Source organism: Phoenix dactylifera, chromosome 12, assembly GCF_009389715.1.
Source record: "Phoenix dactylifera cultivar Barhee BC4 chromosome 12, palm_55x_up_171113_PBpolish2nd_filt_p, whole genome shotgun sequence".
Lineage (NCBI taxonomy): Eukaryota > Viridiplantae > Streptophyta > Magnoliopsida > Arecales > Arecaceae > Phoenix > Phoenix dactylifera.
In genome coordinates, this window is record NC_052403.1 from 13,912,922 (window position 1) to 13,984,855 (window position 71,934).

A 71,934-nucleotide genomic window follows, 5' to 3' on the forward strand; every position below is an offset into this window, starting at 1 on the left:
AGCATTTGCTTGCTCGGCCTTTATGATGGGCAGATTAGGGCAGCACTCCACTAGATGCTCCGGACTGTTACACAAGACACACAAACTATATGACTCGTGTTCCATTTTCATGATGGGATTTGACTCTTTGTATGAACTCAAACTAGTGGAAACAGTAAAAGCATCAAACTTTTTACTTAAATTGTTCATCCCATTCACTAGGTTGGACATAACATTTTTGAGTTCTGGGTCTGTTTTCATTTCATAATTACCTGGTTTTCTAGACCCGAACTCATCTCTATTTACTTCCTCACCATAGCTACTCCAATTTTGGGCATTCTCGGCTAAGTCAACAAGAAATTCATAGGCTTGATCCAGGGTTTGGTTCATGAACCTACCCTTGTGCATGGACTCAATCATGGTTCTATGTGCCGGAGTTAGTCCTTTATAAAAGAAATGTACTAGATCAGCCTTGTCAAGCCCATGGTGCGGGCACTTGACTAACAGATCATGGAATCTTTCCCAAAGTTGGGAAAATTCCTCCTCAGATTTTCCTCTAAAAGTTCTGATGCGCATCCTTAATTTTTTCAGTTTTTACCATGGGATAGAACTTAGCCATGAACTTTCTAGACAACTGTTCCCATGATGTGATGGAATTTGAAGCAAGGGAATACAGCCATGCAGCAGCACGATCTTCTAAAGTCATGGGAAACAATTCTTAATTTAATACCCTCTTCATCTAAGTTTTGATTTCTAAATGTTTGACAGATTGTCAAAAACTTGTTTAGATGAATATAGGGTTGTTCACTCTCGAACCCATGAAACTTGGGTAACATGTTTATTGTTGCAGCCCGAATTTCAAATTGGGCTGCATTATTTATTGGCAATACTATACATGTAGGTGGACTAGGCGGATGCAGGAGCGAATAATTTATTCAGGGTTCTAATATGTTCACCCATTGTAGAGATCGACAGTTGGGTTTACAGTTCGCAGGTTATGATGAAAAGTTCTGTCAATCTCAGGATCAAATGGGGTTAACTTATCCCTTAATGACCTTCTACCATGCATACATTTTCCACAACTTAATTAGACTCAATTTTTTTTTTTTTTTTTAACGAAATCCTAAAAGATAAGAAGAAGGGCTAGACCAAGATGACCACAATCAACACCACACAATAATTTGACCCTATTAATTTTAGAGCTTAAGTGAGGTTTAGTAGCTTTCTTATATCTAGTTGCATAGAGACTTCTCAGGTTAAAAAAGTTTCTGAAATTCTCTCTAGATTAGACAGCTCCTAATCTCCCTTTCAGATTAAGCTTGAGCTTACCAGTTAAGTGATCAGTAACCAGTGACCAGGAAAGTCCCGGGGTGTGCAGTGGTGCCAGAAGGGATACACCGATACCACAATACCCGTAACAGTTTCTCACTGTTGTAAAACTTTCCTAGACATCACCAATTACTAAATCCTCACTGGAGTGGCTTTCAGCCGCTTCTTTCCAAGAGCCTAATTGAGCTCGAAAACCCTAAGGCCAACGTCTAATTGGATTTTAATTTAATTTGGCTTAGAATAAGTATGCAAGGTGGTGATTTTTGGGCTAAGGACAGGTAATGACTTCCCGACCTTATCTTTTTAATGGGTTTTGCCCTTAATTACTTTATGCAAATGCTTAATACTAAATGCAGCAAATAATCATATTTTTTTAAAGTTTATGCAATGTCATTAGGTTGTACTGATTAAATGAGCAAGCAATTTTTTTTTTCATTTTTTTATATAATTTTTTATTTTTATTTATTATTTTTTTATTATTATTTTTTATATAAGCAATAACTTGAAATATAAACTAAACACAATTCTTATGCGTCAGTCAATCTCCGAATGCCCGTTGAATAAGCTCTGGAGATTACTCCGTGAGGAGTCCCAATAGAGGTATGATCACCTCGGGGGGATTGCGCCTTATCAATTACTAGCAAAAATAATATAGATTTTTTTTATTTTTTTATTTTTTTTTGAATTTTTTAATATATTTTTTAAATTTAAAATTTAAATTTCAAATTTCGAATTTCAGAATTCAAATTTTGAATTTAAATTTTTTGAATTTTTGAATTTTGAAATATTTTTTTATATTTTATTTTTTTTAATTTTATTATTATTATTTTTTTTTTTTTTTGAATTTTTTTTTCAAATTCAAATTTCAGAATTTAATAACTACGAAATTATTACTGAAAATAATCAAAATAATAAAATAAAAACTTACTACCGGAGTGCGTTCACTCCGGGCATCCAAAATCCGATTTGATCTTCGTGATCGTTCTTGCTTCTCGATTTGCCTCCCCGGCAACGGCGCCAAAAATTCTGTTCGTCCTTTCCTGTCTACCTAAAAATATGCTAGACAGATCGTTGTTAGAACCGACGAACAAAAGTTAAATTTAATTCTACTCTTACCTTCCTTACTCGAGAGAATAGTGGTTGTAAGAGGTCGATCCACAGGGAGGCGATTGGGAGTTGCTTAAAAATTAGAACGTTCACTCGGATTTGAAATCGATTTTTGAATGATAGAAGAAAAACATTATTTTGGGGGATGTTGAATAATTCTCTAGTTGAAACTAACTAAAAGACAGGTGCTTAGATTCGAAAAGCATTTATTTAATTAATCAAAGAAGAATTTTGGCCATAAATTAAAATAGACAACACTAGGAAGATTGAAGCTTAGAATATAAATTTTATATATATAAAAAAAAAGTTAAATATATTGCATCAAAGAAAAATTAAAAGATTGCATAATTTGAAGAACGTAGATTGAAAACAACAGAAATTACAACTTTAGCATGAATAAAACTAAAAATCCCAAAACACTTGCTCTCAAAATAAAACTCTTAATAAAACAAAAAAAGAAAACTAAAAAAAAAAAAAAACAAACAGAACATGCTCTGTTTTCAAAAGAGAAAACAGAGCATTTCTCTTCTTCTTCCCCAAACCGAACTCTCCTCCCGAGCCGACTCCTTCTTCTCCCCCTGGCTCTGTTTCTTGGCCCTCCACCGAGCACACCCTCCCCTTGGCCTTCCCCTTCTCCTTTTATAGCCGCGGGGTCACTTGGAATTTGGGGAGGAATCACCGGTCATCCGAGATGCTGGGAAGGAGGAGGAGATGGCGGGCGGATTGCTCCGGACGACTTCCCTCTTTGGCCACGGACGCGGAGATCGCCGGACGCCTGATGCGGAAGGTGGGGACGGCTGGGATTCGGATCGCAGAAGGGAGGTGCGGACTTCCTTCTTCGGGCGCTGCTGGGATCACGGCTTGCATCACGGGGCTCCGGGAGGTGGATCAAGAGCGACTGGGATTGGATGCGGAAGGTGGAGACGCGCTGAAATGGAAGAAAATTTGGGCATTTTTCACCGCGTGAAAGAACACGGTTGCTGGGACGTGCCGGCTATGAGATGTATCTGATACGCGGGCGTTGCTGCTGCTGATGGTGTGGAGGATTGGGACGCATGCGGAAGGCACGGATGGAAGGTTCACTGCGTGATACACTGGGGATCTAATCGCGAGATCCTTGGGAAAGAGCTGCTGGTTGATCCGGTTGGGACGCGGCATGGGCTGGCACGCTGAAGAAGAAGATCACAGAAGAGCTGGGGATTTTGATCGCGTAAGGAAGGAGACGCATGCGGAAGGTGGGACGCGGGCTGGTGACACGTCTGATACGCGGAAGGCTTGCTGGAGCGTGGCTGAAACGGGCGAGAGAGCCGCTGGAAGGAAGAAGAATAGTGAATCATCAAAACAAATTTCCGTAGCACTGTTCACATGAACAGTGTTTTTACGTAACACTGTTCATATGAACAGTGTTTTCACGGAACACTGTTCATATGAACAGTGATTTCAGGAATGAATAGTAATTTCGGGAATAAATAGTAATTTCAGCTATTGTTTATGGGATTGGAGGTTAAAAAGTTCTTTTTCTTTGTGATGAAGTGAGAGTGGGAATCTTTATTCCGGAAGAGTGCACGTGCTAATCCGGAAAGGAGGGAATGCGAGGATCACTGGAGGATCGCACGCGGGCTCGGATGTTTGGGAGCAATTGTGCTCGATCAGATCATGGCAGGATTGGGCCCGCATTGTTTGAAGTGTGGGGAACGAGCTGATTAGGCTTACTTGCATAAATAAAACATTAATTAGTTAATTTTATTATTAATAATTAGCTAAAAATACTAATTAAATAGTCTGATGATTGCACTTTTGTGCTCTCATCAACGTCGGTCTGAGCTCGGTCCCCGCTGACCGTGAGCCCGCCACCATTTCTTTTTTAGCTCTTTTCTCCTCTTTCGTCTTGTTCTTTCCTTCAGTTTCTCAACCTCCGACCACCTCGTCCTTTTTGCAGAGATCGACGACGTCATGCGGTCGGACAAGGCAACGGCTGTTGGTAGGACGTCCCTACTGGAAGCAGTCCGGAGGAAGAAACGAGCTCCTCCGAGCGGGGCCCCACCGGCGAAGAAGTCCCGCCGGCAGGCGACTCCGACGCCGACAGACGGGTCCGGACCCACCGATCAGGGGGACGCCGCGGGCGCGGACCGGCAGTTGATGCTGTATCAGCCCTCCGATGCCGAGAATACCGTTTCTCCAGAGGCATCACCCGGGCGCGCCCAAGATGGACGGGTCGGACGTGATCGGTCCCCAGCCCAGCCTTCGACTCGGTCGGCTCCGGATGATACGAGGAGGGATGCGCCGAGGCCCCGGCCGAGCGGGACCCTGTCAATTCCAAGGGCGGTCCCCGCCCCGAGCATGGTCAGCATGACTCTTCCCCAAGCGATGGGTAAGGGTAAGGCTGCAGAACCACCGTCCGACTCCGGGGGAGAAGTCGGGGTCGGCCTTCACTTTCGCCGGCGCCCGAAACCTCATCGAGACGGTGCTGCTGGAGAAGGACCGCAGGCAGGTCCGGGAGATGAGGGTCCCTGACATTGGGGCTGCCAGCTGCGTCTGTCTCATGTCGGTGAGTGTTCTTTTGGTCGCTTTCATCATTTATAGGCTCTGTTGATCCCCGCCTGACGCCCTCGTTTTTCCTATCTCTTAGCTCGCCCAGTACATGATCCGCCTGGAGGAGTGCTACGAGGAACAGGCGAGGCTTCTGGCGAGGGCCGAGAGCCGACTGAAGGCAGTAGAGGAGGGAGGTCAGGCTGCGGCGGGGAGGACGACCAGGGACCTCGAGATGAGGCTCCAGGTGGCCGAAGAGCGGGCACTCGGCTTCGTCACCCTCGAGAAGCAACTGTTGGAGGCTCAGGAGCAACTCAAGGTTGCCTCGGGTCTCGAGGGCGAGATCAAGAAGGCGGAGGAGCGGGCCGAGAAGCAGTCCCGGAAGGCTGCCGACTACCGGGAGAGGTGGGAGAAGGCCCAGCGGTCAGCCGACAACGCCCGCAACCGAACCCGGTCTCTTGAAGCCAAGCTGGGCGAATTGGAGTCGGCCTTGGAGAAGTCCCGCGCGAGCGACCAGGAGCTTCAGTCGCGCCTGGAGGAGGCTGAGGCTGCTCGCATTGCTGCCGAGGCGAAGCCACAAGGAGGCTCAGGCTGATCTGCTGAGGATCTCCTCCGAGGCGGACGACCGGATTGTGGCGAAGGTCTTGGAGGCGAAAGCTTAGATTATGGAGCGGGCAGAGGCGGCGCTGGCCGAAAAGAGTGCGGAAATCGGGCGTCAGGCGGTACAGGCTTATCGTCAGTCCGCCGAGTTCACCCGTGATATGTCGGAGGCGGGTACAGGCCTATCGTCAGTCTGACGAGTTCGTCCGTGACATGTCGGACGCGGGGTCCGACTCCTTTATCTTAGGCTTCGAGGAAGGCCTGACAAGGGTGTCGGCTAAGTACCCCGAAATTGACCTGAGTGGGATCTCTCTTCTAGACTCCTCTCCGGCGCCATTGACTGCTGATTCTCCAACCGCCTCCCTACCCCCTGCGGACGTGCCCGGCGTTCCCGACCCGGGGGTTCCTCCAAGCTGACCTTCTGTATTTTTTGTTCTTTTCTTTGGTGTGTTGGCGTTTTGCCAAGTTGTACGGGTCTCGGCCCTGAAACAATGAAAGTTAATGCAAATAGAGTTTCTTCATTTCACTTTCGTCCTTCTTCTTTTTTAACTCTTGGTAGCGTCTCGCTGACTCCCGACTACTTGAAATTCTTCTGGCGCTAGGCCAGGTATCTGAGGGTTAGGCCTCAGGGAATTCTTCCGGCTCTAAGCCAGGCAATCCGAGGGTTAGGCCTCAGGAACTTCTTCCGGCGCTAAGCCGGGCATCCGAGGGTTAGGCCTCAGGAAATTCTTCCGGGCACTAAGCCAGGCATCCGAGGGTTAGGCCTCGGGAAATTCTTCCGGCGCTAAGCAGGCATCCGAGGGTTGGGCCTCAAGGAAATTCTTCCGGCACTAGGCCAGGCATCCGAGGGTTAGGCCTCAGGAAATTCTTCCGGCACTAGGCCAGGCATCCGAGGGTGAGGCCTCAGGAAATTCCTTCCGGCACTAAGCCAGGCATCCGAGGGTTAGGCCTCAGGAAATTCTTCCGGCACTAGGCCAGGCATCCGAGGGTTAGGCCTCAGGAAATTCTTCCGGCACTAAGCAGGCATCCGAGGGTTAGGCCTCAGGAAATTCTTTCCGGCACTAAGCCAGGCATCCGAGGGTTAGGCCTCAGAAAATTCTTCCGGCGCTAGGCCAGGCATCCGAGGGTTAGACCTCAGGAACTTCTTCCGGCGCTAAGCCAGGCATCCGAGGGTTAGGCCTCAGGAAATTCTTCCGGCACTAGGCCAGGCATCCGAGGGTGAGGCCTCAGGAAATTCTTTCCAGCACTAAGCCAGGCATCCGAGGGTTAGGCCTCAGAAAAATTCTTCCCGGCACTAGGCCAGGCATCCGAGGGTTAGGCCTCAGGAAATTCTTCCGGCACTAAGCCAGGCATCCGAGGGTTAGGCCTCAGGAAATTCTTTCGGCACTAAGCCAGGCATCTGAGGGTTAGGCCTCAGGAAATTCTTCCGGCACTAAGCCAGGCATCCGAGGGTTAGGCCTCAGGAAATTCTTTCGGCACTAAGCCAGGCATCTGAGGGTTAGGCCTCAGGAAATTCTTCCGGCGCTAGGCCAGGCATCCGAGGGTTAGGCCTCAGGAAATTCCGCTCGTTGGTCGGCCAAGGCTGGCGCAAGCCGAGGCGACCGGTCGGGGCTTCAGGCTAGTTTGCTCCCGGGATGATCATCGGGTTAGCCTGGCATCCGAGGGCCAAGCCTCGGGAGATTCCGCTCGTTAGTCGGCCAAGGCTGGCGCAAGCCGAGGCGACCGGTCGGAGCTTCAGGCTAGTCTGCTCCCGGGATGATCATCGGGTTAGCCTGGCATCCGAGGGCCGAGCCTCGGGAGATTCCGCTCGTTGGTCGGCCAAGGCTGGCGCAAGCCGAGGCGACCGGTCGGGGCTTCAGACTAGTCTGCTCCCGGGATGATCATCGGGTTAGCCTGGCATCCAAGGGTTGTCAGGCCTCAGGAAATCCCGCTCGTTGGTCGGCCAAGGCTGGCGCAAGCCGAGGAGACCGGTCGGGGCTTCAGGCTAGTCTGCTCCCGGGATGATCATCGGGTTAGCCTGGCATCCGAGGGCCGAGCCTCGGAAAATTCCGCTCGTTGGTCGGCCAAGGCTGGCGCAAGCCGAGGCGACCGGTCGGGGCTTCAGGCTAGTCTGCTCCCGGGATGATCATCGGGTTAGCCTGGCATCCGAGGGCCGAGCCTCGGAAAATTCCGCTCGTTGTCGGCCAAGGCTGGCGCAAGCCGAGGCGACCGGTCGGGGCTTCAGGCTAGTCTGCTCCCGGGATGATCATCGGGTTAGCCTGGCATCCGAGGGCCGAGCCTCGGAAAATTCCGCTCGTTGGTCGGCCAAGGCTGGCGCAAGCCGAGGCGACCGGGTCGGGGCTTCAGGCTAGTCTGCTCCCGGGATGATCATCGGGTTAGCCTGACATCCGAGGGCCGAGCCTCGGGAAATTCCGCTCGTTGGTCGGCCAAGGCTGGCGCAAGCCGAGGCGACCGGGTCGGGGCTTCAGGCTAGTCTGCTTCCGGGATGATCATCCGGGTTAGCCTGGCATCTGAGGGTTGTCAGGCCCCAGGAAATTCCGCTCGTTGGTCGGCCAAGGTGGCGCAAGCCCGAGGCGACCGGTCGGGGCTTCAGGCTAGTCTGCTCCCGGGATGATCATCGGGTTAGCCTGGCATCCGAGGGCCGAGCCTCGGGAGATTCCGCTCGTTGGTCGGCCAAGGCTGGCGCAAGCCGAGGCGACCGGTCGGGGCTTCAGGCTAGTCTGCGCCCGGGATGGTCATCGGGTTAGCCTGGCATCCGAGGGGCCGAGCCTCGGGAAATTCCGCTCGTTGGTCGGCCAAGGCTGGCGCAAGCCAAGGCGACCGGTCGGGGCTTCAGGCTAGTCTGCTCCCGGGATGATCATCGGGTTAGCCTGGCATTCGAGGGCCGAGCCTCGGAAAATTCCGCTCGCTGGTCGTGCGCCTGTCGCTTGCCGCCCGACGGGATTTCTCCGTGGCCAGCTGCGATCGTGTTTCTCCTCCTCTCCAAGCGTCGCCTGGGGAACACCAGATGGGCATTAAATGCTAATTGAGGGGTTACCTGGAAAATCGGATCACCAGTTGCTGCTTGCGAGGAGTGTCAGTTAAGCGGCCGCGATACGCGCGTTCTTCGAGGCGGATGCGGCCTGGGCGCGAGCGGAGATATGTGGACCTAGGGGTACAGGCCACCCGGAGTGTCCTGCACAAAGAATGCGATTAAGGAGAATAACGCTTAGGAAATCGCGGGAAGATACGCCTCGAGAGCCGGATCGGCTCCGGATTCAATGCGCCCGCATTTATTGGAGCCACCCGCATCGGAACGACCGGGGGGCCGCAGTTTGGCTATAAATATAGGTGCAGGTGCGATGGAGCCTGCCAAGCCGGAGCTGTTCAGGTTGCCATGGATCGTGGGCCTCCTCTCCGGCGCATGGTTGAGAGACCCCTACCGAAGGAACGGGAGGCGCGCCCTTCGCGACTTCCGCCAACTAGCCGTTTCATCTGGGATCAACAAGGAGGTTCTCCCCGGCGGAACTCCGCTCTAGGCGTTTCATCCGGGATCACGTCTCCCCTCCTTGAAGTTCGGCCTCCCGATTGAGCTCCGCACCAGACGCTTGATCCGGGACCGCGCCTCCATATGCTCTTCTCCCTTGTATCCCTTCTCTCCCCTAACACTGGGGAGGACCGGAATATCCCTTGGAGGTGGCGTTCCCCTGGAGGCAGCGGGAGCTTCTTCTGCGGCGGCTCCTCGTCTTTTTCGTGAGGCGTGGATGGCGCCTCTGGGTAGGAGCAGTGTGGACTTCTCCTTCGTCCACTTCTTCTTCATCCGCGCCGGCTCTTCGTCTTTTTCGTGAGACGTCGATGGCGCCTCCGGTTGGAAGCACCCACTTCCGGTGGGATTGCAGCCGCTTCGGATGGAGGTTTCGGGATCCCAGATCTTCAGCTCCTCGGAGTCTCCACCTCTTCTTTACTTTCTTTATACCCTAATTCCCCTCTGGGAATTCCTTGTAATCACACGAGCACGCCATTGTAACCAGAAATTATTGAAATGAAAAGTGTTGTACATTTTTGAACTGTCTTTCTGGCATTGTTGTTCTACTGGTAATACATCCGCAGGTTAGCGGAATTCCAGCTCCTTGGAATTTCTCGACCATCTAGGGCCTCCAACTGGTAGGAGCCAGGTCGGTTTACCCAGCGAACCCTATACGGGCCTTCCCAATTTGGCGCTAGCTTCCCACCTTCCGCAGGTTGAGATGCTTTAGCTCGCCTTAGCACCAGATCTCCGATTCTGAAAAGCTTCGGTCGGACCTTGGAGTTGTAATATCGGGCCACCCTCCGCTGATACATCGCCATCCGAACCTGCGCCATTTCCCTCGCTTCTTCCAAGAGATCCAGGTTCCCTCGGAGTTGCTCCGAATTGGCCTCGGGTCGGTGCGCGGCCACCCGAGGTGAGGGGAGTCCGAGCTCCACGGGGACAACGGCTTCCGTGCCATAGGTTAGGCTGAAAGGCGTTTCCCCGGTAGGGGTCCGATGCGTGGTCCGATACGCCCAAAGGACATTCTCGAGTTCTTCGACCCAAGCTTGCCCCGTCCGACCGATTCGCGCTTTGATTCCTTGGAGGATTGTCCGATTTGTGACCTCGGCCTCGCCGTTGGTTTGGGGATGCGACACAGATGTGAACCGATGCTCGATCCCGAACTCCTCGCAGAAATCACGGAAATGCTTGTTGTCGAACTGTCGACCATTATCCGAGATGAGGACTCGAGGTACCCCAAATCGGACAATGATGTTCTTCTTCACGAACTTCCGGACTTGCGCCCTCCGTGATAGTGGCCAGCGGCTCTGCCTCTTTGCGACGGCTGCCCCTGACGCTTCAGTCGAGCCCCCTGCGTTCCTCTCGGGCCGGGGGCAGCCCCCAGTGATAGTGTGGATCACGCCCGCCGACGGGTCGATTCTGCTCCCGAGGCTCCTGAGGGGCCGGGTTGGCCGGACGCGGGTCTGCGGGGGGACGTCGGTCGTTCACATATCGACCGAGACGCCTTCGGCGGATGAGAGCCTCGATCTCGTCCCGAAGCTGGAAGCAGTCTTCGGTGTCGTGGCCGTGGTCCCGGTGGTACTCACAGTACGCCCGAGAGGGCCTCCTCCCAGGAATCTTCTTCATCTGTCTCGGGACCGGGAGGTCCTCCCGCCCCTTGATTTCCATGAGGATCTGGGCCCGGGGAGTCAGGAGAGGAGTGTACCGGTTGAAACGTCGGGGCGGAGAACGAGGGCGTAGGGCGCCGTGGTTCCTCGCCGGCGACAGGCTTCTGCGCCGACGTTGAGGCGTCGGGCTCCTCCTCTGGCGTGCCTCTTTTCGCCTTTTCTTTCCGAGCTTTGGAGGGATCTCGGCGGGCCTCTTTGCTCCGGTGGGCGGCCGCCTCCTCGGCGTCCGCATACTGGTTCGCCCGGGACAACAGCTCCGGGAAGCTCCGCGGCAGGCGTTTGTCCAGGGAGAAGGTGAGTCTGCCCTTTCGGAAGCCACGCTTCAGGGCTGAAAGAGCCACCTCCTGGCTCAGGTTCCGGACTTCCAGCGTAGCCTTGTTGAAGCGGGTAAGATAATCCCGCAAGCTTTCTCCCTCGTTTTGCCGGGACATCAAAGAGGGAGTCGGAGACCAGTCGCCGCCCGGCTACTGACGGCGAAATGGGTGATGAAGAGGCGAGTAAACTGGTTGAAGGACTGGATTGAGTTAGCCTCCAAGCCGGCGAACCACGCCCTTGCCGGGCCACGGAGGATCGCCGGGAAGGCCTTGCAGAGGAGAGGATCTGATGCTCCGTGGAGGAGCATAAGGGTCCTGAAACTCTCGACGTGATCCCGCGGGGTCCGCCGCCCCGTCATAGGGCTCGATCGCCGGCATTTTAAACCCCGGCGGATTCGGGGTCCGCAGGATCCTCGAGGCAAGCGCCGGCTGGGAGGAGATCTCCAAGTCGGCGAAGGGATCTTTGGAGTGGCCCTTCAGGACCTGGAGTTGTCGGTGGAGATCGTCCACGCCGCCGGTCCAGGGAGCGCGACCGATGGGTGGGAGACAAGGAGCACCGAGAGGGGGACCGACTGGAGCGCGGGTTCCTTGAGGACTGGGGGATCTGGGAACGTGCCCGGGCCCGCCTCTCGTACCCCGCGCAGCTCCGATGGGAAGGTTAAGGCAGAATGGACCGTGTTCGAGAATCTTCCTCGCGCCGGCGCTCCTCCCCATGGGAGAGGAAGGAGCGCGGGTTGAAGAGGACAGGTGAGCGCTCAGGGAGCAGCGGCTCCTGGGCCCGCTGCGGCGCCCGAGACATCATACCCTGCAGGTTCTGCACTGCCTCCGCGAGGGTGCGAACCTGCTGGGCTGACTGGTCGAACTGAGCGGTTTCGACCATCTGAATGGGAGGTGGAGCGGTGGAGTGTTGCTGAGAATGTGTTGGAGACGCAGTGGCCTCCCGGCCGGAGGCGCGAGAGGCCCCGCGACCGGAGGCATTGGAAGCTCCACGACCACCTCGCCGTGCCATTACGATCGCTCTGAGATTCGTGCCCTCCTTCTAGCGCCAACTGTTGCTGTGGTCCAAACCGGAGAACGATTGGCACAGCGGTGTGAACGGGGTTCCGTTTGAGTTGCCTTGGTTGGTGTTGATTGCGCTCCACCTTCCACCGGGAAAACCTGCAAGCAAGCCTCGCACCACCACTGGGGTAGTGGGGGCCCTCCGACGATCAAGTCAGAGGAGATTGGAGGAGAAGGAGAGATAATAGTAGCAAGTAAGAGAATGCTCTGGAAGTTCTTGCTTACCCTCCCCCTTCTCCCCCCAGCCGCATATATACCAGGCTGGGGGGTCCTTTTTGGGGGGTTGGTCATCGTGTAGCACGATGGAGCTGCCACTGACATGGCCGTTACAGGGGCGTCGTGGGGCAGCGCTGGGTACGGCCATGACAGGGCGTAGTGGAGCTCCGCTTTGTACGGCTGTTACAGGGGATCGTGGAGCAGCGCCAGATACAACCGTTGCAGGGAGTAGTGGAGCAGGAAGCTGCGGCGTGCCTCTGGGGAATAGCCTGTCGTTGTCGAGTTCCTAGGCGCGCGTGCCGGTCACGTGGGGCATGGTGGCTAAGTTCCCCCGTAACATACATATTTTTTATATTTTTTAGTGACTGTTATGTCACTAAAATTTATTTTAGTAATTTTATTTGGATCCACAAAAGATTAACGGTTTGACTGTAAATGCAGTAATTTACCTGTAATCCTAGAAATTTTTTGATAATTTATATATATATATATATATATATATATATATATATATGTATGTATGTATGTATGTATGTATATGTGGGGTGGGAGAGAGAGACGGACACGTGTTGCACACTCAGGCTTTTGGAGTTCCTGCGAACGCCTGGGTCTGCGAACCAAATCCGCGTCGCCCCGTTCCTCCATAAATACTTTCCCTAGGGTTTTCCGGGAGGTGGCAGGAGAGAGCAGGTATTGCTTTTTATCATTATGGCAGCGAGGTTGCTGTGGGCTTCGAGAGTCGCTTCGTACCTACGAATCTCCACCTTCCCAAGGGGCTTCGCCAGTGGTAAATCTCTGCTGCTCTCTTCCGATTCCGATCCTTCTTCCGTCTCTCGAGATCAGGCTTTTTTTTTTTTTTTTTTGCTTTTGAGTGTCTGTGTGTGTTATCGTCTTTGGCTTCTTGCTTGGATGTTTCTGCTTGAATGGGCGACTGGGTGGTCCTGTTTTTTCTTAGATCTTGGTTAGGGTGCTTGAAATGGAAAGATCTGTTGGTTTCTAAGCTAAAGTTTGGATTTTTTTTCTTGATGGGATTTACTTGATTTTTAGTTTTGATTAATGTATTATTGTGTCTTCTTTTATTCATAACAGAAGTTTGTTTGATTTGGATGAATCTGGGATGAATTGAGAGGTCTCGCTTTTATGATTTGGTTCTGGGCTATTTGAATCCGTCAAAGAAGTCCACAACAGGTGTTTCTAGAATGGTGGTTTGGGTAATCTGGCTGATCTGTCGTTTAGGATTGAAGGCGATGGAGAAATTGTTTTCTTCTGAAATGGTTGGAGTGCATGCTTGTTTTCTTTGTTTGTTTTTTTTTTAACTTCTTTAGTGGATATTTGTGGTGGAGAAGATAAAGGTTTCTCTTGGTTGATATTGACGATCAAGTTTTCAGGCGCTAAGGAGGTTTGGAATAATTGGAAAGTAATCTCATGATTGTTGTGTTTTATGATTCCATGATTTCTTAAGAAGCTCTTAAAATAAATAGGGTTAATTATACTTTTGGTCCTCCAAGTTTAGGTCGATTTTTCGATAAATTTCTAAACTTCAAAAAGCTCAAATTTGGTCCCTTTTTTTCACAACTATTTTAATGCTGTCCTTCCCTCGGATTTTGGCCATTTTTTCTCACTGGAAAATCCTTGTTGGCATTAATCGGTGATTGTATGGCCAATTATGTTGCAGAAATTGCAGATGAAAATTTTTCTTTTAATGATACGGCATATGGGTGATAGTGTGACATATGAGTGATGACGTGGCATGTGCTTTGAAATTTTCTGCTCAAAAGTGTCCAATTGTTGAGTGTCACATCATCACCCATGCCACGCCATTACCTATATATCATAAATTATGTTTTGGGTCCTCAAGTTTCACAAATGTTTTTACATGGTTCTTATAGTTCAAAAATCTCTAATTAGGTCCTCTAAGTCTTGATACTCAGGATGTGTTGGCACTCTAGTGAAACAATGGGATGCCCTTTTTCCTTTTTTTTGTTTTATTTTTTTTTCATTGCTTTGTTGCTTTTAATGAATTTTTAGATGTTTTAGACCCTTGAATAGGCTTTTTGAGCGGATGGTTGGGTTTGTGGTATAGATACCAATACCAATACTTGTAGTTTGAAAATTTGAAAAATAACAATAAATTTAAATGAAGCACCACTTATCAAATGAATCATAAACAAGAAAGTCAATGAACTTAAGTAGAATAATAAGAAAATTTCTAAACAATAATTGAAAATAAAAAATAAAGAAAAAGTAAAAAAAGTAAATAAAAGAATTGGCATCTCAGTGAGTTATTGTGATGCGAGGCAATTCCAAGTGTCAAAATGCATAGATCTTGGTCCATAATAAATTAATCAATTGGCATCCCAACTTACTAGGACACTAGGCCATCCCAATTGTTAGGATGCATAGGTCCTTGTCCATCCCAACTAAGACCTATGGGGATGACATGGTCCATAGAGACCTAGGATCCTGCACTTTTCTCGAGACTTGTTATTTCTCTCATCTTATCCGTGATGGACCAAGTCAAACCGGGTGTCTAATCCTTGGGTCATATACTAGGATTAGGAAACAACGCTGATATAATAAATCTAACCCTAGATGAAATGGAACATATAGGACACTTGAAAACTCTGGATATCTTTTCATGCTGACAAGGACCCAAACACCAAACATGCAAACAAATACACAGAGATCAGCTAATTGTTTGTGTGGGAACATTATGAACCATCCATTTCCTTGAGGATGTTTAAAGTCTCAAAGACAAATTTAGATTTTTTGATCATTAACAAGTAGAAGGAAAACCTGCCAATAAAATGGAGAAGACTCAGGATACATTCATTTTGGGCTGAAATTGAAGAACTAACATAATTTAGCTCATGATAGGGAGATAATCCTGCAAACGGTATTAGAAATGAAGAAATCCACTTTTTGATTGGTGATTAGTAAGGGCTAGACTATCAAAGCGAGAATCATGAGTATGCAGTGCAGCCAATTAGAATTGGAGGCTGTCATGCATGTGACATTGCTGGTAAGTGCAGCAGGTGGCATGTAACAGCACCTCAGTCTACATCAAATAGAAAATGAACCCCTTTCGAGATTCACCGAAGGTGAAGGTTTGAGTAGGTAGAAAACCTAATTACCTTTCAGACATTTGGACGAGTATTCAGAAAAGTAAGACCCTTGACTATTGAGATCCAAAGTGATATTGTCCATAGAACAAGTATATTCTGTCGGAAATACATGACTTGAATAAGCAGCACTTCCCTTGTCTTGGTCCATGCCTCTCCAGTATTTCCTTTGTATGAGAACAAAGTTTAGGATTATATAGCGACTGGAAGTAATACTAGTATCTGAGTTCACTTCTTCAAAGCTTTCATGTAATTGAAGTTGTTAAAAGATTCCATACTTACATTTGTACTAGGATATATATGTTTCTTTTAGCATTAAGATGAAGACTCTCCTTTTGCATGCAGGAGTTTGCCAGGAAACCAATTCACGGTTAGCTCATTTGGTCTTTAAGATTAAAAGATTGTGTACTATTCAAGCCAAAAATGTCATCACACTTCCATTGGCCTTCATCTTGTTGAAAGTGAACATGCTTTAGCATATTATGATTACCTAGTTTATGAACAATATGATTAACACGTTTTGAAAATATTCAATTTATTGCACATCCTATTCATTATTAATTAACTAGTAAATGTTCTTGTCTTCCTTGTTATCTTTAGACCTAACTAGGGGTGTGCAAAAAACCAGCCGAACTGCGAACCTAACAGGAACCGGTCTCTTCGATTCGGCTTTTGTTGGTTTTTTTTAAATTCTGTTTGGTTTCGGTTGGAGAAAGTCTTGAACCGAAAAAATGCAGTTTAGTTTCGATTTGACTTTTTAGAAAACCGATTCAAACCACTGACCCGACCCATATGTGTGCCTATATATAAAAATTTTTATTTTTATTTTTTTATATTTTTTATATAAAATAGAATTTTTATGTTTAGACATAGCCGAGCCCATTTAGTCCTGACCATTAAATATTAACCCTATATAAAATGAAATTTTTTATATTTAGACTTAGCCTAGCCCATTGAATATCAACCTAATAAACTGAACGAAATGAACCAAAATTTTTTAGGTTGGTTTCAAGCAGTTTTTGTAGATGATTGGTTCGGTTTCCATTTTGATTTTAGGAAACTGGTTGAAATCAGTTCGGTTTTGCGTTTAGTTCCAAACCGATCCGACCTGACCCGTGTACACCCCTAGGCCTAATATTAACCATGGAGTTCATATTAGTAAGAGTTAATAACTGGTCCTTAGAATGTTTATTATATTACTCTGCTTTGGATTATTTGCTATGATGATTGGACTCTTTCTTATTATCTCTCTTCTACTCTCCTACCTTTGCACTTAGTTGAGGATGTCTAAAAATGCTGATTTGGTTTACTGATAGATATTCCATTAATAATGTATGCATTTAACTCGGGGTCCCCCTCATCCACTGGGAGACAAATGTTATTCTTGGTCAATATCTCACATTCCTGTGAAGTGTGTAGGGAAGTTTGGCTTTAGAGCATTTTTTTTCCAATCAGAGCTTGTTCTCACCGCTCATACCCTGTTGTATTGTGATGACTTGAATGCTCATCCATTCTGTTTTTTTTTGAACACGCAAGCACATTAAAAATAGTTCATTGCTTATTTCCTCTTACTTGCTTCTTCCCCTAAATTTAGCCTACTAAATAGTTCACAGATTTCTTGGTGAAATTCCATTGGATCATGAATTCTTAATAGTTACTAGACAAACTATAGCTGCATGGTTCACTTGCTTTGTGAGTGGCTCAAGCTGGCAAAGATATTCTTATTATATGTTCGTTAGATAATTTATGACTGCACATGCATTGCAAATCTACAAGTACATGCATGGTAAATCAAAGTACTGTATACACATTATAGTGAAGGGTAATGGACAGTTAAACTTGGAAGAGTGGTTATTGCATGCCTGTACTTTCTTTGGAAGTTACAGAATCAATTCTATTTTATTCATTTGCAGTTGTGAAGGATTTGAAATATGCCGACACGCATGAGTGGGTTAAAGTTGACGGTACTTCTGCAACAGTTGGAATAACAGACCATGCTCAGGTTTTATACTTGATCAGTTTTATCATGCAAGCACAATGCTTTTTCGATTTCTAATTGTTTGAGTAACATAACATCAACCAAGATACTGTTATTTAACTCATCACTTCGGGCCAAGTTGCCAAGTTTAGCTGTGGTATAGGAATATTTTCTTTGTTCATCTTGATAGAGTAGCGCTCTCCACTGTGCTCCAAAAGAGTTGAAGTTTGCTGCTTATTAGCTAATTTTCCTATTTCTATCAAGTTCAACATAACTCATAAATGGTTTTTGGTTCGTTATTTTACTAAACTCAATTTATGCTGTTTTGTTTTCAGGACCACTTGGGTGATGTTGTGTATGTGGAATTGCCTGAAGTTGGCACCAATGTGACACAGGGAAAGAATTTCGGAGCAGTTGAGAGTGTCAAGGCTACTAGTGACATCAATTCTCCCATTTCCGGAGAAGTAGTTGAAGTTAACACTGAGCTAAATAGCTCTCCTGGATTGGTATGTGTTGCCTGACAGCCATTTTTATTGATGAATTTGATGGAATTCTCACTTAGTTTACCATTTTCATGGCAAATGAGCCCTACTCAAGCTACCTTCTTCACAACCTTGTCTTGTCCAGTTCTAACCTATCTTCTTATAACATCTAAGGAATTGCTTTCTCCTTTTTATGTTGTATAGAATGCATAATCACATCCAACTGAGACTTACTAGGCATTTGTAAGATCTTTGTTAACTTGACCATTAAACTATAATCATAATTTAGAATTGGTACTTGATAGTAAATCGTTTATTCAACCTTCTTCTTCCATTCTTTGTTGTACCATTTGTACATGACAGGCTTCATGATGTTTTTTTCTAGTTTTTCAACGGGAGGCATTGAAAAGGAAAATCAACTTTATGTTCTCTAGTTGTCTGCTAAAATTTGTAGGGGACTAAGTTTCAGATCTCTCCTTGATTTCCTTGCATCTGATACCTTTGTATTTTATGTTTATCTTCTTAGATATCTGGACATGTAAGTAGGAGAGGTTCTTATCCCGTGTTTAGGTGACATATCCCACTTAAAATAGTTTCTAGATTTTAGGACATTTTCAAAGAGTAGCATAGCAAGTCGATAAGCACTCCTTTAGAAATTTAGTGGACATGACTGTTAAGTTAGGACCACCCACATTCTATTCATCCAAATGATGAATTGAATAAATGAATTATTTCCATTTTCTGCTTATCCTATCTCTCCTTTTATCCTTCTTTGACCTTCCATTCTTCCTTATTTCTTCATGTCATCTTCCTTTCTTTCCTCTTGTTTTGTTTTCACTCTATTCTTATCTGTTGACAACAGCAAGCATGAAGAACAGCCCTCTTTTTGTCCTCCTTTTCCCATTCAATTAACTTTTTTATCCTTTTATCATTGGAGCGATGAGGACAATTTTGAATTCAATCTAACTTGTCGAGACATTAGCAATACTATTGTGAACCACTTGGTAAGGATACTTATATCATCATTAACTCAGATTTGATGTAGGTCACCCATATAGTTTAGGCCATTGAATAAAGTAATAGCCAGAAACAAAACCAATTAAACTTTTGTTATTGGTTTGTGCTGCAGCACCATGAATCTCATGACAATTATATGTTTGCAATGTGCCCCCTTAAACAGGAAATCATGCTTTTTGGCTCAATATAGGATCAAATAGCTATGCCAGTTACATCTTGATTTGTATTCATGTATCATCATAACTATTAGAGTATCATTATAAGATACTTGGTGCAATGACCAAGTTCATGTATTCGAAGACCTTCACGGTAAAGAGAATTTTCTGCACCCCAAACAGGAATCAAATGAGTCGAGGGTTTCAATCTACTTAGAAGGTGTAGTTCCACCTAGTTCATGGGGGAATTGTGCAAGGGGAAAAAAGTACCATAATAGATTGTTAAAGTGGGTAGGAGAGGTGATCACAAAAAGTAATGGTATTTAGTCCCTTGTGTTTTGCTTCCATAATGTTATACCAAAAACAGTAACAATGTTAGTCAAGGCTCGCCGAATCGGTACCGGGACCTGTACCGGTCGGTGGACGGTACCGGCACACGGTATGCTTGGACTTGTCAGTTCTGTACCGGCTTCCATAATGTTATACGAAAAATACTAACAATGTTAGACTAAGGTCCACCAAATCGGTACCGGAACCTATACCGGTCGGCGTATGGTACCGACACACAGTACGCTTATAGAACCGGCACACCTAATTTTTTTTGGAGTTTTTCAAGTTGATTTAATTACTAATCAATCTTTTTTTTATTTTTTTATTTTTATTTTTTTAATGTTTCTATAATTCCGTTTAACTTAAATGATGCATCTTGTTATTTTAAAACGATACAAAATATAAAATGATTAGTGAAATGTTGCATGCTACAAGAAACAACATGAAATATCCTCAAATCAAGTAGTGAGGTAAAAAATATAAAATAATACAATCAATTATATATATTTAAAGTACAACGTACGTATCAATATCTAAAATCTCGTCGAGTGGCGACGCCTCTTGTTGATATTTGGATCATTGGCATAGGCAGGAGGTACATCTGCCCACCCTTCTAACCAAAAGGCGTTGTAGTCTTGTATGTTCATCCCATAAGGAACGTGCTTAGGGTTTTAGACACTCTTGGATCTCTTGCTGAAGCTCCGACTCTGAAAGGTATCCTCTGGCTGAAAAACTGGCCAATAAAACTGATAAAACGGCTGTGGAGGGGCTTATCTGAATAAGCCGACAGCAAAATCCGACTCATAGGATGCTCTAGGCTGCATAGGATAGTAGCCACTGGAAGATGTCTCAGACGCACAATATTCATATCCATATCCGAATGGGTTATAGGTTGTTTGTGATTGTGAGTAATAGGATTCAGTATGCTAAAGAACTTGATATGTTTATGGATCCTACCGCACGTGTGAGGTTATCTGAAGCTGCATCGTGTCTTTCTGAATGACCTCGAGGAGCCCATTTTCTATATGTAATCAGATTCTTGCTGGCTCCACCAGATCGTGGACCGTGGTCTTTATCCTGTGTAGCATGCATAAACTAGGGGTCATTGGTGAATCGAAGACTACCATGCGGTTGTCTTATAAATAGTGGTCTCATATCCTCCACTCCCTTCCTGATCTACAGATCTATGACCACTAGAACTGTTGTTCCTAATCTTTGAATCTAAGTGAACTGACTCCTCCACACTCTCCATTGGGGCTACAGGTGCCTTAAGATTTTTTTTTTTTTTTTTTTTGGTGTGCTGGGCGGTTTGGTCCGGTTCGGCCTACCTTGATGTTAGCACTCTCACCAAATCCTTTTTTCCTTTTTTAACCCAAGTAGTACTAGGGTATAATATCCTTCATTAGTTGGAATCCTTGTAAGAAAGATGGCTGGATGGTCATAGAAGAAGAAAGGAGAATTCACAAATAAAGGATTTTTGGAACTATGTTTTGCAAGGGCACATGTAAAGACATTCAGGTCCACAGGAGTACCACTTTCATTTTCTTTTGCTTTCTGATCACTAAACAAATTAAATTTTTTCTGCTTATCTTAAAATTCCTCTGTGGGCTGGGGTGAATAAAGCTGACCAGCAAAGCTAGTGGTCGATAACTTTTGGACTTGGTAATGGTTGTTCCCGCACTGTCCCATTTCTGACCTTTCATCTACAAGGAAATTTGCTAGATTCATTTTTGGTAAGTTAGTTGATTTTAGACATGAGGCCTAACAACATCAGACCATTGTTCAAAGTTAATTGACACAGGTCCATCTCCAGGGTTCGATCGGGTTCAGCAGTCAGGTTGAGCTACCGCGCACCTTTGACCATCATATGCTAACAGTGTGAATTCCTAGATCTATTTTTCCTAGAAAAGCAAAGACACCTTGATTATTCTAGTGTCCTTTGATAGATAATGTTTGGATGCTGGAATTTCTATGCTGTTTGTGTTGGTGCTCATTTTTTTTTGGCAAGTAAAGGAGAGTGAGCTCCCCAATGTAAAATTCCTCACATATTAGCCTCAGCTTTAGAAAGTAAGAAAAATCACTTGAGAACATTTGAAACCCAGATGACACGATCTGGAATAACCCTAGCTCCATCTGCAAGGTTGTCAGCAACCTTTTTCCAGCAGTAGTTTGGGCTGCAAGTTGGCATCCCTAAGTGTATGCAACAGGGAAGATGTCCTGGGTTTGAACCTGGGTGGTGGCCATGCCTAAAACCTTGTAATAGACCTACATTTGTGCTGCTTGTTAAGTTTTTGGGTTTGAAAGATGAAAATCTTGCTAAAGATGATAACTTGAAATGTTTTTCTTGAATCAGGTGAATGCTAGCGCATATGATGATGGATGGATTATAAAGGTCAAAATGAGTGATGCAGGCGAGTTGGACTCACTGATGGATTCCGACCGATATGCAAAATTCTGTGAGGAGGAAGATGCCAAACATTGAGGCAATTCTAGATTTATCTCGACAAAATTGTCAGTTTGAGTTTTGCCGATTCTCAGTTCATGCTTCGCAAAATCTTGTTGTTTCATCATCTTTGCAGGCTCTAGCAGCGAGCATTTGACTGCTGAAATAATCACAACTTTTTCATCCTTTGGCCTGAGGATTGTAAATTTTGATTACCTTTTATGCCTTTAATTTTGCCTTCAAATATGAACTCTGATTCAAGAGGTCTCCTCATGCAAAGCTGCAGGCTGTCAATTGTGCGATTGTCGTCTTGTTATCCATACCGTTGTTTTATCCATGGGGGTCTTTGAGGCTTTTCAGTTAATGAGATGATTATCATATATTTTATTCCGTTTTTTCTGGCAAGACTCTTCTGCTGAGGTCTTGGTGTCAAAATTTGAGCATAAGTATGCGACCTTAAGCCTTTCAAAACAAGATGGGCATTCGATTTTTCAGTTATCAATACATTACTTGAGGCTAGACTCGTTTGCATGTTAATGTCCATGTATTGATGTAAAATGTTTATGTCCATCGGCTCATCTTCTAAGTGCACCAATTACCTCCATGTTTATTGGATACTTGTAAAGGAGAGAAAATCCAACAACAATCACAATGCGGTGACATGTTCATTCCTATCACCTTCGCTAGCATCTTATAGACAAAAAAATTTGATGAGGATACAAATGTATAGGTCTCTATTGTGCCAATGTCCATTCCATCGGCAACAAGTTTCAACATCAACATGATTTTATTGGAGCTTTATTTTGTGGAAAGGTTTGGTTTTCCTGGTAACTTTGGAACACTTGGTACATTAGGAATGCAAGCAAAATCCAAATTGAAACTCAATTTCTTAAAAGATTATTGCAGAATGAGGCAAGCCGTATGCAATTTTGAATTTTTTTTTATGAAAATACACTTCATTGCTTATGTAATGAATGCCTGCATAAAATGTATAATAAAACTCAAAGCTACGTGTAATAAAATTTAAATGCTTGGACGACAAACCACTCTGTGATGGGAAAACGGGCTAATACTGTTGATAAAAGACTGAGGCTACAAAACTGATTCAAGCTTTCCCATTAACAAAGATAATCATCTCAAATTAAAATAAGAGACATGGTGAAATATGCATAACATATTAGTTTCATGGATTTGAGAAAGAAAAGATACATTTTATTCCCTAAGGATCAGTATATGTCCAGGACATCTCCATACTTTGTCTCAGATTGAAATTTGATTTAATGTAGAATACAGGACATATCCATGCACTGAGAAAAGAAAAATAAATAAAACAAGCTAGCTATGCTGTTACTAACAGAAGTATCCAATGCATGGTGAAGCTTCAGTAGCATCCCTGCTGCCTGTGGTATCCAGGCCTATTTAACGTGCTTGATTTTCCAGTTATGTGCTGTCCGAGGTCCACTAGTAATGCCCTCATAGTACCGAGAATGCAGCTTTTGGTTGTTCCAATCCTTGACAAAACTTGAGAATAGATCTCGTGCAGCCTCAGATGAAAGGTCAGAGAAATATATACTTCTCTCTTCCTTCAACCAGGTTGAAAACTCATTGTTCTTGGAGTAGTAGTCATCCTTTGATAGCTCTTCGACCTCGTGTTAAGCAGAAAAGGCAGAAACATCAGGAAAGAATAGTCAAAAGATGGTTAAAATAGCATACAAGTAACAAACCTATCAAACCATACTGCACCAAATCCACAAACATTTTCCCCACAACATTTCACATTGCTATCAAGTTTTGATTTAGGCCACTGCCACTCAACAGCTCACATTAACTTTCAACCAGGCCTTTTCTTCTCGTGCTTAACCTTTTTCTTCTTCTTTTAGGAAAAGGGAGGGGTGATTGGGGGTGGCAAACTCTATCCCGGAACCACCCATTCACACCAGCCCATGTGAAACAAATAGGTTTGGGTGGGGATGCTTCGAAATTAAGTCAGTTCCAAGTTGACCCAAAATCATCTCGATTATAAATGGGCAGGTTTGGGCTCAGACTCCGGACCCACTGGGTGGACCAAGGTGATCTGGCTGGGAACCAATTGCTTCCATACCCATATAGTTGATAGTTCTCTAATTTTTTCATATAGTTTGTTTCACTACCAAAAAAAAAGGTTAAAGTGAAAATACAGGATAGGCTATGAGATTTTGGGATATCGGGTTGCATTTAGCTAGTTATATTCTTGATTAGTTTATGACTTTCATTTTTTTTTTATAATTTTTCAAGTTCATTATGATTGCAATTAGTTATATGAAATTAAATTTGATTTTATGATTTGTGATTTGTGCATACTACAATTTGCTTCATTTTTCAGTTGTGTATGATTGACCAGTGAAGTGAGAACTTAAATGTGTTGTTGGGTGGGTATCGGTTTATATAAAATAAATGGGATGGGTGTGGATTTATATTTTCAAACACAATTATAAATCTACCTAGTATGGGTTGAGTGTTTTTGACCCGAACTTAGTCTGACCCAACCCATGGCTACCCCTAGGGTTGACCCACCCTATTCTCATGCTTAACCTTAATCGCATCATAACTACACAACTATAGATATTCTTGGCGTTGCAAAGTCCTTTCCCTTCATTCTTCTTAAATAAAATCATTTTTCTTATAATGAGAGAACCAGGGAAGTATGACAAATACAATTTGTTGATTATGCATAGAAAATAAATTTCCTAGATTGGATGTAAGGTCTAAACCTTACACTCAAACTGCAAGCATCATACAGGCTATAACCAATTTTCTGAAAGAAGGAAAACAAGCTAAAGTTGGGATCATGTTATAGTAGAAAAGATAAAACTTATCCCCAAAGACCAAGATACAGCTGTATATTTGACCTGTAAAAGATCAAAGCAATTGTCACCTATACCTAGCTGTTAAAATAGACCATATTTTTTTTCATCATAAACTTTCCTGCCAAAATCAAAAGACAGAAACTCTCTCATCCATGCAGAGATAATCTGAATGTTATGGGCAAACAAATGATGCAGTATCTACGAAAGGAAAGTGATGCATAAGCAAGCTGAATGATTTAACCAGCCAGCCAGCCAGCCAGCCAGAGAGAGAGGTTATAATGTTTTGGCTTCACATGACTTGCTATCATACCTGGATCGATGTTGAACAGGATGAAACGAATCCACTGTTGGAAGGAGTAGCCTATCGGGATGATCTAACATTTCAGATTCTAAAGATGATCATAGATGTGGTGAACAGCGTGAAGCAATTGGTCCTTCCAAAAGTTATACGCACCCAATGGCAGAAAACTATACAAGTAGCACAGATATACCAAAAGAAATCCATGGGAAGAATATAAAAGACATGAAAAAGAGAAAAATAACATTTCAGTGACTTGTTGAACAATCAAAACAGTTGCAATGAACTGGAGTCTGCAGGTGACTCAAGCAAAATGACAAATAATGCTATTAAATATGTGCAGGATTTGGTTTTCCCGTAATTCAGATGATCCTAAGACTAAGGGGATCTAATTGACCAAAATTAACCAGAAGAACCATAAAAAGGGCAGCCAGTGCACAAGGCTCTCACCATTGCGAGATTTGGGGAGGATTAGATGTCGCAACCTTACCCTTGCATGTGGAGACGCTACTTCTGTGTTTCAGTCAAAATGGAACAACATTACTGTTGCACCAAGGCTCACCTAGGGGCTGAAAACGGATCGAATACGGATCGGATATTGATATATCCATATTTTTAAACGAATACGGATACGAATATTAAACGGATATTAAAATTAATATTCATATTTGTTCTAAACGGATACGGATACGAATCGGATATTAAACATATCCATAGTTGTTATAAACGGCTATGGATACAAATTGGATATTGAACATATCTATATTTTCTTATCCGAATATAGATATAGATCATATACTTTTTCGGATATTAATCAAATTTGAGCAAAATTCAAAGATGAAAACTAGAAATAAAGACATGATCATTAAAAAAATCAATTTAAAAAATATAATTTTAACAAGTATTTATCAATAATAAAAACTAACAACTTCATAAAGAATATATCGCTCAAGGTTGCTCGTCACCAAAGTAGAGGAGATCTATGCCGCCTCCAAGGTATCTCATGGTTGTCACCGGTTGCAACCGCCGGGTAGAAACTAACAAATGGATGAACCTTCGAAATCCTAGTTGCTTGAAGATGATGAAGAGGAAAAAAAGGATGAAATGGACAAACGAGAGATTTGTGCCTTTCAGGCATGCGAAGCGATTCGAAGGATCTTATTCGAATCAAGTATTCTATATTCGGGTTATTGTCTTAAGTAATGGTCATCTGATATCTGGGTTCCTTTTAGTTAAGATTTGTTAATTACTTAATTGATTCTCTAATTTAACTTAACTTAAAATTCTTCTTTTCACTTACCCTTATTATACAGATATCCAAATCCGGAAAAATCAGGTATATTCGCATCCGTATCCGTATCCGGAAGATTTTTGAACTGACTATTCGAATCCGTACCTGTATCTGATCAGACCAAAAAAACAGTATCCGAATCCAATATGAATCGAATACGAAAATAGATACGGTCGGATATAATCTGAACCGCTTTCAGCCCTAGCTCACCCTCAACTAGCAGAACCATAAACAACTAAATTTAAAAATGTTGAAAAAGCATTCAAAAAAAAAAAAACAATGTCATTATGAAGCTATTCAGCACTCTTAAAAAAGCCAGGTAATAAAATGTTATTTAGCTCGCCAAACAGGAATCTCACACAGATGCTGATTGTCATGAAAAATAAAACTGATCTCTTTGATTTGGTGTAGTTCAAGCAAATTAAGGATGGCCACTGATACAAATCTAGCCATATTCTGGTGTTGAAATCTGACTAAAGCTGTTGGAAGGAGTCACTACAAAGAGAAAATGACAATTCAACAAAGGACGAGCTAATCAGCAGTTGGTGCTTGAAGCTCACAGGAAGATTCTAGGAAAGCATAATTTGGCATAGGGACCATCTTAGTAAAAGGTACAACAGTTGAAATGTTGATAAGCTGTCAAGTTACTATTAGGATATCCCATATATATACTCTTTAGATAGGTCATATCTCCTCAGGTATTAAAAAAATCTTACAATAGACAAGCTTATGGTGTAGGAACAGATCCAATACAATATTTCACAATCACGGTAAAATCAATACCTCTAATGGCCACTTCTTCCATAGGCTAAACAATTAGGGGTAATTTTTGCATAAACATCAAATGTTGGTAATTAATAGCAGCCTCATGTCACAGGGAGCAGTCCTTTGATATTTTCCTAGACATAAAAAGAATCTAGATGAAGATAGAAGATCACAAAATTTTATATAGGGAGATGAGTTCATTTCTGAAGCCAAAATTATAAGCCAATAGGTCAATTGAACCATAGTCCCTTTTCATTTGTTGAGAAAAGTTGCATTTAATTATTATGCATTAGCATTAGCCACTATTCATTTTTTGAGAATAGTTGCATTTAATTTTCAACTGTTTCTAAGGCGACTTTTCATCCTATTCCTATTGAAATCTGCTGCCTAACTATTGAATGCTAGTTTAGGTTCATTTCATCCTATGTCTATAGACTCAAACAAGCTCCAATTTAGAATCTAACGATATAAGACACTGGAAGCAATAAGCACTCAACATATAATGAGAACAATTATTAGGCTAACTGATATGCATCTACCATTCAGACTTTTCATTTGACCTTGTGGTTTAGTGGGACTAGCGACTGATACACTTGATTGCATTATTTCAAAAAAAGCTACAATTAATAGTGTACCTATATGTCGAACTGATTGAATACAAACACAGCTTAGTTTACCCTGGATTATGATCTAGTCAATTAAATCTTACAATTATAGTACTACAAAATAAATTTGTTTTTTCGCCCAAAATGTTCCCATAAAAACAACTCTGTATTTCACTACAAGTACAAATGGGCATTGTTATTAGCGTTAGTTGCTAATGGAAATTATGAATTGTAAAGTAGCAATTAATCAGCTACATTCACAGCTTCTTACTGGGTCAAGCATATAGAAAGCTAAGTTACTTGCTACTTAACAATATTTCAAGCTAAGATTAGCTACCAAAATTATTATTGCAAAGAACATTTTTAGTAAGGTTCTTGTTTTATACTTGTGAGCAAGGATCTAAATACCGGTGTGTATCAGCCTATACCACCCATACTATATTGTATCAGTAAGGTACTGACGCCAGGATGCCCCTCTGTACCTGTCTATTGCAACACATGGTACAGCACCTCATTAATATAGTGCTGGCACCAAGAGACATACCATGTGTGGGTACAATATGGTACCATACCAGTCAACATGTACCAATAAATTATCGTTATGGATAGCGGTACTGGTACTCCGATGAATTATTCTATTTTCAGGTTTAGGCAAGTCTCTTTTCACTTTTTTTTTCACACTTATCTTCTTCTACTACCAACTTTAGTCTAGTCAATTTGAGAAGCAATACCACTAAGTGAACTTCAAACTTCGGTACTCATACTTTCATTAATTATCACTAGTGGCATTTAAAAGTAAATTGGATATATCATTTAACAGTAAATATGTAAACAAAGAATCACCTTAGGAGTCAAGACTAACCAATTGATACACACACACACAAAAAGAAAGAAAGAAAGAAAGAAAATATTCAAGAATCAAAACCAAAAATTTCAATACTAAATATACAGAGTCACCAATACATACATATGAAGACCACATTCCAACATAAGCAACTTAGTCTAATATAACAAAATATATGATAATAATAGGAAGCTTCCTGTCCTTTAATTTTGTACAATTCATGTTTAGTAGTCTATGGCTTGACCAAAATTACAGCTGAAAACATGTTATATAACTTCAAGTCCAAAGATTTTCAAACTGGAAGAACAACAAATTGTAAGAAATGATAGAAACTAATCTAAAATTTATTCGGCTGACTGTTCGGGCTATTGCTTGCTCTAATTTTCAGGTCTTAGTCCATGTCCCATCCCGAGCTGTGACATTTGGTCTAATGTAAATAAGCAAAAAAACCTTATACAACCTAAAAATACCAATAACATAAAGGAAGACCCCACTACTCTTTTCTTGTTATTTAGTGGCTATGACAGTCCACACAAGTAACCACTAAAAGCTATCTACTTTTTTGAGGACCACAATATTCTAAGAAAGTTGAAGCTTTATTTTCCTCTACTTTTTTTGAAAACAAAGTCAAATGTTCCAACAAATGTAAAACGTGATTTTCCATATTATAAGCTTTTCTTGCAAAATAAACAACCATATAAAGGCTTTTCCAAGGAGAAGTTTTTCAAGCCTTTTTCCTTGAGACCAAATAAACTATAAAGGCACAAAGACAAAAAAAACAAAAAGATGTTAGATGTCATACAAGAGAGATGTTCATGTATCATACTTAATCCAATTAGCATGTTTCACTTTGTCAATCAATTAAAACTTTTCCAAGTTCTGTTATGAATACATAGGAGAGAGAATGCAAAGAGAAGTAAAGCAAACAACAAATTTTAAAAAAGAAATCATTACGACAAAATTCAACTTCTAAATTGCATAAATAATCATTCAATGAATAACATTCTCCCAAGAGGCCTCATCAATATGACCATGAGCAGCAACCATGCTTTATCGAACGACTCCTTAAAGAGCAAGCAGAAGAGGAGTATCAATGACTTCATTAGAGGAGATGTTGGAGGAGTGATGCGACGAGCAGAAGGGCCACAAGAAAGGAGGGTGAGGATAGGAAGGGTGACCTAGAGGATAGGAGTCTTGGATAAGGATGTAGGAGGAGGAGGAGTTGTAGAGAGCTTAAAAGGAGCTAAGGATTCAGATTAAGGGATGGAGGAGTTTGTTGCTTGTCTATGTTGCAAGTCATATTAGACTTATTTGGGTTACCTTTGGTAGTCCACACCCAAACAAAGTAAACAAGCTAATGTATAAGTCGGGCTAGCCAAGGGTATATACAACCCGGATCTAGACCTAACTTGGTTTTGTGAAAGGGTTCGGCTTTCAGCACGAATTTAAATACCTCCAAAAGAGGATGGCATAATTGGTACCATATTGTTTTGGTCCAAAAATGACACTTGGATGGGCACCGGCTCACCAAAAAAAAAGCAAAATCAGGACGTGCTGGTTGTCCCAATCGGTACCAACCGACACCAAAGCTAATACGATTAGTACGAAGCCCACCCCAATTGGGATGACACTTTTTAAAGCACGAGAATGAGATGAATTGGCCATTCCAATCGGTTCTGACTGATACAAGCTGGTACAAAGGCCGATATGAGCCAGTAGCAAGGTCGGCTCGCTCAAACAAGCCTGTCCTGGTTGGGACAACAATTTTTTTCTAACAAAAGATGGAGAGTCAATCCATATCCATATTGCATATCCAAAAAAAAAGAAGAGATTGACCATATTACACATCAAAATCCCCCAAAATTGAAAATCTAAAATTCTACCTCAAATTTGCATTCTGATACAGTACCAGTATGCACCATCAGTTATTAAAATCACTAAACTACATTAAGATGTCAATGCCTTTCAATTCCAATTACATTTATATAAAGGGAAATTAGATATCATTAAGACAAGCAAGAAAATAGGCCAAAACCAAGAAAGCTCACTCACTGAATCCATAACCTTCCTGCTGTGTTTGTGCTTCTCCTTTGACTTCTTTTCTGCGAAAAATTATAAAGTTAGACAATACAATACAAATTGCAGCATATCCTAAGTGCACAGAATACTAATATGTAACACCAAGAACAATGACGATCCTTGTCTATTAAAAACCCACATGCCACATGCACCAAACTTTAACAATATATCAGACAGTACAAAAAAAAAAAGACCAGCAGGTTCCAACCACCCGGAGAACAGCTCAAGAAAAATGTAAAATAATGACAAAACACCAAATAAGTAATTTTCGGTTGCTTCATGCCTACCTCCATGGAAGTATATTTTTCATCGGTCAAATGCATCTGATGCAATTATTCATAATGTTGAAGAGAAAATCTCAAAATTACAAGAAGAAAAACTCAAAGATATCAAACAAATGAAACCCTAATAGGGGGAAAAAAGGGGTTTTGAACTGCCGCATGAGCAAATCAATAAAATCTCCTAAGAAAAACTTAATTAGACTACAAGAACACGAAGAGATAGCAAACAAACCGACCTTTCCCTTCTCGACTTCTCGAATGCTTGTGAGATTTCTCGCTCTTCTTCTTCTTCTCTTTACTTCCGTCTTTCCGGCTCTGCCTTTCTTTGTCATCTCTCTTCCGGTGCTTTCTGCTCCTCTTCTCTTCATCTGGATGAGAAGAACAGGATCAAATTGAGGGTTTGAGGAGGGCAAAGCCGAAGAAAAAGGGGAGATATTTTATAAATTTCCAACCTTCAGAGGGAGAAGCAGAAGGAGATGATCGCCGCTTTCTGGACTTCGCCTCGCTGCCCATTTCGCCGAACGGTCGAGTTCGAAGCCAGGAGACCGAGGAGAGCGAAGAAGAGGGCCAAGAGCCGAGGTAAGCGCATCGGGTTCGGGTTGTTATCTTTTGCCCGACGGAACGATCGATCTTCTTTCGCGATGTCAACCACTGGATCGCGCCTCGCGCAAATCTCAAAGCACTCCGAATTTTTCATAACATCCAACAATTCAACGGTTGCCGTCATGAAGGTAGGTGAATAATTTTTTTTTTGCTAGGAGGTGAATAATTCAAACCATCAGCAGAGGGCTAGCCCATGAATTCCAAAAGTAATTGGATAAGGCTCATGGAGCATTGGCTTCCGGCAACGTGGATGAGTGCCACTTCTTGCTTCGAGACATTTGAACCATAATTAATGGCAGCGTGGCTTTTTAGACCAAACATATTTATAAAAAAACTAATAGGACCGCAGATTGGATGGTCGCCGATCACTCCGGAAGAGCTATGGTTAGATTGAAAAGAGAGAGTTGGCTAAAGCACTCTATGACTTATTATTTTTTGACCATTTTGAATGTATCCAACAGTATGAATCATCCATTATTTTTTTTTTTTTGCTACGATATGAATCATCCGTTTAGCAAAAAAAAAAAAAAAAAAGCATTGGCTTGGCAATGGAAACTAAAATTCCATCAACATGTCATGAAATGTAGAAGATACATACTTTTAGGATATTCATGAATCATGAATTCTCTTCACTTGGTATATATACAATAGTAGAAGGTTATCATTTACTTAAAAATAAAATAAAATAAAAGAGAGAACATTTTCAATTCAAAAATCTCCTTTATAACACCAGAGTGAACTAAAAAATTTTGCTCTCTCCGAAGATTTTCCTGTGACATCTGCAAGCCGGATATATAGATACGATAAACATGTCACTGCTGGCATGACAAAGGAGGTTAATTTAGTTAAATGAGTCAGACAAGAGGGGAAGGAAAATATATGCCAACCAGGTGAAACGTACAGAAGAAAGTACACCATAATTAAAAATAATGAGGGCAGGCAGAACACATTTATGATTCTAAATACAAGTTTTCTCAAGTTTATTTGATCATAAAGGAAGCAAAACTCTAAATATTCAGACGGCCATTGGGGTTGGGCTTGTCATCATCTATCATGCCCATGGTCAATCAGATCCATCAAATGATATAGCAGGGATAGCAATTACATATAGATATAGGCATGACTATATGACCCGAGTCATATGAAGGGCAATGTTCAGTTCAATACTAAACCTTTTATCTTCAAGCAGGCACAAGTAACATGTCAGCAAAAAGAAGACAAATATAACTGTATTAACACGTTTCAAATAAGTCCGGTAGTCCAGCAGAGAGCAGGAAGCAAGTAGATTCTGTTTCTGATAGTTACAACAACCACCAACTAGATCTTCCACTGGACTGCTTCATTTGTACTATATATTGATAGTATAGCTACACAATTTATTGCATGTAAGAATGCAGAATCATGAAGTTAGCAAGTGAACCTCTTTGATTGGTGACACAAATGCATGTGATCTTCTGTTTCTTTTTCCAATATAATCTTCTTAACTCATCGTCCAAGTTGAATCATGTCGGAGCTTGTCATATGGAAGTTCAGTAACATGAGAATGCACCATAGTAGACTAGACTGTCACTGATGGTTATATCCTTTCCAAAACTTACATTTTTCTTAAAATAATTGTTCAGTATCCTCTCCATCCCGGTTGCTATCAGTCCTATCGTCTTCACATACCCCAGCAAGTCAGCTCATTATATTCGGAGCCAATTGAAGTATCACTAGTTGTCACACTGCAAAAATGTTGCAACAAAAAATGATCCAGTGCTCTTATCCTGCACTGCTAAAACATAGGAACAAGGTCAATCAGCATAAGAATTGTATAGAGCCAAGCCTCATGAGCATTTTCTAAAAGAACGTTAGATTGGCAACATGAAATAATAGTACGAAGCTCCGACCATCAGCTAGTGGAAGACATTGCTTCTTCAATCCTCCTGATGACTACACTAAGGCTGTGGCCATTCTCTAAAGCTTTAACAGCAGCTCTGTGTGCATGTTTATGCCACTTCAGAAGATTGTAGGATTGCATAACAGACCAGCGTGCACGATTTGACATCTGCAACATTGATAATAAAGCCTTAATCCAGTAACTGCTAAAGTTTACAGAGAACATAACAGAGTAATTGTGTTGAGACCTGCGCAATATTCAATGGAGGTTGTAAGAGAACACAAACACTTCTGAATAAATTTTCATCATTTTCTCCACCTTCTGCCTCTCCATAAACAAGAGCTTCAGCTGCAATACCAGCAAAAAGCACCATGCAGTACCTAGACATTTGATTTAGCATGTCCACGAGTTAATGATAGAAAAGAAGTTTGCTCAACCACAATAACAATAACGACAGGGTTAGTTGAATGATGACTGCTGTTACATGCTTTTAGCCTCATTATTTCTAAGATATACCTGTCAAAAGCAGTGCTACTAAGACGGCCCTCTGTGAGCTCATTTTCCAACTTCTCATCCCAAAACTGAGTTCCTGCCTGCAGAAAAGATTCATCATCAGGCCTAGCATAAAGCTTCTCTTAGTGAATTCATAGAGGAAACTAAGGCATTGCTATACAAAGTGCAAAAGTAAATTGTTCGAATTGCATATTTTATTAAACTAGAAGTGCTCATCTAAAAGCAATAAATCCAATTAAATGCAAACAAGAAGACAAAAATTGCACAGAGGAAACCAAAATAGCACTTGAAAGCAACAACCTGCAAGTCCAATAAACAAGGTCAATGGTACAAATTCCAACTATTTGAGCAAAAGCTTTTTTCCATATTTTTCAATTTCTCCATCATGGAAATTCACATGAATCATGCAGACCCTCGATTGAAGTTCTATGATCTTATGCATTCCAACCACCTATTTTTTAGTGAACGTTAGCAATGTGATGGAGTTTAGAAGTTAGCAGAATATCCACCCAAATAAGAGCTTTATTCCAAAAAATCTGTTATTTAGGCTACAAGTTATCATAATACATGTAAAGCCCTAGTTGACTTTTGCTTCCTACCTTTGGATAAGAGAAAGGTTCGTTGTCTCGGTATTGAACCCTGTACCAGTACTATCCTATTACAGTATCGGTATGCAGTATGGTATGAGATAGCGAGGCATGCAGAGTATTGATATGGTTTAGAAATGCGCACTGGTATGGTATGAGAATGCTTACTAGTACAGTATGAGAATCATACCGGTTCGGTACCGGTACAGTACAGTATGCCTAGTACGGCAAACCCTGAATAAGAGACTTAATTGATCTCAAAGACATAATCTAATTGTTCATGGACCTAGGCATGTTATAGAACGGCTTAAATCATGCAACAATGGTTCTTTCAAAATCTTAGTTCATGAGCTCATGCCGATTCATAATTCCAATTAATATTTCTGGTTAGTTGAACATCATATTTCATGTCGGCAGTGCCTGACTACCATCCATAGTTTGTGGTTAGTCGGGCCTATGGAAGAACCATGGCCACCTTCCTTAGCCTGTATTTTTTTATTTTTTATTCTTTTCGCTTTTTCTTCGTGCATTAAATCCTCCATGCCACATTCATGCTACAGTGTCGGATTTCTTCCCCTGCCAACCCCTCCAACCATGCACATCTCTACATATTCCACGTCCCCTTAACATGCTGCCACAAAATTGGAGTCCAAAAGTATGCATGCTGGGAACATTATTCTTAAGCAAGAACGTAGGTCAAAACTTCAAACTACGTCATATAATTTTTATAATTTCTAGGTGTTCTTCATTTCTCTCTTACATACAAATCCAACATTTTAAACTAAACAAATTGATTTCTTAATTGTCTTTCATTTCTGCTATTAAGTGGGAATCTAGACAACATTTGGATCTAAGTTCTTTCTTCTTATTCCAAATATTGTTTCACATTAATCATTTCTTTCTACAATATCAATATTAAGCAATCAATCCTGCTAAACTGCAACAACATTTATGTAATTTTATCCACTGGAAACAAGTACATGCACATACAAAATAATTATTAAAGAAACAGAAAATAATGAAAACATTAACTAACGATTTCTGCCAAATAAGAATTAAGAGCAGAAACAATATAAATGCCTCAAAATTCAATTCCTTGCCTTCTCATACATCATTAGGCACTTTAAATCATGTAACAATGATGCAATACTCATAGAATAATGAGGCACAAAACAGTCCCAGTAGCAAAAACATAAGAAGCAATTTGTTGAAAAATGGAAAGAATGGATATCTGACTGCCCAGTTCTGCTAAAACTGAATTATGAGCAGTGTAGATATATATATAATAAATGACTTAAATTTCATTTGCTTGCATTTTCATGGAGGATACAGGTTTCCTTTTTCAAACAAGTATATGGACAAGGAATATCTTTAAGATGCGTAAAATAAGTATAAAAGTAGATGAACAAAACTAAAATGCACTACTAGCATGTAAGCAATATAGAAGAGAACCTGGCCCTGAATGCCCATCTGCAGTGCCACGAAGGGATCCAAAATCACACCTCGAATTGGACAACCCATAAGATAAGCTGCAAAGAAATATGAAGATAAAATTAGATCAACTATCAAATTGTGCAATTTGCATGATGAATTTATAAAGTTAATGAAAACTGGTATACAAATCCTTATGTCAGCTATAATGTCAGAGAAGCATGTTCAAGGGTTATCAACGTCCAAAGCTAATCTGATAATTACCAACGAGAAGATGCCCTGCTTCATGAACAAGAACGCGCCGCTTATACGGAGGCCAAAAGCATAAGATTTGAGCAAGACAGCTGCCACCTAGAAAAATTGCATCTAACATTGCTAATGCCAACATGGCTGCTAAGTTAGGTCGTATGTCTATTCCCTGAGAGAGCAGAAAAGATACACCTCCAAGGCAAGCAATCAACACAAGTCTGGAGCTTCCAGAAAGACCCCACTTCTTTGGTGCAAGCTTCAAGGCTGCAAGATGTCAAATGAATGACCGAGTTAGTCCAGAATTATAATGAAAAAATAAAGGCAGGAGGATACTTGTTCTATAAAGCAACATGCAGATAATTTAGTACAAGTAACCTTGAGTTCCAAGGACCTGTAAACCCATATATAGTAAAACACTGGCTAACAAATGTTATGAAATCAAACAACTAGATTTTGAAAACTTATAAGAAATTGGGAACTGAGAATTTGGAAAAGCCTCTAGAGAAATTTTACCTTCCAAACCAGTTGATTCCTTTAGAACTGTTGGAGTTACATCTCTTGGCCCCTCTAAAACTGCAAATGCAAGAAATTACATGATATTAAAATGCACAAGAATTCCCAGAAGTAAAATATTAAAATGCTTAGATGTATAAATGAACATAATAGCATTTAAGAAGAGAATCCCGTGCCATAATATAACAATCCTCCTTAATTATCATCAGCACATCAATATAAAAACTGAAGTGAGCATGAGCCTTGGCACAAGGCTGCTCCATTTTGACCTAAAGGTCACAGGTTCGAAACACAAAAACAGCCTCCATGCATGCAGGGGTAAGGCTGCGTACATTTGACCCTCCTTAAACTCCTCAATTGCAGGAGCCTAATTTACTGGGGCACCCTTTTTTATGTCAATGTAATAACTGAAGTATTTTCCAAAAGCACATAATTGATTCATAAGAAACAGATGTGATTTTCATTACACAAAATAGGCACGCAATAGCTTCTTTTATTTTCTAAAATCTAAGCTTCAGGAAAAAAATATGCATATTTTAGTTCAGAATAAGGAAAATATACTAGATGTTCCAACATGCATTGTTAATAATTAATATTAGATATTCTTAATTGGGTAAATATACACTTGTATATCTATTAAACTCCAGAAATAAATATCTCCAGACCAAGAAGTGCAGGTCTATTACATTAGTAATGTATGGAGAAAAGGGAGAAATCTAAACATTAATATTTCAGAACAACAATTATGCAGGCATTTACATTTCCTATGTGGTAAAAGGATTAAGTATAGCAAGGCACGCCCAATTTGGTCAGAGGTCAGCAAGATATGGATATGTATCATGCTTAATGCTGTGCAGGTTTTGTGGCCATCTGTGTTCCAAATCTCATAACAAAGGAAACGGTACAAGCTGGTCCGTGCCCCTTGGCGCACACCAGCACAAACCTATATGACGACATGGTTAACTATGCAAGACATGGAGGAATATAACCCTGCACTATGCTCATATATTGAATACGTATTACATGTCATATGATATGGAAATGCCCTGATATGGCACTTGAATCCATGAGTACAAATTATAAGGGATTCTTCGGAGCTAAGCCTCTTCAAAGTTTGAACTGAAATAGATCTGCGTGTGCCATTGCCTATACACAAACACATACAAATATAAACAGAGGGAGAAAGAGACAACATAATAAACTGGTCACTCCTACCAATTTTATTGTCCGCTATAGGATTAGGAGTAAATCATCTAAATTAAAAATAGGTTGTAACCTGCTATGCAAATCTCCTATTTTGCTCCATTAGAATTCAATTGAAGGTTGAGATCAAATATCTAATAAGTGATAAGATAATAACCCTGTCAGGTGATGCATAACAGACAGCCAACCAACCTCAACCAGATTAGTAAAGCACACTTCAAAAATGCTGGACAATATAAATGGCATAGCTCTTATCTGCATACTTACATTATAAACCAAAAACAGTAATATCAAAATGGTAAGTCATCTTTCGCCTGCCTTGAATTTCGTTTTGGACCTTAGGTGCATGACTGAAATCTAATAGTGGAGAAAATACAAAATTTCCTTCTTTTAGCATAAGTAGATGCCTGGTGAGTAGAGCAAACTAACTTCTCCATCCATAATACAACCATTTGCTAGGCATTATAACTATGCTAATCAGTTCAATTGAATTCAGGGTGGTTCTAGTGGAGGGGTGGAAAGGGCTGAAGTTCTTATTCTCTCAGTAAGTTGAACATTCTGTTTGTATAGAAATCAAGATGCCTTTCAAGTAAGAGATGAAGAGGTGGTTAAATTAAAGCTTTACCATGTGTTGATCTGGACTCTGGAGGTAAAAGAAATTGACGGCTGCACATGGAAAAATGTGATAAAAAAACTAATATAAAAGGTAGGTTGGGCTGGGACCGGAAAGCCATTAGAAATGTTCTGGGATTAAAATAAATAAATAATAAATAAACAGACAAATAAATAATAGTAGATGCCTTGGTTGCTTTGGCATGAGGACAAGATTCAGGGTGGTTTCAGAAATCAAATCAGATATTGATATAAGAGTTACATAATCATTCTAATCCCTAAGCCTATGAGGGAAAGGGGACAGCATTTGGATTCCTGCAATTAAAAACAAAAAATCTAATAAAGGTTTAGAAGACATTCAACACTTATTCAATCTAATCAAACATGTGACAATTTTCAGGCCAAGAAAGGTACTGTGCTGATCATGCTGGCTTGGCATTGGCATGGTGTACACCATGACATGACATGCCGTGCTAGTGCTAGTGCTGGTAAGGCACTTACAAGGTACATGCCATGCCATACCAACCATCCCAACTAATTTTAATCCATACCCCACACTAGAGAGTCACTCTGGAAATTATAGAATAATTATGGAATTTACTTTAAATACTTCTAAAATCTTTCTTTTTCTTTTTTTCCTGCATGGAGGTGCTTTTACAGGCTCATAGGTAGTTGTATCCTGGATGCAAAATATCCATATTTTCTCACTTCATGTGTGAACTTCTGTTGATAATAATTATGGGCGAGTTTACTAGTAACAACCTTGCAGAAAGATAAATTCAAGACACCTCACTAGCTCATATTTATGTTAAGCATAAACATCTATACCATCTCAAGAAATGTTGTGACTTCTACGGACTTGTTCCCGAGCTTCTCTAACCAACTCATTTCTAGCTTGATGAAATTATAATTGAATTGCAAAAGTCTAACTCGCTATCTCCACATTGTTAAGCTTGCATTGCTTTTAATTGTAAGCCATCTTGAATTATATGCAACAATGAATTTGACAATTGTCTTATAACAATCCCTTTAAAACCCCGAATGTTCTTCTTCAACAAATACATAACTTTTTATAGGCCAGTCCATATTCTAGGTTTTGAAATTTTTACTACAGCAATAACAGCTTGATTTAAAAAAACAACATATTTGTTGAAGGAAAGATAAATTATCCTATAGTTGACCACTAAGGAAAAAGCAAGCTGTTATTATGATTAGCCTATAAAATGACCAAGAGAAGGATAAAAGTGGATATGAGAGTTTTAGGAAATAGGGAGGGAACATTTAGGAATAAGATAAGAAAAACTGGAGGAGGGGTTAACAAAACATCTAACAAAGAGAGGGAGGAAGTAATGACAGACTAGAGAAATGGCAGCTGACCAACAAGACGAGCGATGCTGAACAAGGTGATGTCCAACCATCTCTCATATTTATAAGGATATTTTCATAAAAATGTACTCTTTATCAAATTAACAGTTCCATCTTTTCAAAAATTAACCAACTCTGACCATATTTAATCCACACTATAAATTGATTTCCATTTCAAGGTTTCCTTCCTCATGTTAAAAGTTTCCCTCTAGACTCCTTCTAATCCTAAACTATCATGTGGATCATCATAGGTTGCATTCTTATGTTTACTAGCTTGTTTGCTTACTTAGCTTTTTAATATCTTATGAAATACTTTATGCAATTTCTTCTTTACCATTTACAGCAACATGACCTTCCCAGACCACCTCTTGGACTCCAATAACCGTGCGTAAGACCCTTGAATGCTCGAAGGACTTGTCCAGCATTCTTAAATGAAGTTGGATATCCAATAATAAGTTAGTCCATTTCAAATGGAAAAATATGACCGCAAAGATGACTGGTCGAAGGAGCAAAATTCAAATTTAAATGTCGCACCAATAGTAAATAATTTCCTTTCTGTTTCTCCTTATGAGAATGCCACAGCTTTTTTCTTTCTTTTTTTCTGAGAGTGATGAGAAAAGGGAGATAGATATCATATATGCCATTAACATGATAACAGTAGCATTTTTTCGTGACAACCAAACTGAACCCAAGCGGGAGAAAAAAACATGAGCAAGAAAAAACATCAAAACCTATGATAGCATCAAATTCTCATCAAAGCTACTCCACTCTCGAGTAAAAAGACGAAGAAAAAAAGAGGAAAGAGAACGCAGTCTCCATACCAATGTTCCTGAATTTACCGAAACTCGGAAGAAATCCCCGTGCCTGGAGGAAGTCATAGGCGCTCCCGACGAGCCTCATATCATCAGCATTCAAGCAAGTATCAAGCACCTCCCAGTCCCTCTCCGGCCTCAGCAACTCCCGAGAGTACAACTCCGAAGGAATCGAAGAAGCAACGGAATCCATGTAAGGAGGAGGAGGAGAAGGAGACAAGGAAGAGGACTGGGTTGGGAAAGATTCCATGGATTTGAGGAAGCGAAGAGCCCGAGCGAGGTCCTTCTCACGCACGGCGTCCTCGTACTCCGCCCATTCCTTGAGGGCTTTGATGGAGGGCGGATTTAGGGTTCTTCGAAGGGAAATCCTTCGAATTGGGAGGGAGAAGGGCGGGGATTTGGGGGGTTTAAGGAGAGCGGCACAGGGGAGGGCTGGGGAGAGGGAAGAGAAGAGTGGAGAAGCCATGGACGGTAAAACCCCAAAAAACAAAAAAAAATATTGCAGCGCGGAAGCGGAGATATTATATTATATTACTTCCGGTTGCATTATACGATTTTCTACGAAATTCGGCAACACTTGCCGACTTGTGGTGCGTGAAGAAAAAAATACTTAAGGGATTCTTTATTAAATATTGAATCATTTGTCTCTATGCATCTTAACTTATTTGTATTGAACTTACTTTTATGTTTGGATCAAGCTTGAGTTGAGTCCAACACACTTTAAAGGTGCCAAGATATTCAAAATTGGTGTTTATTTAGGCAGGCTCGATCTTAATTTCAAGTCAAGCTTAATTATATCTAAGTTCGAACCATCAAGACTCAATTCTAGGCCTATAGCTATACACTTTCATCAAGATGAAATACATAATACTAGGATTGAAATGAAGACTATTTGCCTAGAATGAGACTATTTTTACTAAATATTATAAATTTATTTGAAATAAAGGACTTCGTGCCAAAGGACTGCCATAGTCTTTGATAAGTAATTTTACAAATACAAACTAAGTGAAGGCCCGATAGAACCAAAGTGAAAGAAAGAAATAGTTTTTTTTTTTGAGAAAAATGGGGTTGACTAGCATCACCCACTCCATTAAGCTAATGTACGAAAACATGAACCCTACAAGGGCTTCCAAAGTTTATTAGAAACACGAGACACAAATAGGATGAAAACCCCAGGAGGGATCCAACACAAAATTTGAGGTCTATTTTGGAAACAAAATATAACCTGTTGAAACAATAAGAAAACCCTATAGGTTCTTGAAACGAAAGATATCCTTCCAACAAAAGAAAAGAGAGACGACGAACTTTCAAACTTTATGAAACTTAAGAGTCTTATGCACTAAAAACCATCTATTCTCTTCTCTCCGAATGGTTCAAGAGATTGCTAGAATGAAAGATTTTCAAGTAGGTAGTCAATTTGAGTTATGGAAGCTTTCTGAAATTCAGCCATAATTTTTGGAGAATCATTCAGTTGAAAGCTTGTAGGCTACAAGAGATGAGAATCCTCCTCCTTTATGCTATAAAAGGGCAATTAATGATGATGCAATTGATAGCTTTCACTGGAGCTTTTCAGAAGTGACAATTGAAGGTCCAACTCTATTCCTTCTTGTTATGAAACTCTTACGTGTCGAGCTTATTTTTTAGTGCTAACTACATAAAGATTTTAATTTTATCTAGGAAGCAAGCTTTCCATAAAGCTAGGTCTAAAGAGCATATAATGCCACCATAGTTGAGGAACTAGTCGAAAGATTTTTATAGAGAAGACTTGTTGTTTTTGGTCCACTTTCATCTTGGCATGTTCGGATTCTAGTAAGAGTGTGTGAATCTCAATAGCTCAGCTAAGCATCTTAGATTTGAGAAGGCTTTAATAGAGATCTAAGTGATCTAGGATGGTGAGAGATCTAGGATTCCATCAGTCCGCCAATATTGTCTTTATGTTATCGATATCTAAAAAAAGGTACAGAATAATCTTTTAAGTGAGATGACCCTATCATGGAGTTCAAGCATAGTAGATATCAGATTTGTTTCTAAGCATAAATACAATACCTACCCAAGAAGGGTCTGAGTTGCTAGCAATATTCCTCTAAATTGGTTATGCTCGATTTATCTTTCCCTATTTTGGCCTGTGAAAACCTAACTTCTTGTAGTAAGTTGCATGGATTTGCTTTGCCCATGGCTGGTCCTTTTCTATAAGCAAACATCAACCCCACTCAGTAATCAAAACTCTATTAAATCCAACAAGATTAATCACCCCAAGTCCCCCACCTTTTATTGGTTTGCAGACAACTTTCTAGTTTACTAGTGCTAAGAATAGAGAGGAGGAATGTTGACCCATCGAGAGAAATTTTCTAAGAATTTTGTTAACCTTGGCTATCAACCATGAGGAGAGGAAGAAGATATGCATATAATAGATAGGAAAGAATGAGAGAATAAACTTAAGTAGAACTAGCCAACCACCAAATAAGAGCAGTTGCCTCTCCAACCTTTCTAGTCTTTTTTCAAACTATTATAGGAGAGGTTCGCCTTTTCCAGAAGAACAATAAACGCCTCCATAATAATAGCGAAAAGATATGGGGCCAGGGGATCTCCCTGTCGCAGCCCTCTTTGAGATTGGAAGAATCCGACGGGGGACCCGTGCCAATCTTGTCGGGAGAGTCTAAGTGAAGTAATAGATGACTCTAAGTAGCTTATATGATAGTTGCTAATTGAGCAATTCAAGCTGCTTGCAAGATCTTCTCCTTTATAGTTATTACTGCCCATGTATACTAAGGTACTTTTCTAAAAGTTTAGACTGCAAGCTAGTTGGTAATCTAAAAGGATTAGCTTTAAATCCAAGACCTAGAAAGAGGATGCTTCAAATAAAAAAAGTTGTATTGTTGCATGCCGTAAGGATTTCAATCTTCTTATCGTAAGATCTTATCCTAGTCCATGAGTCAGACATTTGACCCTGCTTGTTTGAATATCCTGCTTAGTATATCTACTTCGAGGATGTAGAGAGAAAATAATAAATGATCTCTTTGTTGTAGTCTCTTCCTATATAACAACAAGGGCTAGGAAAATTGTTTAGAATAACAACAATATTTGATGTGTATAGAGTCTAGCTAGTTATTTGAGCTTAAATCCTTTTTTTAGAAGGAGCAATAGTTAGAAGGAATCCCAATCTACCAAATCAAAAACTTTTCAAAGTATAGCTTACACAAAACTTCTTCCTTCTTCATTCTATGGCAATGGTAGATGAGTTCATGCATGTTGAGGAAGTAATCAAGTATGCAATAATATTTTATGAATGTACCGACTTGATGACTTGTATGAGAATATGCATCAAACTGCTTGCTAGCACATTTGAGATGATCCTAAATGAGCTATAGAGAAGATTAATGAGATGGAAGCCTGTTAAGAAGACTAGCACCTTTGCGATGATCTTGAATGAGTTGTTGAGAAGACTAATGAGTTAAAAAAAAATTGTTTCTAGCAGTTGGATGTGTGGCCCAACTATTGGAAGTCGAGTATCCCTCCATGTTTTATCATCATATGGAAAACTATGATGAGATGGTCTAGGACATTCTTAGAATGGATATAATGAAGTGAGTATGGTCTAACATCCAGAGGAGAGAGGGTGTAGGGCTCGAGGAGATGGGAGGAGGGAGGGAGGGAGGAGGAGATAGGATTAAAGAAAGAAAACAAGATATTGTATTGAAGTTGAACTCTCCTAATCATTTTTAGAGTCGTGGCCGGATTTTTATTTATATGTACCGTAGCAATTTATAAGGCCTTGAGATAAGGAAGGAAAGAGATAATTACAAGATTAATAGTTAGGGAGATTTTAGGAAGAAAAAATTGGAAGGCTAGCCATTGAGAGATTTTAGGAGATTATACTTTTAGTTGTTGGAGAGATTGTAGGAGGCGTTGCTGCTCATCTTGAAAAGTCTGCGTTGGTATTTGCTGGTTTGAAAAACTAGCCGTTGGAGTCATTGGTGTGGGAGAAGGATTTATCGCTAATAAGATTTTAGGAGATTGCACTTCTAGCTGTTGGAGAGATTGTAGGAGGCGTGGTTGCTCATCTTGGAGAGTCTGCATTGGCATTTGCTGGTTTGAAAAACTAGCCGTTGGAGTTATTGGTGTGGGAGGAGGATTCATCGCTAATACTCTCCCGCAAATTGAGCCGATTTGTGAGGTTCAGTTTGGTGTGTAGGTGATCAAGGTCAAAGCGGGAGAGAGGCTTAGTGAAAATATCAGCTACTTGAGAGGAAGAGGACACATGCTAAGTGTGAAAAAGATGAAGAGCAACTCGTTCGCTGACATAGTGGTAATCGATCTCAATGTGTTTACTTCGAGCATGGAACACGGGGTTACAAGTTAGGTAGAGAGCGCCAAGGTTGTCACAGAATAGTGTGGGAGTCATGGGCAACGAAACACCAAGGTCACGAAGAAGAGACGCCAACCATATTAATTCTACGGTAGTGTGTGTCATGGAGCGGTACTCGGCTTCTGTGCTGGAGTGAGAGACAGTGTTTTATTTTTTTGCACACCAAGAGATGCAGTTGTTATCAATAAAGGTGCAAAAACTAGTGGTAGAACGACGTGTCACCGGACACCCTGCCCAATCAACGTCGGCAAAGGCATATAACTCGAGAGAGGAGTTGGAGTGAAGAAGGATGCCCATAATGGTTGTGCCTTGCACATAACGAATAATATGCTTGACCAGTTGGTAGTGGGCTTCAGTAGGAGTGTGCATGAATTGAGATACGAAATTGACACTGAAGGCTAAGTCCAACTTGGTGAGAGTCAAGTATTGAAGGGCGTCGACAATATTGCGATAATGGGAAGGATCGAAGAAGGGTGTGGAGCTCACAAAATCCTTCGTCTTCGGAGTCATAGGTGTCGCTATGGGTTTGCAATCCGTCATCTGGGCACGATTAAGAATATCAAAAGCATAGTTGGTCTAAGACAACACTAAACTGTCAGTAGCATAGGTCACTTGAATCCCAAGAAAATAATGTAAAGGATCTAAGTCTTTTATATCAAATTCACAATGAAGAGTATGAATAAAATTATGGAGTAATTGTTCATTAGAACTAGTTAAGATAATATCATCAACATAGAGTAATAAAAAGATAGATCCATGAGGCAAATGACAAATGAATAAAGACAGATCCATAATGATGCAGAAGAAACCAAAGTAAAAAAGAAAGCTACTAAATCTGTCAAACCAAGCTCTAGGGGCCTGTTTTAGACCATAGAGAGCCCGATTTAATTTGCAAATATGATGGGGACAAGTAGGATCAACAAAACCAAGTGGTTGTTCCATGAACATTGACTCATTTAGAAAACCATGTAAAAAGGCATTTTTAACATCTAACTGCCTAATCATCCATTTGCGTACTAAAGCAATTGGAAGAACTATTCTAATGGTACCTGGTTTAATTACCGGAGAGAAAGTCTAAATGTAATCGATACCGTCAACTTGATCATATCCTTTGGCCATTAAAAGTGCCTTAAGGCAATCAAGAGAACCGTCAGTTATGAGTTTTGGCTTGTAGACCCATTTACTACCAATGACATGCAAGTCAGGAGTGCGAGGGACGAGTGTCCATGTGTTATTTTTGTAGAGTGTCTCTAATTCCTCATGCATTGCTCTAGTCCACCCTTCATGTTTAAGGGCAGAGCAAACACTTTTTGGTTCCTACGGGATTGGTAAAACCTTGTGAAGATTAGCATATTTGGGATTAGGTTTGTCGATACCTGCCTTTGATCAAGTATTCATGGGTTGAGGAATCATAGCTGTGGAAGATGGTGAAGCCTCTAATAAAGGAGCAACACTCGGTGAACCAGAAAAGGTGGTGTCGGAATCATTAATGGGAATATTGTCTGCAATACCCAAAGAGTCAAGAGGGGTGAGAGGCTCCAGTGGAGGAATAAAGGAAGATTCAGAGATGCCAGGTTGTATGGGAGGCGAGGCTTCTTCGAGAGGGGAAGAGTAAGAGATTTCATTTGTGTTCTCAGGAGCAACTGGCAATATGGAAGGAAAATCCGAATCATTCTGCACCATAGTGTCATTAGTAGCATCGGAAATATTAGGAGAATGAGAATTGGATGAAGTGACAGTGGCTAAGGATGGCGTAAGCTATTCAGAAAATGTGAAAATGGTGTTAGGTTGTAAAGAATGTGAGTGCAAGGTAGCAGGATCTTTGAAGAAAAGCTACCTTCATCAAAAACAACATGACGGGAAATGTTCATACGTCTAGTAGGAGGATAAAAATATTTATAACCCTTTATGCTTGTTACTATAACCTATCAACACACATGGAAGGGATTTAGGATCAAACTTGTTAGTTTGATTATTCCAAAGATATGAAAAACATTTTGATCCAAAAACTCGCAAAGACAAGTAATCTAGATGCCGTCCATGAAGTTTGAGATATTACCAAGTCTTACAAAAGGTATATGATTGATCAAGAAAACAACTGTTGGAAAGGCTTCTATCCAAAAACGCTTGGTTATGCCGCTATGAAAGAGAGCATGGTTAAGCCCAACTCGCAAATAGTTCGATAACATCATTTAACAACGGCATTTTGTTCTGAAGTTCGAGGACAAGAAATTTGAAAAATGATCCCTTGATCCTGTAAAAAATTCTTAAAGGCATTGCTAGTAAATTCATCTCCACCATCCGATTGAAAATTTTTTATTTGTTTTGAAAACTGACGATCAACAAATTTTACAAAAGTGCAAAAGGAAGCAAAGAAATTAGATTTATGTTTCAAAGGGATGAACCATATGTAATGGCTACAATCATCAACTAATACAACATAGAATGCAAATTTATCAATAGAATTAACAGGGGCAAGTCCCCAAAAATTACAATGAATCTTTTCAAAAAAGTCATAATTTCAATAAGAAGAAGGAATAAATGGAAGGCGGCTAAATTTACCGAGCTCACAACTATCACAAATAGAGGCAGTTTTATTTTTGCCAATAACTTTTATTAATCCTAAAGACTAAAGAGTTTGAACTGCAACAGCTTGTGGATGCCCCAGTCTCTGGTGCCAAACATCATTGCTCACAGCTTGAAAACGCAAGGAAAAGTGGGCTTCTGGGGACGTGGAGATGGTATAGAGATTATCCTGCTTTCAGCCTCTCAGCAAGATTTGATTCGTGGCCCTGTCCTTTATGGTAAAACCAACACCGAAAAACTCACAATTAACAGGATAATCAGTTGTTAATTGAGTTATTGGTAACAATGCCTCATTACCAACCATAACATGATTGGTTCCAGTATAAGGATGCAAATTTTTTTAAATACCTGGATTGAATTTCATGTGAGCAGAAGCCCCTGTGTCTGTTGTCCACTCTTGATCTTCAGCTTTATTGCTAAGAGTTAGTGCAGCAAGAGCATGAGACGCATCAGTGTATTGATTTATCAAATTTGTGCCAGCACTTGAGTGTTTCATGTCCCCGCTTGCCACAGATTTGACAAGTGGTGTTTCTATTACGATCTCTACTCTGTGATGATTGAGATTTGGCAACTTGATTAAACGGCTGAGAACTATTGTTTTGGTGACGAAAGCCTTTGCCTTTGGAAGAAAAAATATTTTGATTATGACATCCATCTCTTCTCTGATACGTATTATTGGGACCTTTGCCTTTGTTTCCATAGAAGGCAACATGATTGTTAGATTCAACTATGTGCAGAGTAGTCCTTGTCTCATAGCTTTGGAGAAGAGGAATAATCTCACTGTATGTCGGCATAGGTGGTTTGAGCATAGCCATTGTGAATGGCTTATACTTCGTATCAAGACTATTTAGAAGAGAAAAAACCTTTGTCTTGTCGTTCACAGGACTCCCAGTTGCAGCCAAATTATCACAAACACCTTTGAGCTGACATAAATAATCATTTAAGGGAGGTATCAGAATTCTTACGCATGTAGGTGAGTTGTTGTTGCAGTTGAAACTCCCTTTCTTGTGAAGCCTGCGCATATGCTTCCTTTACCAGCGAGCAAACCTAAAAGATCTTGGCTCTCGGCCATGGTAAGTACCTGCTCATGCCATAAAGGAAAATTGTCCTGCTTCAAATGAAGAGTGACAAAGTTACCCACGTTGATAGAGGTTGTCGCCATTGATGAGGAATTAAAACAACAGGAGGATATGTATGATGAGGAATTAAGAAAATAGGAGGATCTGTATGATGGGGTTAGCCTTGCGGCTCTGATGCCATAAAGAAAGAAAACAAGAGATTGTATTGAAGTTGAACTCTTTTAATCATTTTTAGAGTCGTGGCTGGGTTTTCATTTATATGCACTGTAACAATTTACAAGGCCTTGAGATAAGAAAGGAAATAGATAGTTAGGAAGGTTTTAGGAAGAAAAAATTGGAAGACTAGCCATTGAGAGATTTTAGGAGATTACACTTTTAGCTGTTGGAGAGATTGTAGGAGACGTGGCTGCTCATCTTGGAAAATCTGCGTTGGTATTTGCTGGTTTGGAAGACTAGCCGTTGGAGTTATTGGTGTGGGAGGAGGATTCATCGCTAATAAGATTTTAGGAGATTGCACTTCTAACTGTTGGAGAGATTGTAGGAGGCGTGGCTGCTCATCTTGGAAAGTCTGCATTGGCATTTGCTGGTATGGAAAACTAGCTATTGGAGTCATTGGTGTGGGAGGAGGATTCATCGCTAATAAGGATTAGAGAGTGTTAGTAGAGCCTGGGTGGTGCTATTGATGAAGGAAGACGCAGGGAAATAGAAGGTGGAGTGGGCGGGGATGGAAGCAAAGGTAGTGACACAGGAGGAAGGAAGCAGGAGTAATGGTAGGAGCAAAGGCAAGAGCAGAGCATTTGGTTACCAGGTCTAGGGATTGTTATTATTGTTGTTGGTGTTGTTACTGGAGCAAATCAATAATTCTCTCAAGACAAGTGAACTATATTTTTATCGAGGTCAAAAAACTAGAAACATTTTCTTATGAATCAATAAAAGAAGGGAAAATTGTCAGTTCTTAGTTGATTACTTGGAACAACTAATGATTAAGTTACAGCATCTTCTTCTTTTTTTTTTCCCCTCTAAACTATTAGTAGCAGCAGTTGAATGTTATAAAATAACAATAGATATGGGGACAGTGTAGAGCATGAAACGTTTGAAGTGAAGTCCAAATGTCAAGTAGGCAATACTAGACAACCAATTGGGCGACGGACAATCATGAAGCCATCAAATATTTGAAAAAATCTACTTTAATCTAGTGCAAGATAAATCCCCTCTCGAGCTACTTGTAGTTCATCACCTACAGCAAAATTGGCAAACTAAGTGACTTTGTTAAAAGGAGATATTGAATATAATCCTTAAGCGTAGCACCAACATTTGCATGAGAATTTTGGTTTACATTTTTATGAAAGTTGAGTTTGAAGAACTATGACATAGAGAACGAGAGATAGGTAGGCTAAATCACCATTACCGCCTAACTTGCAGGCTACCAACTCAAATTGAAGCCATCTTTCTCAATGTAGAAAAATCGTTCCTAATAAGTTTGAAACAAATCTATTTACATTACATAATGTGATCTAGTATAGCAAGGTGAGTGAATTATAAATTTTTACGTTGAAATTGCTTCATTTAAGTTGATTTCTAGAAATGTTAATTTCCTTTATCTTTCTTCTTTAAACTATCTTTCAAAATATTCCAACATTATTCTCATGGGCCTTCATATATTCAAAACTTATCTTTGACAAATTTAGTATGAATCAAAATAAATTTTGATATTTAGCTCAATTAAGTATATTAACTTGCGCCTCGATCAAGTAAATTTATGGATATAATTTTCTTGCTTTTCTAACATTTGCTTCGATTTGTCGTAATAAAGCAATGTTATTAATCATTGAATTAAACATTATTTTATGGATTGATATAATATTTATTTGCGGAGAGGCCGAGGCTTTGGTGGTGCGATTTTGATCTTCTGGGAGACGCTGTAGGAGTAAGGCTGCAAATGGGTCGGGGTTGACCCGCGATCCAACCCGAACCGACTTGCTTAGATCCGATCAGATCCATTTTGGAGGACCTATGAGGCCAGGTCGGGTCCTAAAATTAGACCGGTTCTATTTTTCGGGTTGGATTTGGATTTACCGAATTCAGACTCAACCCGACCCATTTGAAATTTAGATAATTTTGGGTATTCAATCCTACGACCAGATCTGACCTGAACCTGTAAAATTATTTGGGCTCGCGGGAGTGCAAACAAGTTCTGAAGTCGTGGATGGATTGATCCAAACTGGATCCGACTCTGATCCAACCCGAACTCGACCTGGATTCGAACTGGATGCGACTCTGATCCAATCCGGACTTGAGTCGGACCCGACCCGGATCCGACTCAAACCAAAATTTTGGGAATTGGGTCCAGGTTATTTATGGACTTGATCTGACCCAATGACCTATTAGCTCAAAAATTACAAAGGTGGATCCGACCCAACTCAACTCGATTTTTATTGAGTTAGATATGGGTTCAAAATTAAGACCGGACAAAGAACAAAATGGGGTCCGGGTCACTCGTAACCGACCTATTTACAGCCCCTATGCAGGAGTCGAGCCAGCGGTGTGCCCCACGGTCAAACGCTGGGCTAAACGGAATAAACCCTTTTTCTTCCTCCCCAAACCTCACTTCCATCTGAGCGCTCTCCGACGGCTCTCAAATGGCTCTGTCCTCCTCTCCCATCTTCTCTTCTGAAAAGCTCTCTTTTACTGTGACTACTCTCTCTCTATCTCTCTCCCTCTTTCTCAATCTCTCTTTTTTTAAACTGAAAAAAATCTATGTTTTTATCCGCAGAGGAGTTGGGAACAGAGAAGGGTTCATATATCATCGAGAAATCTATCGCTGGGTAGGAGTTTTAGAGTAAGAGCAGGTCCAAAGAGGATATCTTTTGGAAACGATTGCAGAAAGGCATTGCAGGCTGGGATAGATAAACTCGCTGATGCTGTTGCCGTTACCTTGGGACCCAAAGGTATGACCTTCTGGTTATCTTTTCTTGCCTTCTAAACCGGTTGAAATCTATTGGGTGTCCACAAAGTTTGCTTTTTTATGTGGAAGCATTGGATTCTTCTGTTGGTGCCGTCAATCCATTTAAATTTTATTGATTATCGACAAAGTGAAAGCTTTTTATTTTTACAGTTTTTGATTCATCTGTTAACGCGTTCTAATTTATCTGTATTTATCAACTTCTCCAAAAAAAAAAAATTTGTTGGGTATACAAAAAGTTTAAGCTTTTATCTTGCAGCATTGGATTTCATTTATCACCTTTTAATTTCTTTAAAACTTAGCCATTATTCATAAAGTTTGTGTTTTTATATTATATAATAATCTTCTTCTTTGCTTATTGTTCATTTCAATATGTGGCCTAGTGGGGATGGTGGTTTCTTAGTCTTGAATTTTGGGATAAGATTGGAATCATAGTGTTTCTTTTCTTATCTCTAAGCTGTTGTGGCATTAGCTTTTGGTTGAAATTATGGGCGAGCACCAATTCTTCTGATGGTTTTGTTAAGGTGAGGCATTTTCCTTAAGTTGTGGGAAACAGGCGACTGTAAGTGAATATTATAGAGGGCTTATCGAGGGAAGATAATTTTGTCGCAGTCACGTTTTTATTTTATAAGAGTCTAGTGGTTTCAATTGTACAAGACCTTAGGTTATCACATTTAAAGGAGTTCTTTCCTTGATGAGTTCTGAGGTTCCAGATGTGACATTCATGAATAATTTATTACAAAAAAATGCTCAACTTTGACTATGCTTGACAATTTCATATATCTGATAATGTTTATTTCTTTTTTAGTCCAAGTACTTACATGCTAACGATCCTTTCTATGCGCACGAAACTATCAATTACAATTGTTAATCTGCTCAGGAATCACCAGCCTAATATATCGTGGGATATATTCAGCCAGCTACTTCAATTTCTGTCCTGTTTTGTAGTTTCTCCTTTGATGTAGACGTGCAATGTGTCCATAGTTATAAAAAACATGATGTCCATTTAGTCTACGATATTAGTTTAGAGTAAGGGGCTGTTGAAAATATATTGATGTTGTAGGTTTTATGGTTGAATGCAATTATATTTTTATACCACCAACAAAAGCTGCTTGAACCACTATCTTTGATGACCCTCTTTGATCCATTTGACTTGAACTCTAAAGCATTTATTAATGATTAATACTTAAGTTGATCTAGTGCAACATTCGTATCATTAACTCTTGATATATATTGTTATGCCATAGTTCTTGGGTACTTCCTATATGAGCAAGGACATATTGAGTGCCAATGTCTGGCATTAGGGGTGGAAGTGGTCATGGTAACTCATCCTATATGCTATGACCAATACAAAATTTAACAAGATAGAGGGTTGAATCATCAACAATATATTATCAGTGCATTAATCTTTTCAATGTTGTCAGAATTCTACTGTGAAATCTGTTCATGTTTCTTATGCTATTATGTGTTGCATTGTTATACAACCTTTAATTGTCATTCAACATTTGTTATAGAAAATTTTTTTATAGCTGCCAATCCCATATAAGTTCTTGAGATAACTGCTGGGTGAAGCATGTCATCCTAACTCAATCTTTAGATAGCAATATCCTGCACCTGTCTAGCAAGTTTGTTCCAGTTGCAAAAGTGGTATGCTGTTAGACCTGGATCAGTCCATAATTATTTTGAGAAAAATGAACATCCTTCATGAAAATAATCAGGAATTCTGGTGCTTTTCTTCACGTTCCAGTTGAAGATTTGTTTGTATATAAAGATATTTGTCTTTCTGTTTCTGCTACTCTCTTCTTCAGTAATCAAAAATATTCCTAAATCACTTACTTAGATGGCATTGCCACTTTGTAAAATGACCCACCTTAGCTTTTTCCTTTTTGACGTAAAAATATAAGGTCTATCTTTTTTCCCGAGCTCGTGGTGCTCCTGTTTCATTAATATTCCAATCACATTTTGCAATAATGTTTTTAACAGATGGAGTGAGCAAATCACCGATAATTTTCATTTGAGACATCGTAGAAGGCGAGTCCGAATGTTGCTGGTGGCTTTCAAATTTTCATCTTGTCATTTAATTGTGTTAATTGTGTTGTCATGCATTACATCATAAGTCAATTCTTAACTTTTCATTTGTTTTCCTTTCCATTCAAAATCTTTTGTTATTATGCATAAGAAAATCAAGTGGATCACCAGAGGTGAATCATGGACTTCCTAGAGTATCCAACTCTTCAGGAATCCCCCTTTCGTTGGTGGAAAGTGTATTTTGAAATTAGGATTTCAGGTCCTAAATACAAACTTTGTTTTCTTCCAGTCCCACAAACTGTTTTTTATTTAAAAATGACTGGTGCTATGCTCCATGTATTGATGAATGGTCTACATTGGTCACTGTCAGCCCTTTTCGTACCCTCCAATAAATATCACTTATTCCATCAAGTCAATCTGAGTAGGTTTTTTGGAAACTTATCATATTTCATCCAATATGAAGTATAATAGGGTAAAAATGGTGAAAAGTCCAGTAGTTGTCATAGGTGAGACCATCAGCTTGTTTGCCATGTAAATGGCCATCGACGTTGGTCACTTTTGAATGGTCATATATCAGCTTCTGTTTACATCGTTTGCTTTGAAGAAGTACGTAGTACTTTCTTGACATGGTTATTGTTCAAACTATCTAACTATCTTCAAGGCTATCCATGCAGGGCGTAATGTTGTCCTTGATGAACCGGGAATACCCAAAGTGATCAATGATGGGGTTACAATTGCTCAGGCTATTGAACTTTCTGATGCAATTGAAAATGCTGGTGCAATGCTAATTCGAGAGGTCATTCAATGCAGCATATTTTTCTCAGGATATGGATAATTGCTTCCATGTAAAACTTTTCTGAGTTGTTTCTATCTACCGAACTTTATGAAATAGGTAGCATGCAAGACAAATGACTCTGCAGGTGATGGGACCACCACGGCAATTGTTTTAGCTCGAGAAATGATCAAACTAGGATTGTTGGCAGTTGCTTCTGGGGCTAACCCGGTCTCTTTGAAAAAGGGTATTGATAAAACTGTTTATGAACTGATCCAGATCTTGAGGAGTAACTGCAGTCCTGTAAGTGGGAAGGAGGATATAAAAGGTATCCTTCCTTTTCTTATGGATTTTTAGAAAAGAACCCATAAATTCATGAAACTCATTTTTTTTTTCATTTTGGCCAGCTGTAGCTGCAATATCTGCTGGAAATGATGGCTTTATTGGGGATCTTATTGCTGAGGCTACAGATCAGATTGGTCCTGATGGAGTGATCACGATTGAATCATCATCATCTTTTGATACTATTATCGAGGTTCAGGAAGGAATGAAGGTAATCGAAATGAATTGTTTATATTTTGTTTTAAATTTATGTATCATTAACACCCATTTATGTTTTATTCAGATAGACAAGGGCTATATGTCACCGCACTTCATCACAAACCAGGATAAATCAATTGTGGAGTTTCAGAATGCTAAAATTCTAGTATCCGATCAAAAGGTGACAAATATTAAAGACATCATCCCTCTGTTAGAAAAGTCTACTCAATTGAGTGTTCCATTATTAATAATTGCTGAGGATATCTCAAGTGAGGTGCTGGCAACATTGGTCCTTAACAAGCTGAGAGGAATTTTAAATGTAGCAGCTGTCAAGTGTCCAGGGTTTGGTGAAGGAAAGAAGGCTCTTCTGCAAGATATTGCTCTCATGACAGGTGAGCTTTCATGCAGTTTCGGTAATTGGTATATAACTATTTTCATGATGAATTTTCCATTTTTCTTTTGAGTTTCATACAATCATTAACTCTAAGATGCAACAGAAAATGGAATTCTTTTGTTTAAAAATTCATGTACATGCCTAGTCTGCTTAGAAACTGATCTCGGACTTGTGCAGTGATCAAACTGCATGATTTGTAGCCAATTTTTGTGTGGACAATATCACCAAAAATATCACAAAAGGGTGTCTAAACTCATTTACTGCTGGGAACAGTTGTTTTATGCTGTAATCTGTGGCTTGCTTGTTTCTTAGAGTTCCTAAACTTGGTGCTTAATATTTATCACGTTGTTGGTCCCATGGTGTTGTAAATTTTCATGTTTTTTCATCTCATGCATTTGTAATGTGGCTGCCTTAATTTCTGCTATGTAGGTCGTTTGCTAGTTAATCCAGACCTCAGATTTTACTTGTGCTTACACTTACTTGGAAAACCAGGTGGTGATTTTCTTGCTAGTGACTTGGGCTTGACGCTTAGTGGTGTAACCTCAGACCAGCTAGGTATTGCTCAGAAGATAACTATAACAAGTAACTCAACAACCATTGTTGCCGACCCATCTATGAGAGCTGAGATTCAGGCAAGAATTTCACAAATAAAGAAAGATTTGGCTGAAACAGATAGTGCCTACCTATCAAGGAAGCTTTCTGAGAGGGTAGCAAAACTCTCAAGTGGTGTAGCTGTGATCAAGGTCTGCTGTTTTCTTTTCTCTATTTCATACTTCAATCAGCACTGTTATTTAATTATACATATAGCTGCGTTGTGTAAAACTGACCTGCTGGGACCATTTAAATACTAGCTCTGGTCATACTTTTTAGGGCATTGCTGTGGATTCTGAAGAATGCAAATGATATATAGGTAGGGGCACACACTGAGGCTGAACTTGAGGATAGGAAACTTAGAATTGAGGATGCGAAGAACGCGATTTCTGCTGCACTAGATGAGGGTATAGCACCAGGTGGAGGGGCAACATTTGTACAGTTATCAAAGCATATTGCTGCCATAATACAAAAGATTGAAGACCCAGAAGAGAAGATTGGTGCTGACATAATTGGAAAGGTCTAGTTTCTTCTTAGTTTTTGCATATGTTATGTCATTTTTCAATTCTTTATAAAAGTTGCTTCAAAAATGTATCAGTTACTGTTCTGTGTTCAGCTTAGATTTCTTTTACCTATAAAGAATACAACATATCCCAAACATAGTAGACGGTAGTAGGTAGCATGCAAGAGAGTGCATGTCTTATTGGAAATTCGCAATCCTGTAGGACCTGAACTTTGAGACATCAAATTGGAAACTTTGATGGTGGTTAAATTTCAGGTCAATGATCCTATACATGATACATAGCACGCACATTACTAACAGATTTATTTTTTCTCTTCATCCGAAACATGAGACACATACTAGACTAAGAATTATGATTTTGCAGCATTAAGTGTCTCTGTTTGATTGCTGATATAAATCTTTGTTGCTATTAGCAGTGGTGGACCGATTAAAATTAAGAATTATGGATGACGCAATAGTCAACTTAAATACTTGCTGATAGGCCACATATGGAAGTTCAAAACTAGATTAAGATGCTTTTCTTTTTATACTTCAACTATGTTTCAGAAACCTAATTGTGATGTTAATTACATTTAACAAGAATATTCGGGTGTCACAGCTGCGATGTTCTAGCCTGAGCCTTCTCATCTGTGTACATGTCCATTGCATATGTCCCATGTAGCTGTCATGTGTGTAAACGAGAATACAGTATGGCTGTGGGCATACTCTGTATTTCCTCTGTACTAAAATGGTTATTTCAATATATTTATTAAATAAGATGTTCCACATTGTGTTTTGTATGTGCTGCTCCTATTTTTACTTGAATGCTAGTTGTCTGAGATAATCAGAACTAGGTTTTGCATCAATCTGATGTCCTTCAATATCCAACAGAGAGAACTTGATTTCCTTGAGAAGTGATTTCCTTGGTATAGTAATTGGTTGCCTGGACAAGATCATCTGAAGCTTTTAACTTTTTCTCATTGGGTAAACATTCAGAGTTGGTGGCCACGACAGTATTTATGATGGGGTATAGATGACATTCCATGCACAACTTCTGAGTTATTACTTCATCTAGAAAGTAGAGACTCCCCACATCCATCTACAGGGTTTATGACTTTATGCCCATTCTCTCTCTAAAGTTTCTGCTTGATTTTTGTCTCCTATTTTTTAAGTGCCACTTTGATGTAACTTGACTCTAAAATACTATCTTCAGCAATTGACATCCAGTAACGGTAAATTTTGCTCAGTTCTTTTACATTTCTGAAGAATTGGAGGCAAGGCAAGTTGGCTAATGGCAACTCAACTCTTATTTTAAGTTGTGTTTAACTAGCCAGATCTGTAACTATACTGTTTCACACCAGCACATTAGCTGAGAAAAGGGTTTATGGATGCCTCTCTTTTCTTAATTTATGATATAGATTAGTTTCGTTATGGGTATCAACTGTCATAGGTGTCTGTCCAGGAACCATGTAATTTTCATGGTGGTAAACCTGAAATGATTATGAATGACAGTGTGAAGTAGCCATAAGAAACTCATGGGATGAGATGCACAAAATTTCAATGAAGTACACAAGTTGTTTCATTGAATTATTTGAAGTGTTTTCTGACACTAAGTCATTAATAATAAAATCTGAGTTAAAATTGAAAATGCAAGATTATGTTCTATAAAATTGAATTATTTCCTTTATTGACATGTTTAATTATGTTCTATTACAGAACATAAATTGGTTTACGCTTTGATCTAATTGTGATCTGAATCATATATAATAGGATTAAAACCACGAGTGATTCTACCCTCATGCACTCTATAATACGATATCAACTAGGCAAATTCAACTAATGATGAGCCAGTAATGCATGTTTCTTGTTTTCTTCCCTGAAGAAGTGTGGTTAACGTTATCACACTGACAATCCAATTTGTTATGAGGCCCATCTAAGCCAATTCCATGAGTTCTGGCATGAAATCTCTGCGTCATCTGCTGATGCTTGTCTGCTTGCTACTTCTTTGCAAACCAGTCTGATGTCAGCTGCGCTATGCAGTAGGTGGCTAAAATGATAAAAATCTTGAAATTGCACTGATGATTCGCAGACATCTTGAAGAAGATGTTCCAATATAGCTGCCCATGTTGCATCTGCATTTCTTGCCATGACAAGTCCATCTCTTATGCTTCATGGCTCAACATGCTGAATGTTCTCCTTTGCTTCCATTTGATGATCAATGTTTCCATTTTAACTTGTGCATCATTTTCCTTATTATCTACTTTACCATTCATTTAAATGCCCATTGAAAGATTGCGTAGAATAAAGTTTTGCTTAAATATCCATATATTTACTTGTAATGAGAAGTAAAGTTAGTTTACTGTATTGATATACTTTGGGTAAATCATGCTATACTGTTTTAGTCATCATCTGCTTCCAAAAGTTTTAATTCTTGTCACTGTGGAAATTACATCACTCTGACTTGCAATATGTTCCTACCAAGGTCTGCACTCTTGGTACCGAGCCCTGCCTTATATGGGTGCCCAACCGGTACACTGGCGTACCGAGTCTTGTTACCCTACTGGTACAGTATGCCCCATAGCAGGCGATGTGGTCCAAGATTGCAGACCTTGGTTCCTACAAACACTAGTAGCCACTGAAGGTAGTTTATGGCGTTTAAGAGTCATAGCAGTCCTCAAGAGGAATTTGCTTTGTAACCAAAAGGCTTTCTGGACTTTCAGGCACTCCTTGTACCGGCTTCATCAATAGCCCACAATGCAGGAGTTGATGGTTCAGTTGTCGTGGAAAAGCTTCTTGCGACTGGCTGGCGGATTGGATATAATGCAATGACCAATGAGTTCGAAGACCTTCTCAAATCGGGTGTGGTAGATCCATGCAAAGTTTCAAGGTGTGCACTCCAGAATGCAGCTTCTGTAGCTGGGATGGTTCTAATGACCCAAGCTGTCATGGTTGATAAAATAAAGAAGCCAAAGCCTGCTGTGCCTCTGGTTCCCGGAATTGCTCCATAGCTTTAGAAGATATCAAGTTGATGAAGAAATTAAAGCTAGCCATTGAACCTGCAGGAGTTTCTGTCAGATATGTTGAAACCAGACTGGAAGTGCTTGGCTGAAGGGTGACATCCAATGCTCACAGGTCAAAACACTTGCTTGCACTGAAAAAATTCACTCCTGCAGGTGCCGTCAACTTTGACTCCTAAAAAATGCTCTTTTCAAAGATCTGGCTTTCTGAATATGTTTACTCTCTACTGCTGTTCATAGCTTATGTATTAGGTATCTGGTTGTGGAGGCACTTTTCTTTTAGAAATATGTGTTATGACATCTAAGGACTTCTAGTTTGTCACATATAACTCAGAAATTCTTCGAGACCCTGTAACAATGGTGTTGTGAAATAATGACATCACATATGTTCAATGCTCTTGTCCTGGCTCATGATGATTGCGACTACTCCAGAATTTGTTTGTGGTGCAACCCTGTATTTTCTTCTTGACTTCTAGTGAATGTCTAACCATTTGTGAAGCCCTATGGTATGCACAAATCTACTATAAATGTGCAAAGCAAAATAGGAGTTGTGCTGATTGTTCACATCCCTGAAGTAGGATTTAGAAGATGATGCAAAGTAATATGGACATATAACATAGGGATCTATTACGAAATTGTGTAATCACTTAAAATTTAGCATCCAATTAAGTTTATACAGGAGGCACTGATCGACCAGCTTGCTGGCTTAATGAGTCCAGCTTCTCAGTCTTCTTGGGGAGCACTACATCCTCTTTTAATGCTAGCTGTTGCTTCCTTAATTTGTTTTAGGTGAAAATAAGAGGCTGTCAAATTTGATCTAGGATATGAATGACATGAATGAGATATTTGAGTCAAGAAATTAACTTATCCTGGTCGCAGTAAAGTTCGAGCAAAGTACTGTTTCCAACTTTTTTCTATAGATCCAAGCAAAAAATATACCTCAAAATAGTGAGAATCTTTCATTAGCTTACAATTCTGCATTGATTATTGCCATTAGATTTTCAAACTACAAATAATTTGGGTGTAACCACCAACTTGAACCTAATGATATGGACTTCTGGACTGCCTGTTCTACTAAAAGCAGATGTGGAGAAAATATCAGCATAGTATGAAATGAAAACTGCGTTGTTGGTAACAGGAAACCTCAAAACATGATTAAGGCTATGCCGTTTGACCTCAGAAAACCTTTGGTTGGCAGAAGATCTCCATGGGCGATATGCATGCATGGAGAAAAGTACTGCAATTCAAAGGCATCATTCTCACCATTCTGAAACAAGGGCTGAAAATCCAATTCAATGCAGCAAAATTGACATTACAGGTATATTTCGTTGGAGGGACTTCGGCTCTTTAATGGGAATGGGAAGGAGTGACTCTCACTTCGGCTGTTTGGTTAGGGGGACTCATTCTTATTTTGGTTTCACAGGAAAATAGAAATTATGCCCCAATCCCCATAATCTAATCTAGACTCTCATCCAATATTCAAATTCCATTTCAATTCTGCTTCCAGTCACGAACCAACTGCATCAGAGAATATGATCATTTTGATTCCTATTTCAATTCATTCCGATTCTAATACCAATTCTGATTTTGATCATGAACCAAACACACCCTATAGTTGATGTTATCTACCAATGTGAGTTAAGTTATTAAGATGAAGAACATATATTTCCAGATAAAAGACTCACCATAGGGTTTTAACGGGTTTAGTCAGTATCATCACTTGTACAGCCACATCCATCATCATGATAAGCTGCATCACAAGCAAATCAAACATCGAACTCGCATCAAAAATTTGTCATACTAAGTGGCAAACACTTAATGAGTTAGAGAAGTCTATAACCTAAAAAGACATATCAAGGAATGAGGGTTTGGTGGGACTTAGCTTATGTAGAATGATGGAGCTTCAACGTATTTGATGAATGCATAATTTTTTTAACTTTCTATTTGTTTATTCATTTTTAAGAAAACAAGATAGTAATTTCTCATCAATTCATTTCATGAGAAGATGAAATAAAGTAGACATTTCTAATATATAGATTACAAGCACAAAATAGTGAAGAAAAATTAGGCATTACAATAATATTACCAAAGACAAATAGATCTAAGAAAGCTGATATCCTGCTGTAACTTAGGACTAGAAAACGCAAAGGGTGTTAGATGTATGCCCTAGAAGCCAATTTGGCTGACACATTATTGATTCTAGGGACATAATTTTGTACTTGACTGTTTATTATTGAATAAATAAAAGGCATCTTTTCATTCATATTATTTATGTGTCTATGAATCGTCCAAGAAATTAATAAGATGATGATACATATTCTCAAGAGTTGAGAATTTGAGCCATGTATCATTGGTGATTAATTTCTAAATGCTCCTGATCAATGGATCATCACGAGGACGGTGATCGATCCGATCAGTGCACAGATCACTTTCCTTCTGGATGGACGAGACTTGAGTCCACAGTGTAGGGACACTGAAGTGATAGTGCAGGTGCTTGTTAGAGAACAAGGGTACTGAGCGTGACCAAGACAAGAAGTCACTTGGATGTCTATCCACTCGTCAGTGACTTGCTTGATGTTGCAGTAGTGTGACTGGTCCTTTGACCTGCGGTGCTTCGGCTACTCACAGTGAGGTTATTGTAGTTTGACTGCACACATACATGGTCTCTAGCCATATGGGTCCATGCAGTGTAGATTGGCTGCAGTAAGTTCACTGTAGGAGTAGGGTATGCACCTATAAGGAATCTATCGACCTTGATAGAAGAGGAGTGATCCTATGTGATTTGTTAGACTGAGTTCTAAGACCTTGGCCAGGGCAGTAATATAAAGTGGAAAAAGAGTTTTCCACTATCGAACTCAAGTCGAATAAATCTTGACATATGACAGACGATGGGGTTTGACGAGTTGTCCATGACCTCCGTCCTGTAGGGATCCACGATAGTAAGGACTGTATCACATGTTAACTGCACCTAGAGGTTCATCTTTCTATTCTACTGGGTAGCCACTACATGCTGCTAGGTGTCACTGGTGGATGGATGGGACTCATAGGGATTATCTTGATGATCGATAAACCCTAATGAGTTGAGTTGGAATCGTTCCAACCCATTGAAAGGAGTTTTCAATGATATTGTGATAGAGATCATAATATATCTCACTACCAGTCAGAGTAGAACCTATGGGGTCACACACACTAGAAGTATTGACCGATCCGATGGTTGAATAGTGATTATAAATCACGAGTAATCAATTCGATTGATATTCGGTTGAAGAAGGAACAAAGGGAATTAATTAATTGGACTTAAACACAAATCCTACTTCGGGTAGGATTCCTGGAGTCCTAATTGGATTAGGACTGGGAATCCTAGTTGGAGTAGGACTGGGATTCCTACTTGGAATAGGATTCCTACAACCCTAATGAGATTAGGAATTTTGAATTAAAATTGGATTCCTACTTGGAGTAGGATTTCTAGAAATCCTAATTGGATTAGGACTTCGGATTCAAATAGAGTCCTAATTGGATTAGGACTAAAATTTAAATACATCCCAAATGGATTAGGATTCCTTAAGTCTAAATTAATTATTAATCTAATGAATCAACATGACTCCTAATTGGATTAGGATTGAAGAGTTCAATTGAGTCATGGTTCATTCAAGTTCTAATAGGATTAGGACTAGCATGGATTGAACCCAATTGATTCATGATTTGGTTAAAGCCTAATAGGATTAGGACTTAGCCATAAGAGGGACACCTAATCCTCCTTAGAGGAGGATTAGGGCATCACAAGAAGGAGGGATCACGCCCCTTCTCCTCTCCTTGTGTGCGGCATGAAGAGAGGGGCCGGCGCCCCCTTCTTATGGAATTAACTCTAGGGCTCCTAGATTGTAGGAGCCCTAGATGGCTATATAAGAGGAGGCAAGGGGCCGGCGCCCTAATGCACTTGAAGCCCTCCTCTTGCTGCCGCCACCCTCCCCTCTCCTCCCTTGGTTCAACCGCAAGCAAGGTGCAAGGGAAAGAAGAGCTTGGCGACATCCCTTCTTCCTCCTCTTGGCTTCAACGCATGAGAAAAGAAGAAGGCTGCGAAGGGCTTTGATCTTCTTCCTCTTCTTCATCCTTCTTCTTCCTCCTCTCAAGTGCAATCAAGAGTTGATTGAAAGAGAGGAGATCAGCCATCAAAAGAAGTCTTTGCAAGGGAGCTAGCACCCCGGGAAGACAAGAAAGATTTGATCGGTCCTCTACTTCGTGTGGATACTCGTAGAGGCCGGACGTTTGAACGGCTTCAAGCGAACCCTCTTCCGAAAATCACGAATTCAGATTTGCGGTGATCATCTACCCGCGCAAGGTGAAGATCTGATCTTCCTAATGGTTTTAAAAGTTTTAATTCTTACCTAATTACGAAAGGTCTCGAAACAACGTTCATGCAATGAACGTTGATCCCGCACATGCCCCCTTTCCGCTGCCATCTGATTTTTGTTTTGAAATATCAGCGGCATGGGCGGGTTCCCAACAGTGGTATCAGAGCCTAGGCTTCGTAGATTAAGATAAGAATTAAATATCTAAAGGCTTATTAGATCTGAAAATTGAATGATCATGCATGCTGAAAATTTCTGCATGCAGATTTTTCAGGGGTGCTGATTTTTGCATGCTGATTTTTATGTGATAAAATGATGGTTCTAATTGCGTTGTTAATGAGATTACAAAGTTTAGAATCATGATTAGCATGATCAGCAACCTATGTCATGACATAATCAGTTAGTTTTCAGATCTAAAAATTATAATTGTTGCATATGGTGATGATCATAGGATTCAAACTCTTTTGGTATCAAATGTAATGACCTGCGATGTGATCTGCGATGTCATGTAATTTTTCAGATGCTTGCATGCATCTTATTTGATGTTTTGAGAGGCCTGCATGCCTCCTAAAAGGAGATGTAATTTATTTTATTTTTATTTTACATCTGGTTGTATTTCTGTGATGTGATGTACGTCAACGATCAAGTCGAAGACGATGCATGAGATGAACAGGGGTTTAAGCGGTTGATGGCGATTGGATCAAGAGTTGGTCAAGGATCGAATCAAGGAGGCTTGGAACCAATTCAAGAGTTGAAGACCAGTTGATTGATTGACGTGCATGTGCTTGTAATACGACCTAACTAGAATCCATGATCATCACCTATTTAAAGTTTAGCTTTAATTTGATGCTACGATTATAACTGCCTGTGATGTGCCGTTTGCATGTGATGTGAATGCGAGTCGGGTAGATAGGTTTACATGTGATGTAGCAAACCCAATTGAGACCTAAATCAAAACCTCCTCAATCAAGTCGAGAGTGAACCGACATGAGCAAGTCATATTAGATTAATTGATCTAATTGGTGTCTAGGAAAGCATAAAAGGTGGTTACTTAATTAGGACCTTACTCTCTGAGTAAGGGGAGCCTCCCACCTGCTTACCTAGCCAATTGTTCGATTACCTCTTATGAAGGGCTCAAGTTGCAAACACTAAGACCTGATTAACCAATATTAAGTCAATAGGTCTTCCACTGTAGTAGAGCTGCTAAGGCCTTTCTGATGTTGATTTGTCTCGGCTGGACACAGTGGTCAAGTTGCATCGGGGGGCTGGACCTCTCTATAGACATGAGATGTTGTAGGGTAAAGGTGGGGTTGGGCGCCAATAACTTTTAGGTGAGGACCCAATGACGACTTTATTCCTACGGTTATACGGTGGGTCTGACTTAACTAAGAAATGGGACCAATAACTGTTAGGTGAGGTCTTCATGGCTTAGAGACCAAGTTACACTGCACCATGCTTGAGAAGCATTGTACAAGAGTTGTACACTCATCCATCTATGTGTCACCAATAACTGTTAGGTGAGGTGGCATGTAAATCGGTGGGACCGCAGTACCCGCTAGAAACCCTAGTCGTGTGGGATTTCCGTTTTCCCTACCAGGGGAGTGTGAGGGATTCGAGAAAATAGTGGGAGTTACATTTGTTCTAAAAGACCTTAGAACAGATTAGGATCAAGTACAAAAGTCTAACTAGAATCTTTACTCTCTGCAGATACAATGTCAGCTTCAAACCCTTTGACCCGTATTCTTGAGACCAACCGACTGACCGGAACCAATTACAAAGACTGGCTTAGAAATCTCAAAATTGTTTTAGACTGTGAGAAAATAGGCTACATACTCGATTTAGATATCCCCACACTACCAACACGTCCTACTGATGTTCAACGTGAGATACATAAAAAGTGGTTGGATGATGACATTAGAGTAAAATGCTATATGATGGCATCCATGTCTAATGAACTCCAATGCCAGCATGAAAATATGAAGACTGCTAGGGACATACTGGCACACCTGCAATAGTTGTATGGTGAGCAGAGTCGCACAGCTCGTTTTGAAGTGTCCAAGAGGCTTTTCAAAGCAAAGATGCGCGAGGGGCAGTCTGTCCATGATCACGGTCTGACCATGATCAAGGACCTGGAGGAGCTTGAGAAGCTCGGTATGGACATGCACAAGGAATTACAAGTGGATTTGATCCTACAGTCACTTCCTGATTCATTTGGTCAGTTTATAGTAAACTACCACATGAATAAGATTCAATGCACTAAGACTGAACTAATCAACATGTTGGTAACTGCTGAGGGAGCCTTGAAAGGTTCAAGGGGCAATGTCCTTGCTGCTGAGTTGACTTCTGGTTCCAAGAGAAAGTCTACTTGGAAGAAAAAGAAGCCTGCTAAGAAGCAAAAGAAAGACAAGAAGCCAAAGAAGGAAGTTCAAAAGAAAAAGGCTAACGACAAAGGAAAATGTTTCCACTGCAATGTCGAAGGCCACTGGAAGAGAAACTGTCCTTCATACCTCGAGAGCCTGAAGAACAAGAAAGGTGACACGCCTTCAGAAGGTATAGACTTGCTCATAATTGAAACTAATCTAACGGTTTCTTCTACTTCTAGTTGGGTTATAGATTCTGGTTCTAGTGCTCATTTGTGCACTACCATGCAGGGTCTAAAGGAAAGTAGAAGGCTGGCGGAAGGTGCGGTAACCCTTCGGGTTGGCAACGGGGCAAAAGTTGCTGCTGTGGCTGTGGGCACCTACCATCTGCGACTACCGTCTGGATTTAGTTTATTACTTAGAGACTGCTATTATGTACCTGCTGCTAGCAGAAATTTGATTTCTGTTTCATGTCTAGCACAGGAAGGTCATGTTTTTACTTTTGACAAAGACTGCTGTTCTATTTATTTAAGAAATAAAATAGTCGCACGTGGTTTCATGATCGACAGTCTCTATCATTTACATATGGATGTATCTGTGAATATTACCGAGCAAAAAGTGAGTGCCAAAGGATCCAAAAGATCTAGAGATGAGATAAACCAAAGATATTTGTGGCACCTCAGGCTTGGCCATATTGGAGAAGACAGAATGAACAAAATGGATAAAGATGGGCTTTTAGGCTCATTGACTTCCGAGTCATATCCAGTTTGCGAGTCCTGTCTTTGAGGAAAAATGGCTAGACTGCCCTTTGTAGGACATGGGGAGAGGACCACTGAAATACTTACCCTAGTACATACAGATGTATGTGGCCCATTCGATGTGCTAGCCAGGGGATGTTATTTTTACTTCATTACCTTTACCGATGATTATTCACGATATGGGTATGTGTATCTTATGAGACACAAGTCTGAATCTTTTGAAAAGTTCAAAGAGTTCAAGAATGAAGTAGAAAAACAAACCGAAAAACCTCTTAAGGCTCTTCGATCAGATCGAGGAGGAGAATACCTTAGTGGGGAATTCCGGGACTATCTCAAAGAAAACGGCATAGTCTCACAATGGACACCTCCGGGTACACCTCAACTCAACAGGGTGTCAGAGAGGAGGAATCGGACCCTGTTGGACATGGTCAGGTCCATGATGAGCTTCACTGATTTACCTATGTTCCTTTGGGGAGATGCCTTACTCACAGTGATTTATTTATTGAATAGAGTTCCCTCTAAATCCGTTCCTACCACACCGTATGAGATATGGCATGGTAAGAAACCAAGTCTGGGTCATCTCAAGATTTGGGGATGTCCGCCCCACGTCAAGAGACTACAGACGGACAAGTTAGAGGCTAGGACCATAAGTGCTCGTTTTATAGGATATCTTAAAGAGTCATTAGGATACAATTTTTACGTCTCAGAGGATCACAATGTGTTTGTGAGCCGTCATGCCATCTTCTTGGAAAATCAGTTTATCCTTGATAGAGGCAGTTGGGGGAAAATTGAGCTTGAAGAGAAAGTCTCTGAAAAGCAACGAGTCATGGATCCTATAGAACCCATTCATAAAGAGCCAGTACACGATGTCCCTCGACCACCTCGTAGATCTAGTAGGGTCTTCCATCCTTCCGATAGATACTTAGGTATACTAGAAGAGGATACCGAGAAAATATTCCTAGTGGGAGATAGGGATCACATACAGGATCCCAAAACCTATAACGAGGCGATATCTGATATCGATTCCGAGAAATGGCTGGAAGCTATGAAGTCAGAGTTAGACTCCATGCATTCCAACCAAGTCTGGACCTTAGTAGACCCATCAGAAGGTATTGTACCTATTGGATGCAAATAGATCTACAAAAGGAAGATAGGTTCGGATAGAGAGGTAGAGACCTATAAGGCAAGGCTTGTGGCAAAAGGGTATAGTCAGCGCGAGGGCATTGACTATCAGGAGACCTTTTCACCTGTAGCCATGCTAAAATCCATCCGAACATTGCTTGCCATTGCAGCATTTCATGATTATGAAATCTGGCAGATGGATATGAAAACTGCTTTCCTGAATGGATATCTTAATTAAGATATCTATATGGAACAGCCTTTGGGTTTCACTTCCAGTGATGGAGATCACAAGGTCTGCAAGCTGCAAAGGTCCATATATGGACTAAAGCAAGCATCTCGGAGTTGGAACACTCGTTTCGATGACGCAATCAAAATGTTTGATTTCATCAAAAACGAAGAGGAACCGTGTGTTTACAAAAAGGTTAGTGGGAGTGCTGTCGTTTTTCTCGTACTGTACGTAGATGACATTCTCCTGATTGGGAATGATATTCCCATGCTAACCTCGGTCAAGGTCTAGTTGTCAAAAGAATTCTCCATGAAAGACCTTGGAGAAGCATCCTATATTTTGGGAATAAAGGTCTATAGAGATAGATCTAAAAGGATGCTTGGCCTTTCACAGAAAATGTACATAGAGGAGGTGCTGAAGAGGTTCAGCATGGAAAACTCCAAGAGGGGTCTCTTACCCCTTAGGCATGGAATTCATCTCTCCAAGAAGATGTGCCCCAACACATCTGAAGAGATTCAACGCATGAGCAAGATTCCCTATGCATCGGCAATAGGAAGCCTCATGTATGCCATGCTGTGTACACGACCTGATATAGCTCTTGCTGTGAGTGTCACAAGCAGATATCAGTCGAATCCAGGTGAAGAACACTGGACAGCTGTGAAGAATATTCTTAAGTACTTGAGAAGAACTAAAGATTTATTCTTGGTTTTTGGAGGATCATCAGAGTTAAAGGTAGAAGGGTATACAGATTCAGACTTCATGACTGATGTCGATGACAGGAAGTCAACATCTGGATATGTGTTCTTGTGCAATGGTGGTACGGTAAATTGGAAGAGTTCTAAACAACCAATCATTGCTGATTCTACTATGGAAGCTGAATACATCGCCGCCTCTGAAGCTGCTAAGGAAGGCTTCTGGTTCAAGAAATTTATTGCAGAGTTGGACGTGATGACATCAGATGCCATAACACTCTACTGCGATAATAATGGCGCCATAGCCCTTGCTAAGGAGCCAAGGTCTCATCAGATGTCTAAGCATATAGAGCGGCGCTTCCATCTCATACGCGACTATGTTGAGAAGAAATATGTAAAGGTGCAGAGAGTAGACTCCGCGGATAACGTGGCGGACCCGTTCACTAAGCAGCTGAGTCAGCAAAAGACTGAAGCCCACCTTGAGAAGATGGGCCTAAGATATATGACCAATTGGCTTTAGTGCAAGTGGGAGATTGTTAGATGTATGCCCTAGAAGCCAATTTGGCTGACACATTGTTGATTCTAGGGACATAATTTTGTACTTGACTGTTTATTATTGAATAAATAAAAGGCATCTTTTCATTCATATTATTTATGTATCTATGAATCGTCCAAGGAATTAATAAGATGATGATACATATTCTCAAGAGTTGAGAATTTGAGCCATGTATCATTGGTGATTAATTTCTAAATGCTCCTGATCAATGGATCATCACGAGGACGGTGATCGATCCGATCAGTGCACAGATCACTTTCCTTCTGGATGGACGAGACTTGAGTCCACAGTGTAGGGACACTGAAGTGATGGTGCAGATGCTTGTTAGAGAACAAGGGTACTAAGCGTGACCAAGACAAGAAGTCACTTGGATGTCTATCCACTCGTCAGTGACTTGCTTGATGTTGCAGTAGTGTGACTGGTTCTTTGACCTGCGGTGCTTCGGCTACTCACAGTGAGGTTATTGTAGTTTGACTGCACACATACATGGTCTCTAGCCATATGGGTCCATGCAGTGTAGATTGGCTGCAGTAAGTTCACTGTAGGAGTAGGGTATGCACCTATAAGGAATCTATCGACCTTGATAGAAGAGGAGTGATCCTATGTGATTTGTTAGACTGAGTTCTAAGACCTTGGTCAGGGCAGTAATATAAAGTGGAAAAAGAGTTTTCCACTATCGAACTCAAGTCGAATAAATCTTGACATATGACAGACGATGGGGTTTGACGAGTTGTCCATGACCTCCGTCCTGTAGGGATCCACGATAGTAGGACTGTATCACATGTTAACTGTACCTAGAGATTCATCTTTCTATTCTACTGGGTAGCCACTACATACTGCTAGGTATCACTGGTGGATGGTGGGACTCATAGGGATTATCTTGATGATCGATAAACCCTAATGAGTTGAGTTGGAATCGTTCCAACCCATTGAAAGGAGTTTTCAATGATATTGTGATAGAGATCATAATATATCTCACTACCAGTCAGAGTAGAACCTATGGGGTCACACACACTAGAAGTATTGACCGATCCGATGGTTGAATAGTGATTATAAATCACGAGTAATCAATTCGATTGATATTCGGTTGAAGAAGGAACAAAGGAAATTAATTAATTGGACTTAAACACAAATCCTACTTCGGGTAGGATTTCTGGAGTCCTAATTGGATTAGGACTGGAAATCCTAGTTGGAGTAGGACTGGGATTTCTACAACCCTAATGAGATTAGGAATTTTGAATTAAAATTGGATTCCTACTTGGAGTAGGATTCCTAGAAATCCTAATTGGATTAGGACTTCGGATTCAAATAGAGTCCTAATTGGATTAGGACTAAAATTTAAATACATCCCAATTGGATTAGGATTCCTTAAGTCTAAATTAATTATTAATCTAATGAATCAACATGACTCCTAATTGGATTAGGATTGAAGAGTTCAATTGAGTCATGGTTCATTCAAGTTTTAATAGAATTAGGACTAGCATGGATTGAACCCAATTGATTCATGATTTGGTTAAAGCCTAATAGGATTAGGACTTAGCCATAAGAGGGACACCTAATCCTCCTTAGAGGAGGATTAGGGCATCACAAGAAGGAGGGATCACGCCCCTTCTCCTCTCCTTGTGTGCGGCATGAAGAGAGGGGCCGGCGCCCCCTTCTTATGGAATTAACTCTAGGGCTCCTAGATTGTAGGAGCCCTAGATGGCTATATAAGAGGAGGCAAGGGGCCGGCGCCCTAATGCACTTGAAGCCCTCCTCTTGCTGCCGCCACCCTCCCCTCTCCTCCCTTGGTTCAACCGCAAGCAAGGTGCAAGGAAAAGAAGAGCTTGGCGACATCCCTTCTTCCTCCTCTTGGCTTCAACGCATGAGAAAAGAAGAAGGCTGCGAAGGGCTTTGATCTTCTTCCTCTTCTTCATCCTTCTTCTTCCTCCTCTCAAGTGCAATCAAGAGTTGATTGAAAGAGAGGAGATCAGCCATCAAAAGAAGTCTTTGTAAGGGAGCTAGCACCCCGGGAAGACAAGAAAGATTTGATCGGTCCTCTACTTCGTGTGGATACCCGTAGAGGCCGGACGTTTGAACGGCTTCAAGCGAACCCTCTTCCGAAAACCACGAATTCAGATTTGCGGTGATCATCTACCCGCGCAAGGTGAAGATCTGATCTTCCTAATGGTTTTAAAAGTTTTAATTCTTACCTAATTACGAAAGGTCTCGAAACAACGTTCATGCAATGAACGTTGATCCCGCACATGCCCCCTTTCCGCTGCCATCTGATTTTTGTTTTGAAATATCAGCGGCATGGGCGGGTTTCCAACAAAGGGCCCAACTTGGATAAGAACTTTAATCTATTTATTACACCAAAAAATTAAATAAGTCGACCAACTATGAATCGATAATCATGAATCGACTATTTTCATCAAAAAAAA

At 40.7% G+C, this 71,934-nt stretch overlaps 3 protein-coding genes and 1 pseudogene across 6 annotated transcripts; 2 read left to right on the forward strand and 2 right to left on the reverse strand.

Annotated features, from left to right (window-relative positions):
* The first annotated feature begins 12,939 nt into the window (after positions 1-12,939).
* Positions 12,940-22,170, forward strand: LOC103713180 (glycine cleavage system H protein 2, mitochondrial). Its single transcript, XM_008800010.4, has 4 exons — positions 12,940-13,095; positions 17,344-17,432; positions 17,744-17,914; positions 21,746-22,170. Exons 1-4 carry the CDS (start codon positions 13,017-13,019, stop codon positions 21,872-21,874), a joined length of 468 nt encoding a protein of 155 aa, XP_008798232.2. The 5' UTR covers positions 12,940-13,016; the 3' UTR covers positions 21,875-22,170.
* Positions 22,171-22,999: 829 nt separating this feature from the next.
* LOC103713179 (style cell-cycle inhibitor 1) lies at positions 23,000-31,451 on the reverse strand. The gene is made up of 4 exons (XM_008800009.3): positions 31,297-31,451; positions 31,081-31,212; positions 30,537-30,586; positions 23,000-23,481 (listed from the first exon to the last, which is right to left on the reverse strand). The coding sequence occupies exons 1-4, from the start codon at positions 31,355-31,357 to the stop codon at positions 23,251-23,253; spliced, it is 474 nt and encodes a 157-aa protein (XP_008798231.1). The 5' UTR covers positions 31,358-31,451; the 3' UTR covers positions 23,000-23,250.
* Positions 31,452-32,650: 1,199 nt separating this feature from the next.
* LOC103713192 lies at positions 32,651-41,100 on the reverse strand. Of its 4 annotated transcripts, none has more exons than XM_017844301.3 (8): positions 40,621-41,100; positions 36,620-36,679; positions 36,122-36,370; positions 35,879-35,955; positions 33,843-33,919; positions 33,574-33,706; positions 33,337-33,494; positions 32,651-33,171 (listed from the first exon to the last, which is right to left on the reverse strand). In XM_017844301.3, exons 1-7 carry the CDS (start codon positions 41,075-41,077, stop codon positions 33,339-33,341), a joined length of 1,209 nt encoding a protein of 402 aa, XP_017699790.2. In that variant the 5' UTR covers positions 41,078-41,100; the 3' UTR covers positions 32,651-33,171; positions 33,337-33,338. The 4 variants fall into 4 exon arrangements, with proteins under 4 accessions (XP_017699790.2, XP_017699789.2, XP_008798243.3 ...); XM_017844300.3 differs by having other exon boundaries at positions 32,651-33,213; XM_008800021.4 differs by having other exon boundaries at positions 32,651-33,218.
* Positions 41,101-51,196: 10,096 nt separating this feature from the next.
* LOC103713178 lies at positions 51,197-59,847 on the forward strand (annotated as a pseudogene).
* The last annotated feature ends 12,087 nt before the right edge of the window (positions 59,848-71,934 follow it).

Excerpts from the sequence above, each read along its gene's own strand:
- LOC103713179 (XM_008800009.3), bottom strand. The coding sequence starts at position 31,357 with ATGGGCAGCGAGGCGAAGTCCAGAAAGCGGCGATCATCTCCTTCTGCT. Across the intron at positions 31,213-31,296 it reads TTCTGCTTCTCCCTCTGAAG|ATGAAGAGAAGAGGAGCAGA; the intron begins GTTGGAAATTTA and ends CTTCTCATCCAG. Across the intron at positions 23,482-30,536 it reads GCAGGAAGGTTATGGATTCA|GTCGAAGAGCTATCAAAGGA; the intron begins GTGAGTGAGCTT and ends GCTTAACACGAG.
- LOC103713180 (XM_008800010.4), top strand. The coding sequence starts at position 13,017 with ATGGCAGCGAGGTTGCTGTGGGCTTCGAGAGTCGCTTCGTACCTACGA. Across the intron at positions 13,096-17,343 it reads CCCAAGGGGCTTCGCCAGTG|TTGTGAAGGATTTGAAATAT; the intron begins GTAAATCTCTGC and ends ATTCATTTGCAG. Across the intron at positions 17,915-21,745 it reads TAAATAGCTCTCCTGGATTG|GTGAATGCTAGCGCATATGA; the intron begins GTATGTGTTGCC and ends TTCTTGAATCAG.
- LOC103713192 (XM_017844301.3), bottom strand. The coding sequence starts at position 41,077 with ATGGCTTCTCCACTCTTCTCTTCCCTCTCCCCAGCCCTCCCCTGTGCC. Across the intron at positions 36,371-36,619 it reads GGAATCAACTGGTTTGGAAG|CCTTGAAGCTTGCACCAAAG; the intron begins GTAAAATTTCTC and ends GACATCTTGCAG. Across the intron at positions 33,707-33,842 it reads AGTAGCACTGCTTTTGACAG|GTACTGCATGGTGCTTTTTG; the intron begins GTATATCTTAGA and ends TCAAATGTCTAG.